The sequence below is a fragment of the Benincasa hispida genome, chromosome 5, assembly GCF_027475165.1.
Source record: "Benincasa hispida cultivar pf3 chromosome 5, pf3_genome.v1.1, whole genome shotgun sequence".
NCBI classification, from domain to species: Eukaryota; Viridiplantae; Streptophyta; class Magnoliopsida; order Cucurbitales; family Cucurbitaceae; genus Benincasa; species Benincasa hispida.
This window is the reverse complement of record NC_143482.1, coordinates 67101474-67173562: the sequence shown is the minus strand read 5'-3', so window position 1 is coordinate 67173562 and position 72089 is coordinate 67101474. Positions and strand designations below refer to the sequence as shown.

General features: G+C 32.7%; 3 protein-coding genes and 1 long non-coding RNA gene across 5 annotated transcripts; 3 read left to right on the top strand and 1 right to left on the bottom strand.

Moving 5' to 3' along the window:
• Positions 1 to 17816: 17816 nt before the first annotated feature.
• Positions 17817 to 20615, top strand: LOC120077180 (GDSL esterase/lipase At2g04570-like). The gene is made up of 3 exons (XM_039031085.2): positions 17817 to 18319; positions 18720 to 19209; positions 19920 to 20615. The coding sequence occupies exons 1-3, from the start codon at positions 17948 to 17950 to the stop codon at positions 20111 to 20113; spliced, it is 1056 nt and encodes a 351-aa protein (XP_038887013.1). The 5' UTR covers positions 17817 to 17947; the 3' UTR covers positions 20114 to 20615.
• Positions 20616 to 27487: 6872 nt separating this feature from the next.
• LOC120078342 (ethylene-responsive transcription factor 3-like) lies at positions 27488 to 28850 on the bottom strand. Its single transcript, XM_039032596.2, has one exon. The coding sequence runs from the start codon at positions 28441 to 28443 to the stop codon at positions 27802 to 27804; it is 642 nt and encodes a 213-aa protein (XP_038888524.1). The 5' UTR covers positions 28444 to 28850; the 3' UTR covers positions 27488 to 27801.
• A 3417-nt stretch (positions 28851 to 32267) lies between these two features.
• LOC150036366 (uncharacterized) lies at positions 32268 to 34353 on the top strand. The gene is made up of 2 exons (XR_016529847.1): positions 32268 to 32766; positions 33990 to 34353. It is a non-coding gene; the product is annotated as an uncharacterized LOC150036366 (long non-coding RNA).
• Positions 34354 to 63399: 29046 nt separating this feature from the next.
• Positions 63400 to 70215, top strand: LOC120077571 (protein argonaute 16-like). 2 transcript variants are annotated; one of them, XM_039031508.2, is made up of 23 exons: positions 63400 to 63557; positions 64422 to 64664; positions 64771 to 64976; positions 65057 to 65278; positions 65464 to 65600; positions 65710 to 65807; positions 65907 to 66004; positions 66100 to 66265; positions 66368 to 66484; positions 66563 to 66670; positions 66773 to 66835; positions 66975 to 67088; positions 67231 to 67396; positions 67611 to 67723; positions 67814 to 67951; positions 68033 to 68163; positions 68421 to 68486; positions 68586 to 68649; positions 68925 to 69036; positions 69116 to 69189; positions 69383 to 69477; positions 69580 to 69611; positions 69718 to 70215. In XM_039031508.2, the coding sequence occupies exons 2-23, from the start codon at positions 64443 to 64445 to the stop codon at positions 69891 to 69893; spliced, it is 2718 nt and encodes a 905-aa protein (XP_038887436.2). In that variant the 5' UTR covers positions 63400 to 63557; positions 64422 to 64442; the 3' UTR covers positions 69894 to 70215. The 2 variants fall into 2 exon arrangements, with proteins under 2 accessions (XP_038887436.2, XP_038887435.2); XM_039031507.2 differs by having other exon boundaries at positions 63400 to 63615.
• The last annotated feature ends 1874 nt before the right edge of the window (positions 70216 to 72089 follow it).

Sequence of the window (72089 nt, the reverse complement as noted above, 5' to 3'; positions counted from 1 at the left end):
AGAATGAAGCTTTTGTTTTGCTAAACTCTCTACCCGAAGCCTATAAAGAGGTAAAGAATGCTTTGAAATATGGCAGGGAGTCAGTTATCGCGGATGCCATTATTTCAACTTTGAGAACAAAGGAGTTAGGGATTCATGTAGTAAAAAATGACCAGTCTAATGCAGAAAGACTATTTGTCAAAGGCAAGAACAAGCAGAATAACTCTAAAGAAACTATAAAACAGTTTAGTGAAGAGCATAAACCAAAGACAGAACTGAGATGTAACTACTGTAAGAAGAAAGGACACTTATTGAGAGATTGCTACAGCCTAAAAAGGAAGAATCAAAAGAAAGATAATGATCATAAAGGAAAACAGCCAGAAGCCTCAGTAGTTAAAGGATCATATCTCTATTCTGATGTTTTAGCCTCCACTAGAAATAAAACCAACCAAGTAAGACCCTAAGGAAGCATGACTAGGTTCTTCATTCTTGTTATCATATGATACTTTTAAGATGCCAGCTTAATAGCTATAAGGATGTAGATAGAGAATCAATGTACATGGGGAACAATGAAGCCTGTAAAATCAAAAGAATTGGTTCAGTATCCTGAAAGTTAAAGGATGGATCAGTCAAGCTTCTTAGAAATGTGAGACATGTACCTTTACTCTAGAGAAACTTAATATCTCTGGGTATGCTAGACTCCATTGGGTGTGAATGCAGGGGAAATAATGGAATTCTAGAAGTTACAAAGGATTCTAAGGTGGTTTTGGTTGGTGGAAAGGTTAATGACCTCTATATTGTTAGAGAAATGGAAATGATGACTGGTGCCTACACTATTTCTACAGCAAATATGACAAAGGTAGACTTGTGACACAAAAGACTATCCCATATCAGTGTAAAAAGGATGCAAGCACTGTCTAAACAGGGTATTTTATCCAAAGGGATTAGTGAACACCTTTCTTTTTGTGAACATTGCATTCCAGGGAAAGCTACCAAACAGAGCTTCACAAAATCTCAGCATACCACTAAAAGGATACTAGACTATGTCCATTCTGACCAATGGGGACCATCTCCTATGTCCATTCTGACATATGGGGACCATCTCTTACTCCAAGCCTTAGTGGCTCAATGTATTTTCTAACCTTAACAAATGATTTTTCTAGGAAAAATTGGATTTACTTCCTAAAAACTAAGGATCAAGTCTTTGGGAAGTTTAAAGAATGGAAAGTTATGATAGAAACTCAAACATCTAAAAGGTTAAAATACTTTAGAACTGACAATGGGCTTGAATTTTGTAATGAAGACTTCGATAAGTTCTGTAGTGAGAATATCATAACTAGACATAGGATTGTAAGGTACACACCTCAACAGAATGGGGTTGCTGAGAGGTTAAACGGAACCATAATAGAAAAAGTAAGGTGTTTGCTGTCTGATGCTATCCTAGGTGAAAGTTTTTGGGCAGAAGCTGCAACCTACACTATTTACACCTTAAATAGTTGCCCTCACACATCTCTAGAGTTACTTACCCCAGAGGAAAAGTGGTCTAACCATCCTTCTAATCTTGACAACATTAAAGTATTTGGATGTGTAGGGTTTGTACACCAAAATAAAGGAAAGTTAAAAGCCAGAGCTGCTAAGTGCATGTTTGTAGGCCTTACTGAGGGAGTCAAAAGATTTAAGATGTGCCGTCTAGTAGAGAAAAATTTCATAGTTAGTAGAGACATTACTTTCAGAGAAGATGAGATGTTTATGCAAAAGGAAAAGAGGCTTGAAGATGAAGCTGAGACCTCCACCACAGGGATTAAGATGGAAACAACCACTGAGCAATCTACAGAACCTAATCTACCTAGGGACTTAGAAGTTATAGAGGAAGAAGCAGGGGAGAAAGAGGAGACTATTAATATATAGCCTGATTTGAGTCAGTATGCCTTAGCTAGAGATAGAAAAAGAATGATCATTACTTCTTCAGCTAGATATACTGAAATGAACTATATGAATCTAGTTCTTAATGTTGTAATAGCTCCTACTGACCAAGAACCAACTGAAGGAAATTTGACATGAAGATTTCCATGAGCAACGAAATGATCGTTCCAAATTCATACGAATTTAAACATAAACAATTACAGTCAAGAAATGGAAACTTGCAGGTCATGCACAATACGAAATTACAGCATGTTTTAATAAGATCAAAGGATAAAATATACATACCTTTGAAGACTCATATTCAAACTCCTACGATCACAAACGCGCAATCAATTTCCAAGACTACAACACTCGAACACTCTAACACAGCGACCGCAACACTGCACGATCACAGCGACCACCACACAAATACCGCGAACTCTACGAACGGCCTCCAGAACCTCGATGTCAGTCGAGTTGAGTAAGATACCACCACAATGGCTACCTTGGTATTCTCGATATGAGAATCCAGAAGTATGGGCTTTGTGTGGACATGGTTAGAGGAAGAGACCGGAGGAATAACAATCGTGTAAAATGATTAAGTAAGTGGGAGATGACAGGAGTCTATCATACAGACGATGCCCAATCGTTTAGAAGATGGCAAGCTATCGTCTAGCAAAAGCCCCACGATCGTTTAGAAGACGACCAGCTGAGTGAACTATCGTGTAGTGTCACTACACCATCGTTTAGTCTCTTTTTAGCTATCGTTTAGTGAATCCTATTCACTTGATAGCAATTTGTGAGTGAGTTTCTGAGAATAGTAACTCTCACTCAAATCATACTAAATTTAGGAAAACATTTTTCCTTTTATCTCACGGTTACATGAAAACACCAATAACCTCCCACTCAATTGGTTATTAGAGAAAAATAGATAATTATCCAATAATTAATATTATTATAAATATATATGATAACCAACTTACTATATTATATTTATAACCTATAGTTTTAATATTTCATCTCATGAAACATATAAACCATAACTCTTTTTCTATTTCATGGTAATTAATGTAAATCTCATTTACATTAATCCTTCACTTGATGTATCTCATACATCACACCAATCATATCATATGTAATCGAACTTCCTCTTGTCAATTTGAACATTTCAAATCAACACCAAGAACTGATTCTCAACTTGAATCCATTGAGCTACCAAGGGGACCTTATGGACCTGTAGCTTGAAGCTCCAACGGTACGTGAATAACTGACTAAACTCTTTAGTCACAAGATCCACCATCCGTTAACTATCATGCACTCCACTAAAGACCGACAACTGAACTCTCCTTACTATAGATAAATTTTGTATCCATATCAACCAATCAACAATGCGACAACCTTTCACAGATCGCTCGTAAGTACAGCTGGGTCAATAATCGTTATGCCCCTGTAGTTACATCTAACTCCTTAAGTACCATTGATCCCTCTAATAAACATAAGTCATAGTCCTACTATGACTGAGTCCTCTCTTCCAAAGAGAAGTTGTAGCCACTATGTTCAAGACCCGAAATCAACCCTTAAGGGAGCAATCTATCTACTTACCCCTGCTTTGGGGAAGGAGTGAATTCCATCGTGTGTAACTGAGTTCCCAGCTCCCAAATCAGACAAGTCTCTAAAAATGTAGGCGTGTTGAGTTGGCAATCTGGCCACTCTCATCCATACTAATCAAAGGATCTCCCTCAAAGGTAAGAGTTCCTAAAACACTCAGGATTGAGGTCATGTCACCTATAGTCATTTAGGTGAGATATAAGTCTCAAGTATCAATGGCCTTATATAAAGAGACTAGTCATCTCGTGATCCGATCTTAAACAAACTCTTTGTATAGGAGACCTTCACTCGCATGTCTCCACATAAATGGTAAGGATCTACCATCTGTAGTAGTTCACAACACTTGCAAACCTCTACAAAACAGGTCGTATCCGTAGTATCACCAGGATTAGGTATCCCTCCTTAATCCTTATACTACAGACCTATTTAGGTTATAACTTTAGGCATGATCCATTTGTATATCTCATCTACATGCTTAAGTTTACATACAATAACTATGGAGCTTAGTTTATTGGATATGAGTAAATGTCAAATAAAATAACTTTTATTTTATTCATAACAATGTGTACAATTTACAAACTACGAGACTCCGGGAGAATTAGGACACCAATCCCAACACCAACAACCTTTGAAAAAGAAACAAGTTATCCTAATGCAAATAATTGGATAGAAGCAAGAATGAGGAAATGCATTCACCAAATGTGATTGATACTTGGTCTCTAACCCCCCTGCCCAAAGGTTATAAACCTATAGCTTCCAAATGGGTTTTTTAAACTCAAAGAAGGTGTATCATGTGATAAAAAACCTAGGTATAAGGCAAGGTTAGTTGCAAAAGGATTTACACAAAGGGAAGGAATAGACTATTCAGAGATTTTCTCTCTAGTTGTTAAACAAACTTCTATAAGACTTCTCTTATCCTTGGATGCTCAAAACAATTTAGAATTGTATCAACTAGATGTGAAGACTACCTTCCTACATGGACATCTAGAAGAGACAATCTACATGATACAACCTAAGAGATTTGAAGTTAAAAGGAAAGAGAATCTTTATTGCCTGCTCAATAAGTCAATCAATCTATGGGCTGAAACAATCACCTATGTGCTGGTATAGGAGGTTCAATGACTATATTTCTAGCATTGGATTTAGAAGAAGTTCCTATGACATATGTGTTTATGTAAACACAAGTTCTTATAAGGATAAATTTTGCTTACTCATATATGTGGATGACATGTTACTGGCAGGTAGGTTCAAGGAAAACCTAACTCATGTAAAAAATCTCCTAAAAAGAGAATTTGACATGAAAGATTTGGGAGAGGCAAGTAAAGTCCTAAGGATTGAGATCCTAAGGGACAAAAAAGAGTATGGTCCAAGCATCAACAAGGAGCGGAAGAAACCAGGATCAATAAGCATTCTAATTCATTAATTTTAGCTTCAAATTCAGCATGCTCATAAACTGAAAAGAAGGTTTCAACACTAACCTTTGAACATACCTTTGAATCACCAATTCCAGCTACAAACCTATCTTCCTTTGGAGTGAACTACCACAAGATCTTCTCAACTATTCTCTTAGTGCCTTAGATTGAGTTGTAAGACTCAAAATAAGCTCAAATTAGGAAATGGAGGAGAAAGTTTTCTAGTATCAGCATAATGAAGACTTTCTCCAAACAGATTTTTCAACAAAAAATCTCTTCAATGCATGCATATTCCACTTAGAATTTGAGCTATATATTGTATGACTATCATAATCAAGAAAGCATGTATGAATTACAGCTCCACCTTAAGAATTTGAGCTGGAAATGCAATGGAATTGTGACTAACCTATTAGGTGAAGAAGTGGGAAATTCCCACATTTCAAATTTTTCTAATTTTTAAATTTTTATTTCAATTTTGAAACTTTTCCAAAAATTAAAATTAAAAATTAACTTTTCGATTTTAATTCCTTAATTAAAATTGAGTTTTTATTAATTTTACAAAAAATAATTCAATAATTAATTTTTCTAATAAAATTAATAATTAATTAAACAATTTAATTAATTTCAATTAATTTAATATCAAATATCAAATTACTTAAGCACCAATGCCACTATCATGAATCCCTATTCATGAATTTAATATTTAGATCATATTTAAATATTAATCGATTCTCCAATTTTGTTTAATTCCAAAATCAAACGTGTAATTATATCACATATAATTACTCATTTCCTTAATTCTAATTTGAACGTTTCAAATCAACTTATCACGCTACTCTAAGGCTAATCCGTTTGTGTGCTAGTAGGGGATCTAGTGGACCTACAGATCATGGGCTCCAACGATCCGAGATTAATTGGCTAAACTCTTTACACCGAATTAATCTCCATTCATTAACTACTGGGTCATTCCACTAAAACCCAGAGTTGTGCTCCCTTCACTGTAGATATATTTGTGTCTACTTGATTAAACCGTAATCAATAAGTCGACCCTTCACAGGTTGTTCATAATAACAACTGGGTCAAATGTTGTTTTACCCTCGAAATTACGTCTTGCTCCTTATGTTCCACTGATCCTCTAATGAACAATTGGTTTGTGATCCAATCACTAAACTGGATCCCTCTCGAGCTAATGAGAGGGTGGGACCCCTTGTTCAAGACTTGGATTCAGTACTCAAGAGAACAACCTTCCTCCCATCCTTAAATCGGGTAGGCGTGAATTTTGTTTTGCACCCTATGTCTCCAGTTATCTACCCGGTCTTACCTCTGAAATATGAGGTTTATTGAGCCGGCGTTGTTGAGCCAACCTTCACCTATGCAAATATAAGGATAATCTCGAATAAAAAGGAGTTCATAGTTAGCTCAGAATTAAGATCGAATTACCAAGGTCATCTAAGCGAAATAGTCAGTCTTAAAAAGTAAACAACGTTATAAAGTAAGAGTGACTTATTTCTTGGTTCGATCTTACACAAACTCATTGCATAGGATGCCCCCACTTCTCATGTCAATACATGAACGAATCAGGATCACTTCGTTTGTAGCACCTTACAACAAAATGTAACAACTATAGAGTGGACCGCATCCAATAGTGTTACCAAAATAAGGCATTATTTGTATACTATAGATCATTTTGACTACTTACTTGAACCTGATTCACTTTTATGTCTCCACATAAAGTTCAAGTATTCATATAATAGTTATGGATCTTAGTTTATTGCATTTAGTTTTTACAAGTGCAATTTACAAATTCAATAACAACTTTATTGAAGAAATATTGAATAATATTTTTATTGATAATAGAAAATTTAACTCTACAAATTGCGAGTTTTAGAACATACAACCCAAAAAACCCCACTTTGACTAAAACTCCATTGGATAAATATATACAATGTTGAGTTCAATGAAAGAAAACAAAAAGAGTAAATACAATAAACTAGGGCATCAGATACTCATTATTTCTCCCACTTGCCCAAGTAGAAAGTATCTCATAGTCCTAGTCCTACTAGGTGACCCTCGAACACTTTAGTCGAGAAGGCCTTTATAAATGGATCAGCTAAGTTGTCGTTTGAGGTTACCTACGTGACAATCATGTCTCCTCTGTGTACAATCTCCCTGATGAGATGGTACTTTCATTCGATGTGTTTTCCACGTTTATGGCTTTTAAGTTCCTTTGAGTTTGCAACTACTCCACTGTTACCACAATATAAACTAATCGGTAGGTGCATATTTGGAACCACTCCCAAGTCGGTTAGGAACTTTCTGAGTCATATTGCTTCTTTTGCTACTTCACTTGTAGCTACATACTCGGCGTCCATTGTGGAGTCAGCAATACAACTTTGCTTGATACTCCTCCACAATTTCTGCTCCTCCATTCAGAGTAAATACTTACCCTGAAGTTGATTTCCTTGAATCAATGTCGGTCTGGAAGTCAGAATCAGTGTAACCAGTAAGAATCAGATCCTTAGCACCATACATGAGCATATAATTCCTCGTTCTCCGAAGATACTTGAGGATGTTCTTAATGGCAGTCCAATGATCATATCCTGGATTAGACTAAAATCTGTTGACTATTCTAACTGCATAGTATATGTCGAAACGAGTACACAACATGGCATACATTAAGCTCCATACTGCTGATACATATGGAATTCGATTCATAACCTCAACATCTTGAGGTGTTTTAGGACTTTGTTCCTTAGACAGATGAATTCCATGTCTGAAAGGCAATATTCCTTCTTGGAATTTTGCATTTGATATCTAGACAAAATCTTGTTTATATAAGATGCCTAGATAATGCTAAAGTTCTGTTTTTTCGATTCCGAACTATTTGGATCCCAAGAACATACTACGCTTCACCCAAATCTTTCATTTGGAATTGCGTAGCAAGCCATCTCTTGACGTCAGCCAAAAATTCTACTTCATTTCCTATGGGTAGAATATCATCAACATATAGAACCAGAAAAGCGATAGTTTTGTTAATGACTTTATTGTAAACACAAGGTTCATCAACATTTTGGTTAAAGCCATAAGATTTGATCGTAGTGTCAAATCTTATATTCCAGAATCGAGACGCTTGTTTCAATCCATAAATGGATCGATTAAGCTTGCAAACCTTTTTCTCTTAACCTCGTTTAATAAATCCTTCTGGTTGAGACATATAGATACTCTCAAGATAGCCATTTAGAAAGGTTGTCTTGACATCCATTTGCCAGATTTCATAATCATAAAATGCAGCTATGGACGGGAGTATTTTAATAGATTTTATCATGGCAATCGAAGAGAAAGTTTCTTCATAGTCCACCCCCTCTCTTTGAGTAAACTCTTTTGCCACAAGCCTAGCTTTGTAGGTCTGTACCTTTCTAGCTTGGTCTCGTTTTCTCTTATAGATCCACTTACAACTGATGGGTTTTAGCCCTTCTGGTTGATCTACAAGATCCCAAACTGAATTGAAGTACATTGACACCATTTCAAGATCCATGGCTTTAACCCATTGTTTTTTATCCACATCTTCCATTGCTTGTCTGAAAGTTAATGGATCCTCTAAGCCATCATTAGATATGGTGATTGAGTTTCAATTAAACCCATGTACCGGTCAGACTGTTGAACAACTCTCCCACAACGTCGAGGCACTCTCAACTCTTGAGAAGGACGTGGAGTACCAATTTCATCAACAACTCTTGTTGATAGACCTGCGCGGTCTATAACTCTTGTCGATGCATTTTTCGTTTCTCTGGTCATTTCATCTATTACTAGCCTACTGCGAGGTTGGTGATTTTTTATGTGGTCTTCCTCTAGGAAAGTTGCATTTATCGATACAAATACTATATCTTCCTGGGGACAAAAAAATAACCATCTTTTATCTCTTTAGGGTAGCCTATAAATAGGCAAACTTTTGAACAGCGTTCCAGTTTCTTAAGATTTTGCACCAACACGTGTGTTCGACATCCCCAGATCCTGAAGTGATGTAAACTACCTTTACGTCCTCTTCAAAGCTCGTAAGGTATTTTAGAAACACTTTTAGAGGGAACCATGTTCAATATGTATACTGCAGTCTCAACTGCGTGTCCCCAAAACTACCTTTACGCCCTCTCCAAAGCTCGTAAGGTGTTTGTATCGACAAATGCTATCTTCTTGGAAGAAAACCACATGAGGGATCATAACCCACAAAGTAAGCTTGTTTTAAATGAGATTTCTAATGAGACTACTAAGAGTTCAACAAAAGTTGTTGAACAGGCTGATAGATCAACAAGAATTGTTGATGTCAGCTCATCTAGTCAACCATCTCAAGAGTTGAGATTGTCTCGACGTAATGGGAGGGTTGTGAACCCACCACTACATGGGTTTAACAGAAGCCCAAAACATCATATCTGATGATGGAGTTGAGAATCTGTTGTCTTATAAGAAAGCAATGGAAGATGTTGACAAAGATGAATAGATTAAAGACATGAATCAAGAAATGGAGTCTATATACTTCAATTCTATTTGGAAGCTTGTGGATCAACCTGATGGAGCAAAATTTATAGGTTGTAAATGGATCTACAAGAGGAAAAGAGGTGTAGATGGAAAGGTATAGACCTTTAAGGTTAGACTTGTGGCAAAGGGTTATACCCAGGTTGAGAGAGTGGACTATGAAAAAACTTTCTCACCTATTGTCATGTTAAAATCTATCAAGATTCTCCTGTCTATGGCCACATTTTATGATTATGAGATATGGCAAATGGACGTCAAGACTGCCTTTTTGAATGGTAATCTTGAGAAGACCATCTACATGACTCAACTAGAAGGATTCATTCAACAAGATCAAGAGCAAAAAGTTTGCAAGCTTAATCAGTCCATTTATGGACTGAAACAAGCATCTAGATCTTAGAATATACAATTTGATACTAGATCAAATCTTATAGCTTTGATCAGAATGTTGATGAGTCTTGTGTTTACAAGAAAATCATTAATAGCTCAGTAGCTTTCCTTGTGTTGTATGGATGATATCCTACTCATTGGGAATGATGTAGGTTTTCTGACTGACGTTAAGAAATGGCTAGCCGCCCAATTCCAAATGCAAGATTTGAAAGAGGCGCAGTTTGTTCCAAGGATCCAGATCATAAGAGATCGTAAGAACAAAAGGTTGGTCTTGTCTCAGGCATCGTATATTGACAAGATGTTGATAAAGTACTCGATGTAGAATTCCAAGAAGGGTTTATTACCTTTCAAGCATGGAATTGTATTATATAAGGAACAGTGTCCTAAGACACCTCAAGAGGTTGAGGAAATGAGACGGGTTCCTTATGCATCGGTTTTTGGTAGTCTTATGTATGCAATGTTATGTACTAGATCTGACATTTGCTATGCAGTAGGGATTGTCAGTCGATATCAATCCAATCCAGGATTATATCACTAGATGGTAGTCAAAATGATCCTCTAGTATCTTCGAAGAACGAGGGACTATATGCTCATGTATGGAGATAAGGATTTGATCCTTACAGGATACACATACTCTAACTTTTAGACTGATAGAGATTTTCATAAATCGATATCAGGGTCAGTGTTCAATCTGAATGAAGGGGCTATAGTATGGCGAAGCATCAAGTAAGGATGCATCACGGACTCCACTATGGAAGTCGAATACATAGTCGCTTGTGAAGTGCTAAAGAGGTTGTTTGGCTTACGAAGTTCCCTACTGATTTGGAAGTTGTTCCAAATATGTCTTTGCCAATCACACTTTATTTGATAATAGTGGAGCTGTGGAAAATTCTAAGTAACCTCGGAGTCACCGAAAAGGCAAGCACATAGAACGAAAGTATCATTTGATCCGGGAGATTGTGCATCGCATTGATGTGATTGTCACGAAGATCGCGTCAGCACAACGTTGTTGATCCATTTACAAAGACTCTCATGGCTAAAGTGTTCGAGTGTCATCTAGAGAGTCTGGGTCTACGAGACACGTGGCACCTTGTCTAGGGCAAGTAGAAGATGTTACTGGGATATAATGTATCCCTAGTTTATTGTATTTTGTATTGTTTTGTATTGTATATTAGTCTCCCAAGGCTTTAGGACAAGTGGGAGATTGTTAGGAATGGTGTCCTAAACTCTCCGGATAGTCTCATAATTTGTAAACTTTGTAAACATATTGTTATTAATAAAATAAGTGTTATTTTATCAGCATTTACTCGATCCAATAAACTAAGATTCGAGGTTATTTTATGTAACTTAAGCATGTATGTGGAGACATACAAGTGGATCGTGCCTTAAGTAATAACCTAAATAGTTTGTAGTATATGGATAAATGAGCAATACCTTATCCTGGTAACATTATAGATACGACCCGCTTTATAGATGTTACAAGTGTTGTAAAGTGCTATAAATGGTCTGATTCTAACCATTCATGTGGAGACATGCGAGCGGGGGTATCCTATACAAAGAGTTTGTATAAGATCAGACCACGAAATGATTAGTCTCTATATATAACCCCGTTGATAATTAAGACTTACATTTCACTAGAATGACCATTGGTGATATGACCTTAATCCTGAGTGAGTTGAAAACTCTTGCCTACGATGGTAGTCCTTTGATTTGTATGGTTAAGAGTGGTCAGATTGCCAACTTAAAAAGCCTACCATTTTGGGAATTCGTCTGATTGGGAATTGGGAACTCAGCTACACAAGACGGAATTCACTCCTTCCCCGAAGTAGGGGTAAGTAGATAAATTGCTCCCTTAAAGGCTGATTTCGGGTTTTGAACATAGTGGCCACACTCTCTCTTAGAAAGAGAGGACTCAGTCATATTGGGACTATGACTTATTATTCATTAGAGAAATCAGTGGTACTTAAGAAGTTAAATGTAACTATAGGGACAAAACAGTAAATTAAACCAGATGTACTTACTAGCAATTTGTGAAGGGTCATCGCACTGTTGATTGGTTATATGGACACAGAAATATATCTTTAGTGCGAAGAGTGCAACTGTTGGTCTTTAGTGGAGTGACCAGCAGTTAATGGATGGTGGATATCGTGATTAAAGAGTTTAGTCAATTATTCACATACCGTTGGAGCTTCAAGCTACGGTCTATAAGGTCCCCTTGGTAGTTCAGTGGGTTCAAGTTGAGAATCAGATTTTGGGTTAGCTTGAAGTGTTCAAATTAACAAGAGGGAATTTGATTATATATGATATAATTAAATTAATTCAATTATATGTGATATAATTGATATGATGTATTTGATACATTATTTGATTGGAGGAATAAATATAAATATAATTTATATTAAATATCATAATATAGAAAAAGAACTATGGTTTATATGTTGCATATGATGCAATATTAAAACTATAGGTTATAAATATAATATGATAAGTTAGTTATTATATTTATTTATAATGTATTAATTATGTGATAATTAATTATTCTTTTTCTTCAATAATCGACTTAGTGGGAGGTTATTGGCGGTTTATAACTGTGAGATAAAAACGAAAATAGTTTTCCAAATCATTAGAACATTCATGTGGTGCAAATTCATTCGAATCGTTTCACAGAGAAAATCTATCAAGTAAAAGAGTTTTACTAAACAATAGTATTAGAGAGCTAAACGATGAAGTATCAAGTATTCTATAGTTACTCGTTGCTACACGATCGAGTATCAAGTCTATACGATAGACTTCCTTCTTCTATCGCATACTCGATCGTTCACCTCCTCCTCTCCTTTATCAAAAGTCATACAGAGTCCACAACTCCTAGATTCTCACACAAAGAATACCAAGGTAACTCTTGTGGTAGTGTCTCGTTTACTCGCTGGTGTTTAAGGATCGAGTTTTACTCGACGAGGATCAATGATCAAATTTCACTTGTTATGATCGAGGATCTTCCAGTTGTTCGTTGAGATCGAGTTCTGATCGTTGCATTTGAGTTCTTTTTGGACGCGTTGGAGACTGATCGAGGGAAATACATGAAGAAAGATTTCTTTAAAGGTATTATACTCGATTCCTATGTATTTACTTTGAAGTAGCATGTTGTAATTTATCTATTATGCATAATCGTTTCTGAATGACTGTAAATGTCTTTGTTCTTTCACAATAGAGATTAGAACGATCCGCTTCCACTCACTGGTTCTCTAATTTAGAGTTCCTTCAAAAGGATTGTTGAAAGACTTTGGATTAAATCAAACAGTAGTAAAACTCTACTTTGACAACCAAAGTACTATACACTTATCTAGAAACCCACAATACCACACAAAAACAAAATATATTAATATAAAGTATCATTTCATCAGAGACAAAGTAGAGACAGGGGAAATAAAAATCTTAAAAGTTCACACATCAGAGAATGCAGCAGATATGTTGACGAAACCAAAACCAAAACTCAAGTTAATCAAATGCCTTGAGTTAGTTGGTTTCGATCTTCCAGACACAAGGTAAACAAATTGGTCAGAATCCGAAAGATTAGAAGATTGCATGCATTAGAGTCAAGGTAGAGAATTTGAAAAATGTTGACTCAAATACATAGTACAGCTAGTTTAGTTTTTACATGATAAAAATTATACATCATGTAACTGACAAGAGGTATGCAATATAAATACCTACTGATCAGATCTACAACTTGTATTCATCAGTTTTCTCTTGTAAACACAAAACTACTGTAAAAAGCAGTTTTCAATAAGTAAAGAAAAGAAAATCTTCATGTGGATGTAGGCATCTTGGCCAAACCATGTAACTATATCTTCTTTCTCTCTTTCTCCTAATCTCCTTGTAAATCTTCATTTGTTTCTCTGCAAAAAAAAAAAACAAAAAAAAACAAAAAACAAAAAAACAAACAAACAAACATCATTTTACAAGCGAACTACAACATATTCAGCGTATCGAGTAAAAGAGAAAGATCATCGAGTAAAGGAGAGAGATCATTGATTAAGGAAGAAAGAAAATTTTTACCTATCGAGTTTTCCTTCTGAGTTCAATATTCTATTCAGCCGGTTGATGAAATCTTATCATACACGTGTTGCTTGATTCTCTAATACTCGTGGCTCATCTACAGCCATTATTTTCAACAACCTAAGTTGATCTTATCTGTAGTTTTTGGGCCTTTAGTGGAAAATCTTATTTTTGGGCCTGCAGACATCAGAATAACCAAACAATGACAACAAATAATGAGGTTAATTGTTGGGTAGAAGAAATTTGTGAATTTGCGAAAAATTTCAATTGTGTTAAATTTGTTTTTGTTCCTCGCAGTTGTAATTCGTTGGTTGATTATGTAGCTAAGCTAGCTAAAGATAATGGGGTCAATGGTGTGTGGTTGGAGGATTTTCCTCCAATTTTTATCCAGTTGGCTTGTAAGGATTTTGATTTGTTTCTTGTCCATGAGGCATAATAAATTTTTCTGAAGTTATCTTTTAAATAAAAATTAAGGGAAAAAAACTCCTCTAGGGAGTTATTTGATTGGTTTTTTCACGTCTCTCCATCTGCAAATAAGATATGTATCAAGAATACAAAATGAATATGATGAGAATGTGGAAAAAAAAATCTCTCTGAAATATTGATCTCTCTCATAAATTTTCTTTATCATTCATTCTTCTTCCAAAACTCAAATTAGATCCCACAATCTAATTCCTGACTAGAGAATAGTAATGAAACCCAAGTGGTGGTGTCTTGATCTTTGGGAAAGAAAGTTTGATGTTCATGTTGTACTATTCATGATTTCGGTGGATGAGTCTTAGTGAAGAAGAGATCTTTACAATGATAAGTCTACTTCTTCCGTTTCTCTTTAGAGCAGCATGCTTATAAGATTTATATGTTTATCCCACTTTTCGTTTTCAGTATGGTACTTCTCTGTATTTTGTTAATTTCGATATTGAAATCCAAATGCACGAGGTTCACACGCTTCCACGAGGAATTCGATTCCTTCAATGTCTATATTTTGTTAAGTCAACTAATGATCAAAGACTATTTAGAAGAGAACCATTTTACAAATTTTTTAGATTAAGTGTAGCTTATCAAATTTACAAGACTAAAATTACATTTTGCTCTTATTTTTAAATTAATTTCACGATATTCCAATGAACAAATAAAGAATTAAAAAGAGAAATTTAAATAAATTTTAAGATAAGCTTCCTATACTTATCCCAAAGACAAGCTACCTAAGCCCAATTTTGGCTAGGCTGTCCAAAATCCAACGGATCAAATGACACTCCAAAAGACACACACATATATATAGTACTAGTACATGACTATTAGTGGGAGTTTGGTCAAAATAAAAATTTTAAAAACTAGAGATTCAATAGTAGTAATATATTTGTTTGTAATAATTTATAAATAACAAAAAAAAAATATAGTTTCCATTTAAATATTTCGTTAAATATTAACTATCTTCAATTTTTATTTTTAGCATATTTTATGTATAAATTTTATTGTTTTGAGATTTATTGAAAGTTCGAACGAATAAAATTAAATCTAGAAATGTGGATGGAGAAAATAGGAAAAAACTAACCAAATAGTATTTATTTTAGATTGAAATACTACTGTTGTTCTCATGCTTTTAGGCTGGTTCAATTTTAGCCCTCATTCTTTCAATACTCTATATACTTTCAATAAATCATATATTTAGTCCCTATTACTTTTATGTTGTTATTTTATCAAAAATATATATTATTTATTAACATTTTTACAATAAATTTAACAATATATTTTCATTTTGTATTTTATTGCATGAAAATTATTATTATCGCAGGGAGTAGGAACATGACAAATCATCAATTAGAGCATGTTGGGTGAAAATTTAACTTTCAAAACAGAGAGGGAACCAACTTTTTTGGTTGGAGAATCCTAAATTGAAAATTTTGGTGTTGGAAGTCTCCTTTATGTACTCCAACCTTGTGTTTTGAGTTTAGGTCCCAAGGGGTACTCATGTCTTGGAGGGAGTGAGGAGATAGATCGTGGACATCTCACACGCACGCCACCGTCCGGCAAGGCGGGGCATGTGTGTGTGATGATGATTTTTAATAAAAAAAAAATATTGTTTTTTTTAACCAGAAAATAGGGGGAAACGGTCCGTTCGTCCGCCCATCCCGTTCCATTTCGTTCGCCCATCCCTACTATTAGAAAGGGTGTACGTTCTGATCAATAACGGTGCATTTCCGATCAGTTTTCATTTGGCTGTTTTATCCTAGGACGACGTGACAATTTTCAGACCTGCTTGCATACTTGGGCAGAATTGCGAAACATCTTAAAGAGAGTGAGCTTTGTGACTCAGCCTATAACGAGTTTCTGTTTTGCAGATTTTGCTCTTCGCATGACCGTCGTGTCTTGACGGTTTACAGTTTGTCGTTCTGAGGGTCATGCTGTTTCTAACAGGGTAGCAACCCTTTTAAGCTTTTAAGTAAGGGGGCTCCGGTTCTGGAGAGGATACAACATATTGAAATAAAGGAATTGGTGGATCGCATGAGTGCTCGGAAGTTGTCATTTTATACCCCTACGGGAATCAATTTTAATAAAATATAATTTTGAGAAACTAAATTTAAGATTTATTGAAAGTAAGACTAAAAATGAATAAATATTAAAGTACGGAGACCAAAATGATATTTTAAACCTAAATTTTATTATTTTATGTTATTATATAATTTATAATATATCATGCTAAAACTTACTTTTAATTTTAACCCAACAAAAAAAAGATGATTATTACTAAATTTGTTTGAAACAGCCACATAAATCATAATCTTTGCTTTCTTAGAATTTTTTTTTTAAAAAAAAATATGTATATGTAAATAAATACAATAATTTTAAATGAGTATAAATTAATGTGTATATTTGTATGGTATATATAAATAATAAGGCAATCACGGAGGCCCATATGCACCCCCTTTTCTGTTCATATCCGACACCCATGATATTGTCGTTATCATGGGCGGTTCCAACCACATCAATAAATGAACTCTCCTATATTTCTTCATTTGTCCATTACGACGTGTCGTTTATGAGCCTAAGGTGGTTGGGAAGGAAAGTGAAAGTGAGGCTCATGTTAATTACTTATATTTTGCCAACTTCATTAATCATCCCCTTTTTTTGGCTCTCCTTTTTTCTAGAAATCCATTTATTGCCTTTCTTCAAAACTTTTAATTTCAAACACTTAAAAAGGATCATTAAAAAAAATAGGTAAAATTAGGTAAGGAAGCACTCCAAAATTATATGTTTTAATATCAATTTCTTCAAAAGTCAATCTTGATAATACTTAGAATGCATCATGTACAATTAAAGCATAATATACCTTTGGTCCATAATTTTTTAGGTTGGCATCATTTTGATTCTTGAGATTTCAAAAGAAAATTAATTTAGTCTTTAAAATTTGAGTTATTTATCGAAAATGAATTACTCGTCCAAAAATTCGTTCAGGTCTATTTATAGTAAGAACTTCTGAATTAGTTGTAATTTATGTATCCAGATTTTAGAACAAGTACCTCGTTCTTCCTCGTTTAAATCCCTTGACTTTCAATGTTTGTCTAATAAATTCTTAAACTATTAAAAACTGTTTAATATGACTCTTAAATTTCAATTATATGTCTAATACGTTTTTGAACTTTGCCACCGTTTAATATAGTTTTAGAATGTTCAGCTTTGTTTTTAATCGATCCGTGACATGTTCAATATTTTTTAAAATAAACAAATATGCTCGACACAAATTTGAAAATTTTAATTACTTGTAACCTTACTTTGTAGATTAAACTTGTAACTTAATTCAATAGAAATAACAAGAGAATTTGTCGTTAGATTAGAATGTTAATGAGAATATGAAATGTATGTATGTATATATGAATATGATTCCATTTAATGTTTGTTAGTAACAATTAAAACTCCCCCAACAACTTCTCCACACTTAATAGTTTCAGTTCAAGCTCTCATTTATTTCCCCCTCCAATCCCAACAACCATATTTATTTATTCCATTGCTCCCCCTCATCACTTTCAGCTACACTCTGTTTTTTGATTCACCAAAAATCACATAACCAAACCAAAGTTATGGCATACATGGTCTTCTTATGCTCTCTCACTATTGTCTCCCTCCTTTCGTCTCCGAAGACGATAATTGAAGCAAAAGTTCCAGCGGTCATCGTCTTCGGTGACTCATCGGTCGATGCTGGAAATAACAACTTCATTCCCACCATTGCAAGAAGCAATTTCTTGCCATATGGTCGGGATTTTGCCGGTGGGAAGGCGACGGGGAGATTTTCCAATGGGAGAATTCCGACGGATTTCATTTCTGAGGCATTTGGGTTGAAGTCAACTATTCCAGCTTACTTGGATCCTACCTATAACATCTCGGATTTGGCCACTGGAGTCACTTTTGCTTCTGCTGGAACTGGCTATGACAATGCCACTTCGGACGTTTTGGTAATTTTTGACTCGTTTGATAACATTTTTCGTTCTTTTGTTTTATTTTCTTTTCAAAAAACATAATAAAATTTGAGTTTTATTAAATAATTATTATTATGCTGTATTTATTTTGTTGGGTAGAAAGTCTATTTCATCCATGTAGTTTTTTTATTTGAGTCTTTTTATAACTAGGTTTATGTCTATTTTGGTTCTTGTATTTTCAACCCGTTTATATTGGTTTCTATACTTTATTCTAAAAAGAATAATTTGGTTCTTTTTCTGGCTTTTTTAATGTCAGTTTTTTTTATCTTAATTTCATCACAAAACTACATTATTTCTTGAAATATTTGTCATAACTTTGAGTTAAAAAGAAGAGAAACTAAAGTGGTTGCTTATAAAAAGTTTCTAATAATCGCAGTCAGTGATACCATTATGGAAGCAACTCGAATACTACAAGGAGTATCAAGCAAAGTTGATAGCATATGAAGGCTCATCCACAGCAAACGAAACAATAAAAGAAGCTCTATATGTTATGAGCTTAGGAACCAATGACTTTTTGGAGAATTACTACACAATGCCAGGCCGTTCATCACAATACAACATCCAACAATACCAAGACTTTCTCGTCGGGATCGCGGGCGGGTTTATCGAGAAGCTCCACAGCCTCGGCGCTCGGAAAATCTCCCTTGGTGGACTACCGCCGATGGGGTGCTTGCCATTGGAAAGAACAAGAAACCTTTTTGGAGGCAATGACTGTTTGGAGAGTTACAACAATCTTGCCATGGATTTCAACAACAAACTCAAGGCTTTGACTGTGAAACTTAACAAGGACCTTCCCGATGTCGAGTTGGTGTTTTCAAATCCCTACTACATTCTCTTGAGCATGATCAAAAAGCCTTCTCTCTACGGTAACGAGCTTAAACTAATAGGCTACGGTATATTTAATTTTCAACCTCAAAGAATTAGAATATTATTTAAATTTGAATTTGACAACAAAATGTTAAAGGGCATAAAGAGTTTCTTTAAAGAGAAAAATTTGGGTGCTCCTTAGGTGCATCCCAAATATAGTCTAATAAAATGTTGTCACGTGACATTTTTATTTTAAAAAATATTTTTTTTCTAACTTCTTCTTTGTGTGGTAAAGATGTGGGGAGCACAAGAGTTAAATGCAGCAATCTAGGTTACACTTAATCCTTGTTCTTTTTTAAAAAATAAATAAACACATGTCAAAAGTTTAATGTGTACACAATTATTTCATTGTCAAATCATAAGGGAAGTATTTTTAAGGTTTAAATAATTTTTTTATTCCATATATTTTGAAAGGGTTCATTTTGGTATATGTACTTTTAAAACTTTAGTTATTTTAGTTCTTAAACTTTCAAAATGTTCATTTTAAATCATCCTTCCTTCAACTTTAGTTTATTTTTGTCTTTGTACTTATAAAATGTGATATTTTTTCCTTTGAAAATATAAAATAACGTGGGCCAGATGAATATAAAATATTTTTTATGTTTTTGATTGAAGGATATGCACGGAGATGGGGGTGCGTACCGCCCAAGTATTATTTGACGAAAATAGCATTTAAATACGCTGTCTTATTTTTTTTTTTTTTGGACAGGGTTTGATGTGACATCAACGGCATGCTGTGCTACGGGGATGTTTGAAATGGGATATGCTTGCAATCGGAACAGCATGTTTACTTGCACAGATGCAAACAAGTACATTTTTTGGGACTCATTTCATCCAACTCAAAGAACCAACCAACTCGTCTCTAATTATGTGGTCAAAAATGTACTTTCCCAGTTTCTTTGATTCTATAATTTTGGAGGTTTTGAAACTTGTATTAGAAAACATGGTTGTTTTCAAACTTGTTTACACAATAGGATGCTTTTGGAAGGGTAGAAAATTGTCTTTTTACTAGTCGTATTTGATCAAATACGTCTTTTGGAGAGAGATTTTTATATCCTTGGACAAAACAATTCTATTGTTTGAATAAGGTTCAAAACACTATTCTTGTTTTGATCAATTTCAAAATCTACGGTGTTTTACCAAAAATATAATCGCCCCATCTAGCATAGCATAGTAGTATAGACTTTCCCTTCTAGCTTAATTCTATGTATCAAATAGTATAAGTTTGTACTATATATTATATATATTCATATAAGTTAAATATATATACGTATTATATAAAAGAAGCCTAGTTTAACTAGCTTAGAAGCTAGCTCAAGAGCTTGATTGGATTTGTTTATCCTTCGCCCATTGGGCTTAAGAATTTTGATATACTAGTAAATCCCAAGCTTTGTTATTTGTGAAATTGATGTGTGGGTTTATTGCTTCATTTAACATGTTTTGTTATATGTAACATAAGATACATGGTTTGTTAGACGTAACGTGATAAGATATACAACGACAAGGATTAGACTATTTTTTCTTTCTTCTTTTTTTTTTTTTTTGTCTGAAGATAAACATATATTCTTGACCAGAAGATCCGAAGTTTAAATCTTCACCTATGTTTCAACTAAGAGGGAAAAAAAGTCTCTCCATTATTGATTATTAGTTAGAAAATATATTGAATGTACTAAGCTTGTGTTTTAATTAAAATAATCATTTTTCAATTGAATGGAAAGATATAAAATAACAGTAAGGAGAAAAAGGCGGTGAGGTCTTTAATTATCTTGATTCAATATATTCAGAAGAGATGCCTTCTTCCACCAAAAGACCATATCTCGCAAATGAGTTTTGTTATGAGATCGAGAAATAAAGAAACAAAAAATGTAAAATAGTAGACATAAAAATTTACTTGGTTGACCAACAGTATGTTAACTACGTCAATAAGTGGAGGGAGAACAATTTATCATTAAAGTGAATTTTTCATATTACAAACTAGAAGCGCCTTTAGAGTAGAGAGTTTATATGATGCATTTCTCTAAATCCTAAGACCAAAATCGTAAATAATGCAATAACGTAAATATGAATATAATGACCTCAATTCATTGACTGGGTAGCGAGACCATTCTTTTGAAACGTCTAATATCACACTCAAGGCATTTCAAGAAGTTTGATGTCAATCAAACTATTGTCCATATACAATAAAAGTTAACTTCAGGATGGTTCAAATGATTTAAGTATGTATAGAGTTTATATCAGAAAATTTTGAAACATTTAAAAAATTATTCCAAATAGGCTTATGCTCTCCACCAAGAGATCTAAAGGTCGAATGTCACACTACACGTGTTGCTGAACTAAAAAGAAATTACCATTATAATATTAATGTTAAAATTTAAAGTTTTAGCTTTCATTTTATTTTCTAAAAGTCCTCAAATCCTTGTTGGGGTTGATGTCGTAAATCTCGTAGGGTTCCATAGTTTATAATTGTAATATACAAACATTTTATTTATGTAATAAAATATATGATGTTTTATTTCAAAATTAGTTGGGTTGACCACCAACCAATAAAGTAACATCCAAGGTTATCTTGTAGCTTAAACATGTATGTAGAGACATACAGGTGGATCATGTTTAAGTGATAACCTAAATGATCTGTAAACATGTATGTAGAGACATACAGGTGGATCATGTTTAAGTGATAACCTAAATGATCTGTAGTAGATGGATAAGGTTGGATACCTTATCCTAGTGACACTACGAGTATGGCCCGCTTTGTATATGTTACAAATGTTGTAAAGTGCTACAAATTATTTGATTTTGATCATTCATATGGAGACATGTGAGCAGGGATATTCTATACAATGGAGTTCATATAAGACCAGACTATGAAATGTTTAGTCTCATTATATAATGCTGTTCATAATAGAGACTTACATTTCACCAGGATGACCATAGGTAACATGACCTAAATCTTGAATGAGTTGTAAAGGCAGTCCTCTGATTTTATGGGTGAGAGTGGTCAGATCGCCGACTCAACATGACTATCATTTTGGAGATTGACTGATTGGGGAGCTGGGAACACAGTTACACAAGAAGAAATTCACTCCTTCCCCAATGTCGGGGCAAATAGATAAATTGCTCCCTTAATGATTGATTTTGGGGCTTAAACAATATGGCGCCACACCCTCTCCTGGTGGTTTAATCATAATTGGACCATGATTTATTATTCATTAGAGGGATCAGTGGTACTTAAGAAGATAGATATAACTACAGGGGCAAAATGATAATTTTGGCTCAGTTATACTTACGAGTAATTTGTGAAGGGTCATCGTATTGTTGATTGATTATATCCAATGGATATAGAAATATATTTGCAGTGCGAAGAGTGCAGCTGCTGTTTTTTAGTGGAGTATCTGATAGATAACGGATAGTGAATAATTTAATTAAAGAGTTTAATTAATTATTCACGTACCGTTGGAGCTTCAAGCTACAGGTCCACGAGCTCCCATCGGTAACTCGACGGGAATAAATAAGAATCAGTTTTTGCATTAATTTGAATTGTTTAAATTAATTGAGGGAATTAATTGTATATGATATAATTAATTATCTGTTTAGTTATATATGATATAATTATTATAATGTATTTGCATTATATTAAGTATGTTTTTTAAAAGAAATAAATATTTGAATATGATTCAAATGTTAATTATATGAATTGAATTCATGTAGTTGAATTTAATGTAAATGTGATTTATATTAAAAGTCATTTGTGAGAGATAATTGAAACCATAGGTTATATTGTTCTACATGATATAACATATAGTTATGTGTATATGTATAATAAATTTTTTATTTTATATATATATATATAAGATTTTGATTTTTTTTTAATTAAATTAAAGGGAGGAAATAACTTCCCTCCCCTTTAATTCTCTCCACATATCAAAAGTGAGAAGTTGAGGGTTTCTTGACATTCTTCTTCTTCATGCAAAGAAAAAAAGAAAAGAAAAAGTAGTATACACAAAACAATTCTATGAATGAAAAATTTCATCCTCCTTCATCTCTTTCTCTCAATCAAACCCTTTCCTAAAAAATCCAAAATAGTCAGAGCTCACACCTTTTGGGTTCTTTGCCTGAAAATACAGTGGTTTCCAAGTGGTGGTGACCAATTGGGTTTTTAAATTGTTCGTTATTTTTACAATGAAGAGGATACGTGAAGATGTTAGATTTTTCCAAGGTAAGCTTCCTATTCCCTTTTTCTCTTCTAATTTATTAAAGCATGTTGTAAATTCCTAATTAAATGCATGATCTATTTGTTTCTCTGTAAAATTATGAATTCTGAACAAATGGGATTTGGGATGATCCGTCGCTTCCGCTCATGGATCTCTTAATTAAGGATTCTTCAGTCCTCGAGTCTAAAGTTGTTAATAGGTCACTAATTTTATAGTACGTGTTTGATGCCAGTTGAGCTATGCTCTTTTTTATTTACTAAATTTTGGTCTTACTAAATACAAAACTGAAAGCGTAAAATTGATAAAATGACGCGTTTGGTAACTATTTGGTTTTTTGCTTTTGTTTTTAAAATTAAGCCTATAAACATTACTTTCACCTCCAAATTTCTTCCTTAGTTATCTTCTTTTTATCAATGGTTTAAAAATCTAAGCCAAAATTTGGAGGGAAAAAAATTTAAAAACTTGTTTTTCCTTTAGAATTTGGCCAAGAATTCAACCATTGTACTTGGTAAAGATGCAAATCACTGTAAGAAATGTGGAGGAAGTAGGGTTTTTTGTATGGATGGCTCATTTAGGAGACCCAAATGAAAAATGGCCACTTGTAGAAAAAGTAATGAAAAGTGGTTTTTTGCTAACCTCATCCACGTGTGATTTTACCGCTTCACCCCTGAGATGCACCCCGCGCTTGTCAACTCAATCCTCGATGACCCATCACTCGATCCTTGTTTGTTCGTCACTCGATACTCGATACATGTATACTCAATTCTAGCCACGTCATACTCAATACTCAATTAATGTATACTCAATCATTTTGAACTACCCATGAGGACTTACTCTGTAGTTAATGCTCATGTACAAACATATACAAATTGGAAAATTTTCTGACAATTCTCACTATTCTTTCACATCAATTTCTTGAAATGTGAAGTATTTTTTTTAATTATTATTATTAACTAAGAACAAGCAGAACTAGAACACAAAAGAGAAAATAAAGCTCACTTTCCTTCCAAAAAAACCACTTCACAAAACCTATTTTTCTTGACAGAGATCAAGTTATAAAGGCATTCAAATCATTTCACTATATTGCTCGCACCTCAAGTAAGTAAATTTGCTAGTTTTTTTCTCGTTTTTTGCTCACATTTTTTGCTTTTCCAACATTGTGCAAACATACGAACGTAGTAAAAAGAACGAGTGAGTGTGAGTTCATGAGTGTGCACTAAGACATGCGAGTATTTAACAGTGGAGCGAGAATGAGGGGAGAGAAAGCTATGAAACAGTAAGCATCGAGTTAAGAATATCGAGTATCGAGGGACGAGTTTTGAGTATCGAGGAGCGAGGAGCGAGGAGCGAAGAGCGTGTAGCGAGGATCGAGTATTTAACAGAAACCAATTTTCCTAACTTCTCACTTTGTGTTTTGTTTGTCTTAAAGGATGGAAAGTATGTATTCTTACGTTATGGTGGTACATGGGATGACACAAAAGAACGTTATATTGGAGGCCATTTAAAGAGTTTGCTAGTTCCGAGCACATTGACGTATAATGAGCTGGTAAACATGCAAAATATGAAAATCGTATCGGTAAATATCGAGGAACATACAAGTGCATGATGAGAACATATAACAAAGAGACGAATGATGCCAAAATATAAACAAAGAAAATAATATTACCTGATGTAGAGAGAATCGAGAGAGTTACGAGTGCAATGGTGTAATCGTTGAGGGATATAAAAATCGAAAGACGAGAGAGAACAGTTTGAGAAGCGAGTTGAAATGGTAAAATAATGGACTTCAAACAGGTTAAGGATTCAAAAAGTTCAAAATAATTTAACATACATTAATCGAGTATCGAGTATACATGTGTGATTGCACATGTATTGAGTGGTCATATATCCTAGTATCGAGTGACCATACATCGATGATCATGTGATGAGCAAACAAGGATCAAGTGACGAATAATTGAGAATCGATTTACGGATAATCGAGGATCGAGTTTCTTGGTAGGCCCAAGCGCGCGACAGGAGTAAAGCGGTAAGATCACACATGGATGATGTCAACAGAAAGCCATTTTCTATTACTCTTTCCACATGTGGCCATTTTCAACGAGTCTTCCAAAGGAGGCCATTCGTACCAAAAAAAAAAATCAAGAAAATAAGCTCAATTTTCAAAAACTAAAAATAAAAAATAAAATGAATTACATTAAATATAAATGTGGCAAAAAATTAATCGATTGTTATCACACTCGTTTACAATCACTTGTAAGTAATTGAGCTCTTCTGAATTCAAGAAATATAACTACAGCACCCAAGTTGGTAAATGGGCCTATCTTCAAGTAATCATAAAAGATTTGAATCACGCCACAAATCAATAAAGAAGTAGGTCAATGGTAAAATATGTCAAATTAAACCTAATTTAGTTAAATAATTTAGAATTTAAATCCTATTTTAATCCCTAAATTTTGAATCTTATTCTATTTTGGTCTCTAAACTTGGAAAAACATTCGTTTTAGTCTCTATACTTTTAAAAAGTATTTATTTTGTCTCTGCTATTAAAATTTTTGTTAAAACTTAAACGAAAATAAGACGACATGTATTTTTAGGCTCTACACGTATTGAGTAAGATGAAGATGAACTAAAATGTCAATTACTAACACATCAAAATAGTGAACAACCAGAATCTTGATCGAAACATTTTAAATTATCCCATACAAAATCACTTTACCATCTTATTCAAGATTGAAACTGTATATTTTTTTAGTGTAGTTAACTTATTTGGTAATTTAATCATCTAAAAATACAAACCACCTGACTATTTATGAAGAAGTTAATAAAATTTTAATAGCAAAGATCAAAGTAAACATTTTTAAAAAGTTTAAAGACTAAAACATACATTTTTAAAATTTAAGGGCCAAGATAGAACAATATTAAAAATATAAGAACCAAAATTGGATTTAAACCTAGTTTAGATTTATCAATATTTTTTATATACATATAGTTACAAACCAACCAACCTAATTAGAGTGAAAAGGTAAATCATATTTTCTTCAGCTAAAAGAAAAGATAATATTAATACAAAAAACAATAACTTCTTCCTATAGATACTCGATACTTCCTTTATGAAAAGCACCATTATTTAATTTGAATTTCGAATATCAAAAAAGGAAGTAAATTAATTATATAAGAAAAAAATTTAAAGATTTCACCAACCCACCTCAACAAAACCGGCCAAAAAATAAATATTTTACCAAAATTTCAATTGATCAATAGTAACCATTCTAAGAATACTTGAGCAATTTCGTTTCAAGTCAAAATAAATTTCTGTGTATAATTATTAATGCATGGGACAATAATCCTTCAAAAACATCATATTAAAATGACAAATTAAGATGAAATTAACAAACTAATAAGCAATTTAGAGAATAAAAACTAATCTAAATACTTAAGAAAGCATATAAAATAAAAACAGTCAACATGGAATAAATTTCCAACCCAAATTCAAAAGGCAAACAAAAACATGATAGCTAAAGTAACATATTCTCCTCCTTTTTGGGTGGCTTTAGCTCTCACACTTTCGTGGGGATTTGAGCAAACCCCATCTGTAGGACAGATTGAATTGGGCTCAAAATCCACTATACTTGCTTGCTTCTAAATTCTAATATGCTTTTTAAAGAAATTTGAAAATGTTTATGAGCTATTTGAATCCAGTCCCGTCAATGTGATAGCATGCTTAATATGACATTTGATTTATGGTAAAGATTTCAATATGAAATGATGAATTAATGCCTCTAACATGTGCCCCCCAAAAAAATGAAAAAAAGTTGACCACGAATATAGTAATTATGTGTACCAGAAGCAATAATCCCATGGAGAAAAAAGGGGGTGAGAGAGAATACTATAGAAACGTCATAGAACAAGAGAATCCAAGGGGGGTTTGATCTGAGAGGAACTTTAATTCTGTAGAACTCCAAAGTAGAGATGAATTTTTGAATCCTAATGCTAATGATGTTTCCTATGAATTGATTGAACAGGTTGAAGTGAAAATGCATTTCAGAATATGATTGGATTGAAGAGATTTAAGAGATAAGTTATTTCATTTAGTTAACGAGATAATCAGATCAAGATGTAGAACCGCCTAGCAACATCCATGGATTTCTTTCCTTTTCTTTAACAACACAGAGACAAACAAAGATTCAGAGACCTTGTGCTATGCTAATCTACACCATGAACTAAGAAATTAAGGAGTGGAGAAGCAAATTTTTCTCGCTCAACAAGCAGGTTGAGAGACAAAATTACCATTTAAGTTCTGCTCGATCGATAGGAAAATTAAATAGATAATGAAGAGAAGAATGAACCGTTTGGTATTTGTGATTGGGAAGCAGAATGATGTCAAAAATACAGAGCAGTGGCATGAAGATCATCACCGGATAAATCGACGTCATGCGGCGGTGGCAGTGGAGGAGGTAGATTCAGATCGAACGGCAGCACTCTGCGAATTGACGATGTGTGAGCATATTCCTCACTGTCATCAACAACCGAGGACGACGAATCACAGTCGCTATGGCAATCGTCGGGCGAGACCTGCGGCAGGGACTTCCGGCGGAGTTTTGGAACCGATGGAACCGGAATCGAAACCCGCGGACCGCTAAAAGACTCCACGGTGGAGCTCAGACTACTCGATGTAGGTCTATTGACTGGAATGTTACTAATCTTGCAAAATCCACCGGAATCATGAAACTCCTGCGAGAATGGAATTTGCTGATGAACAGAGATAGTAGATGGATGCAACGGGAAGTTCGTTTTCGCCTTCGGTCCCCGGAGAGAGAGAGCGGCCTCGTCGTATGCTCTGGCAGCATCCTCCGCCGTATCGAAGGTGCCGAGCCAAACTCGAGTTTTCTTCCAAGGATCTCTAATCTCGGCGGCGTATCGGCCCCATGGACGCTTCCGAACGCCTCTGAATCGGACTTCTTTAACAGGTTCTCGGACTGTTTCTGCGGCCGTCAATGGATCCGTGGCTCTACCTCGCCGCATGGATGAATAATAAGAAGAATACGGAGTGTTTAGGTAAAAGGGAAAATAAATCAAAAGGATTTTAGAAGTTTTTCGGAGATGGTAGACAAAATGCAAGGGAGTTTTTGGAGGTTGTTGATTGTTTAAGCTACCACCTCCTATGGAAGAATTGTTACCGCCGGTGCCGGAGCTCCATTTCTTCTTTGCTCTAACGGCTTTCCGATTCCTCTTTCTTCGTCTCCTGCTCTGCGAGATTCGCGTTTTCTTGCTTTGGTTTATTATTATAATTATTATTATTATTATTTTGGATAAGAGCTACACGAAGTAATTCGGGAAAGTACCAGAATGCCCTCCATCCTTCCTTTTTCCCCTTATCCGATCATATGTCTGCAGTTTTAATGCGCACTTTTAACTATTGATATTGATTTTAAATGGTATAGTACTCGAAATATGTTTTATATATAACTATTGAGATTATTCGTAGTTCTCATGACTCTCCTATCTATATCGGATACAGGTATTTTGATCGTGAGTGGGCCATCGAGATTCTAGAAAGAGAGATTATTCAAATTTGCTTATCTTCTCTTCTCTAGTCGAGGGGTGTCCGTCAATCTCTAATTGTGGAATCTAACTCAATGGATATCATTTGTGTTCTCAGAGAGCAGTTCGTCAATCTATTCGAAATTAAGAACGTGGTGGATGTTTTATTAAGCTCGCTCATCTCATGGTCGGTGTTTCTTTTCTTTATTGTAAGCATTCTTGTAATTTTGTTGCTCACTCTTTTGTTTGTTTTGTTCTCCAAGTTGCTTCCTCTGAGGTGGAAGGTTATGAGGCCTGTTAGAATTTTGTGTTACCCCGATTAGATGTCCTTTGTTCTCTATAACTACTTTGATTGTGGTTGGTTTGTGGTTTAATGAAGTTCTTTTTCATGTATATATCTATTGAGGTCATGTGTACCCTGATTGGTGTCATCTATTCTTAAAGACAACTTTGATTATGATTAAAAGGACTTTCGGTGGTTAGTTCTTGTTTAGTGAAGTTATGTATGTGTGTTCTAACTCTAAAATAGTTTATATGAGTTTGGATTTAGTTTCTATTTGATCTTGTAGTTTGAAAAAGCTTTAATTTGATATTCATAAATTATATCGATATTTTATGAATAATTGTTTTAAATGTCGAAACTGTTGAAAATATTTTCAAATATAACAAAAGGTCATTGTTTATCAGGAGTAGACATCGATAGACGGTAAAAGACTATATTATCACATTGATAGACAGTAATAGAATACTATCATCTATCATTGTCTATCAGTGACAATAGACCGTGATAAACACTATTGACATTTATTAGTCTCTAACACTGATATTTTTCTATATATGCTTATTTAGTAATTTTTTTTATGGCGCGAATCCTGTTAAGCGTTAGAGAAATTCCGGTCTTAAGCAGCCAATTTTTCCTAGTATAGTCGTCATTGAATTACCATTCCATTATTAGTTATGGGGCTCGTATAAGGTATGCTTCGGCCTCCCGATTCGAGAGGGACGCGATGCGAGATGATGATGGGTCAACCGCGACTGGCGCAGCTGGTGGAACTGCTGCTTTCGCTCGGTGAATAAGAATCAATCCTCAAATTGTTCTTTGGATAAACAACTGGATTTTGATCTTCTACTTCATTCCTATCTGCTTCGTGGATTTTGATCTTAAATAAGTTGACTCATTTGCTATATTTAAAAATGTTCATATTTTATTGCAAGTTATTTTCATGGTTACTGGTACGTTATAAATTTATACGATAATTGAGCTTACATTTTCTATTTCTCAAGTTGTGTTAGTTAATTACTAGTTTGTATTGAAATAATCAAGACGAGTATTAGGGGTGTTAAAAAAATTGACGATTCAAAAAAATCAATCAACCCAACCCAACCATGCTGTTTGGGTTAGGTTATCAACTCACTTGGGTTGAATTGGATTGAAATAAATGAAAACTTTGTGTGTTGGGTTAGTTCATGGATTCACTTAAAATACCTCGAATTAACCTAAAGTTATTATTAACTTTAAAATATATATTACAATTATATATACATATATTTATTTTAGTTTTATTTAATTTCATTTTTTTGAATAATTTATTCTCTAACAACTCCTAAAAATAGTTTTTTTAGAACCCTAAAAATAGGTTTTTAGCACTTCAAAAAGAAAAATTTCATTATATAAATTGGAATTGAGTTATTAATCTTAATTCGATACATAAAAATAAGTAAATCATTTTTTTACGTATTAACATTTCACTTCTTTTTAAAACAAAAATTTGAATAAATGATCCAAGTAACCCGAACCAACCCAACCCAAATGTTTCATGGTTAGGTTTGGTTAGGTCACTTTTTTTTAATAAGAGTTATTTGAGTTGAAAAAACTTACAACTTGAACCGAGATTATAATCTCAATGCCAATATGATATTGGGATTTCAATTTTACAGATATACATTTGGATATATCGATAAAATATTGATATTGACAGATATTTCTATAAGTCACGAAATTTATAAAATTTATCTAGATGGATAATTAAGTTGGTTTTACTTCAAAACTAAGTTATGGATATTGTTATTAGTAGTCATATTCATACTGGACAAAATATAAGACATTTTTATGTTTGATGAGATGTATAAAAGACGTTGGAGATATTCATAAATATTTAATATCGATATCGAACCCTTCAATTTATGGATATCTATATATCAATGAATAATTTTATCTTTGACCCGAATAATTGGTTTAGATCTAAAAAAATTTTAAACCAAATCCAGAACTGTTTTATCAAAAATATCCGAGTAATAAATAAGGCAGATTATATGTAAGATTTTGAGTGGGTAAAAATATTTTAGCAAAGATTAGTGAAATGTATCCATTTGGTGAAAATTGAATTGAATTAAGTTGGACTCAAAACAAAGAGTTTAAAGCTAAGTTCAAAAACCATACGGACTAAATTGAAACTTTTATATAAAATTCGCATTATTTGTGTTAAATTATAATCTAACCAATATTATAATTCTAATTATATTGCATGTCATTCTAACTTCTTCTTTTTTTAATATAAAAAATATTTAAAAATATTTACACTTTATAACAAAAAGTTCCAAAAAAAATACAAATCATTTTTAGAATTTTTTGCTATAAAGCGTAATATTTTTGGGATTTTTCTATTTATAAGATTTTTTTTTCTTTTTTGTATTGAGCTTTTTGAAAAACATAATTGTTAGGGGATAATTTGAACCAAATGAGAATAAAATTGAGATTGGATAAGTTTAAAGAGAGTCAAACGACAAAAAGATAGATGAGACCCAAGCCTGAGACATGTCGTTACGACTCAAATAGACATGGAAATAGGAGGGGGTTTTTTAGTTTTAAGGGTCGAGGTTAGATCGCAAATAAAATGGTCAAGAAAACCTGAATTAGATATGGGTAGATCGTAAATGACTATGAATTTCAGCCACACTTAGTTAAACCCTAGGCCTACAAAGTCTCAAGATAAAGACCAAAATGACGTCAATCCTTCAATTTCATGCACGATGAGCATAGGAATGGTTCGAACAAGTCTGATCAATTCCTCTTCCTTAAAAGTAAACACTACTAAAAAAACCACATTACTTGACATTTGAAACTTTTGAGTACTTGACCTTTTTTAAAAAAAATAATAATAACATATAAATTTGATGAAAAACAACAAGAATAATGAAAAAACGGAGGTTGGCGGAAATTTTCAGATTTTTTCATTCTGTTTTTACTTGATGTTTTATAAATGTCAATTAATTTGTGGTTTAAATTTTTTAGGATTTCATATATTAAAGAGATGAACAAATTGGGGGAGACGCCCCCAAACACCCAAATGATCCCAAACCTCCGAAACCACACCAAAAACCCACCTCTGACGGCTCCTTCACAATGTCGCCACGCTCTATTCACGATTGTCGCCACTCTTGTCTGACTTCTTCGCCAGCATCTACAAATCAACGAACTTCGAACATTCGACGAGTAGCTGCAGCAACTCACACGAATCAAGTTTGCCTTCTACTTCTTACATGACACGCGCTAGTCGCGCGTTTCTTTCCCCTCTGGACTTATTTGCCAATAAACGAACAACCATTTCTCTTCTTCTTGATTTGTTCCATCTCCATTGTTGTACTCTTTTATATTTTTAGTAACCGAGATAGCGAAATTTGAATTTAATCAGCTGGATTCGACTCAATTGAGAGTTGTTGGATTCAACCGGAGATGCCGTCAGAGAATCGTCAAATTCTGGCGTCAAATTCCAAAAGTGAATGAGCAAAAATCAGAGTCTAAAGGTTATTTTTCTTTTCTTGTTTTAGCTACAACCAAAGCTATTTTTGCATTCCTTCTTCTTTTATTGATTCTAGACTGGTTATATATATATATATATATTCTCTTAGTGCTTGTGTATGTGCCTAGAACAACCATAGTTTTTTGTTTTTTAGAATTTTGGAAAGGGAATTATTGATATTTTGATGTGGATTAAGCTTGGATATTATCTAGACGAGTTACCTTTGAATCTACACTTAAAAATTGAGAAGAAAGGGTCATGAACAGGTTGGTAATTTAGCACAAAAGTGATGAACAAGTCCAAAAAGAAAAGAAAACTTCTATGTTGTCAAGTTGTTGCTATTGTTTTCTAATTACTGTTTTGGTTGATATGGGGAATAGATTTACCAATCCATTGAGAAATTGGTTGATTCAACAAGTGAAAATTGTTAGGTTAAAAATAACTTAAAATAACAGCAAAAAAAAACATGAAGAATCAACACATAAAGGGTTAACCGTCAAAAATCTGCATTGTTGTCAATTTTACTGCTGTTTTTTTTTTTTTATATAGTTGTTTTTTTTAGTTTATAGTTTGATTAACCACACTTTTGGCTTGAAACTTCCAAATCATATCATATTCAACATCTTCGGGTAGTTTTAGTTTGAGTTGAGCTTCACATTTATGGATGAGTCAACTTGTAGCCATATTCAATGTTTTAATTTCAAAAGAATGATTTATTTTCAAGCTCAAATGTGCTTTTTTATTTGTCATGTTAGGTTTGTGAATCATGTTACCATTTGCTTTTTCCTCAAGTTTTTAAGACTTTGTAGGTTGTGGTGCTTAACTTTAGTAATTTTTAAATTATTTCAATCTATATGTTGTGGTTTTTGGTATGTTATTTCAATAGGTGTAGGTGCTAAAAGCAATAAGTTCGACGTGAGCTACATTATTCTTGTGAAGGCGGGAGAATAGTGAGCAATATTTGGCTATGACTACTTCATCTGACATTGATAGTTGTAATTTTGGAATTGTTCAATATGGGGGTGGGGTTGATTGTTTGGAAATGTGTTCATTTGAGGTTAATAGTTAATTATACTTTGAAAATTGTTCATATGGGTTCATAGTCATCTAACTTAGAAATTACTTATGAAGTATAGTTACTAATCTCATGCATGCATGTTCGATAATACTATTTATGAAGTATAATTACTATTAGTTACTTATGAAATTATTACTTGGTTGTTTTAGGAGATCAACAAATATGGTAAAGGAGAAGGAAGCTTTAGTGTACCACCATCGTCGCATAAGGCAAAGAAGAATGAAGCTCAATATTTGTTGATTCAAATAAAGGGTCAAAGTACATTTTTGTAGATCCATCTCTTATTTCCACGGGCCAAAATATTCGAAAAGTTAGAACTTAAAACCTTTGTAGTAGATTAATGAAACTGTTAAATTATGTTAGATATATTGGGTTGATATGTAGATCTGAAATATATGTAATTATTTGTTTTAGTTTATGAAATTGTCTTATTGGAACACATGTAATGCAGGAAATGAGAAATATAAATTAAATTTGAATGTTTAATTTGAAAAAAGAAAACATAGATTACGTTGAAAATGTGTTAAGAATTAAATAACTTGTCCATTATTTCGTGTCTAGATAAAATATATTCGACAAATAAAAAATGTCAATGGTAATCACGTATGATACGTAATAAATGTCAAGAGTTAATCAACTTGACATGTCATCAGTGTCAAGTATATTATCTTTCTTGACATGAAAATTGTATTAAGAAATATTTGTCTTGACATTTTTTCGGAATCAAGTTATCACATTATACTTGACAGTTGAATACTCGACGCTTTTATAAGCGTCAGATATACCTTTTACTAGACATTGGAAAAACGTCACATAATCCAATTTCTATAGTAGTGAAAGGTAAAGATCAATGACCTAGGTCAACCTCGTATAAATATATCATTATGGCTCAAAGAGGGTAAATTCATTATCCACATTCAAAGCTTGTTGTTCATTCTTTGACTTAGGCATTATAGTACATGTGTCAAGCACAACATCGGTGTGCATGTTTTATTTTGCTTTTTCGGTGATCTTCACTCTCAAATAAATTTACCGTTGTTATCATGTAAAAGTCATGTGTATGTTTTTATCTACTCAACAATGATTATAGAATATTTAATCATTTAAAATAATTAGTAATCATAGAAGAACAATTAATATTATAAGTTTGATAATTATGTTGGATGGGATTTAACTGTTGTTGTTGGATGTATGTTAATTATGTATGTCGCACAATTAACCTATCAAATTGGTAATTACTAATTAGTTTAATTCTTTATTTATATTTTAATTCGATGCAGTATTCACCTAACTATTAATCTCTATTTATTATTTATAACAAATATTTTTAAACAAATAGTTCAAAAAAAATCTATAAACAAATACTTAATTTTCTATGTTATTAATAGAATTTATTTTGATTAAATATAGATCGATTATTATTTAATAATTTTCTGAACATGACTCAATAAATATTGAAGGAGGTTGTTCTTGTAACTAAAACATTTTAAAAAGTTGTTATTATGATGATTGTTTATTATAATATTCGATATTCAATACTTACGAGAATATAAATTATTTTTAGGAACTAATGCGTAGAAAAATCATTTTTTAATGGTGGGGTTTGCTATCATGATTTTCTTTCCTTTAATGATGAGATTAGTTGTATAATGTGAGTATTGTTTTAATTTTATCAAGTCAATATCATTCATGCCCCTTGGCTGTGAGCTTTATGAATATCTTTTTTTTTTTCTTTCTTTCTTTTAATTAATTTAATATAAAAAAAAAGTTTTGTGAATACTTTTTGGTTAGTCCCATTTACTAATCGGTAACAATTTGATTTTTTGTTTAGTTTTTTGAAAATTAATCCTATCACCTCTAAATTTTTTTTATTTGTTTTCTATTTTTTACCCGTGTTTTCAAAAATCAAACTAAATTTTGAGAATTAAAAAAAATAGATTTTAAAAACTTGCTTTTGTTTTTCGTATTTAGTTATGAATTCAACTCTTGTACTTAAGAAAAATGCAAATTATTGTAAAAAATAAGCAAAAGTTGGTTTAATTTTCTAAAATGAAATGGTTATTGAACGAGGCATTCATTTTTTTTGTTTTTGGTATTTTAAAATTAAGTATATTTTCTCTCATTTTCCTATAACAATTTGCATCTTTCTTTAGCACAATAATATAATTCTTAGTCAAATTCTAAAAACAAAAACAAATCTTTAAAAACTACATTTTTAGTTTTTAAATTTTGGCTTGGGTTCAAAGAAACGTGTGTATAAAATAGATAACAAAGAAAAAAATCTAGAGCCGTGAGATATATTTGTAGACTTAATTTTTAAAACTAAAAACCAAAAATGAAAAGGTTGTTAAAAGGGTTAAATGATACATTTTTATTGTCTTTGACTAATTAATCTCCATTTCAATTAGTGATTTTAAGATAATACAAATATTTGATATGGATTGGAAATCTATTATCCAACTTTCAAGCATTTGCATGAGAGGAGGGGAAATTAAATTACAAATTTTTCATTGATCCTTTAGATGTCATGTCTAAAAAAAGGAAAAGAAAAATATCAAAGTAATACTCTATGACTTTGACATTTCTTACGATCTGGTCGATCATCCTTAAAATTATTAGGAGACCATTAAACATAAAATTGTTTCAAACTAAACATATTTAATTTTCTTGACCATATTTTTTTATACTCAAAATCATTCTCATTCGGATGTGATCTTATTCATTTATGTATTTCATCGTGAATTCGAGTATTCCAAATAATAAGTACCTTCCCAAGACCCAAACTTCCATATTGTGTCCAATTGATTTAAGTTAGTTGCACGTTATTAAACATTTAAGGATTATATTTAGTAGGTTGATGAACTTTAAAATTGTTTAATAGATTCTTAATTAATAGATTATATTTAGGATAATCTTGTAGCACGTGTTTATGTAGTATGCATTTGGAGTGCATATGGTAACGTATGAGTTTTGATAGTTTGTTTTTTAAATTAATTTGGTATTTCATTTTTTGTAACCTCAAATTTTCTCTCTTTTTTTTCATGGTGTTAGATGTGAAATTTGAATGAATTATTGGATGTCTACATTAAAAAAACTTATTAGATACAAATTTTAAATTTGCAATCAATAAAATCATATTTTATGAATTAATCTCCCACTTAAATGGTTGTTATATATTAAAGGAGAAATTATCTTTTTGATCCATAGGTTTTTGGTTTCCCTACATTTCAAAATGTTACACGTTTAATTCTTAAGTTTTGATTTTGATTTCAATTTTAATCACTAAGTTTAAAATATTACAATTTCAATATTGAAATTTGACTTTTGTTTTCAATTTAATCCATACGTATCAAATTTTACATTTTTAATCTCAATTTTTTAATAAATACTCACTTTTTATTCTTAGTGTTATTATCTATTAATTAACTTAACATAGTTAAAAGAATTATAATAATATAAGTTTTTCTCATTTTCATCACTAATGAAATTAAATTTAATATTTCACTTCATAATTATTTTTAATTAATTAATAGACAAAAATACCATAACAAAAAAAAAACGAGTATTTAGTTTTAAAAAAATTTAAATTAAAATTTGAAACTTGTGGACCAAATCGAAAACAAAATTCAAATCTTAATGGTAAAATTGTAACTTTTGAAACCTATAAACTAAGTTGAAACCAAACACAAAACCTAAAAACTAATTATGTAACATTATGTTAAAGTGTGTTTAGCTTCATGGTAATTGATATGGCATTCATGTTAAAAGTTCGATCTCTCATTCCGCAATTGTTTACACAAATAAATGTATAACACTTGAACTATTGGAATACATTTTCAAGTATTTGATTTAAAAAATAAGTAATTTTAAAAAAAAAATTGGGGTGCAGCCACTCAAAATAAGGAAGTTGTTAGAAATAACACTATAAACTTTCCACTTTTCAAAATTAGCACACTTTTTAAAACTTGTTAAATTAGTTTCTCAATCAATCTCGAACGAGATTGGACACCGACATTTAGTTTAAAAAATTAACTTTTTCTGACTTATAAAATATTGGGCAATATCAACTTCGATATTCTACTAATTTTACCATATATTATATAATATTTCCAAATCTTATACCAAATTTTATATTTTTTCAAATTTTCTCCAAATTCAATCATTTTTATTAAATCTTATATCAGTTTTTTACATAATTTTTCAAATATTTGCCTTAATTTTCATTTCTACGGTAATATAATTTCCAAATTTACAAATGAATTTACCAATTATGATTTTTTTTTAGATGGTTCTCAAGCACACTATGATTTTTAAATTTGGTAAACGATGAAATTTTGCAAATAAACAAAATTAAGATTTTGGAAAATATAAAGAATTTCGGGTTAATCGGTAGAGATTTCACCCCAAATATATAGAATCTGATTTTGCCCGAGATACACTAAGATTCTTTATATCTCCCAAATCTCATTTAATTTTTGGTAAATTTTGATCAAAAGATTTGAAAAATTAGATATATGATATAAAATCTAAAAAAAAAATACTTAATATTTAGAAAACTTTATAGAATCTCAGTATCAACTATCCGGAATTTTTCAAAACAATCTATAAGTTATGTAAATCTCTGTCGTTGATATCGAGCAAGATGGATCGAGAAAAATTATTGTAACGAATTTTAAAAAATATGATAGTTTTGAAAGATGAAAATTTGAAGAGACTATTTCTGTTAATTTTTCTTTAATCAATTTTTATTTTAAAAAAAATGTTAAAAAAATATATTTTTTCTCAATTTAAATGGACCCTAAATTGAGAGATCAAATAGATGGTAGATGTAAAATTTAGGACCAAGAGTATTTTTCCCTATTATAAATTATAACGCTTTACAAAGCACAATAAATAAAGAGTCCACCTTTTGGTGGCAAAAAAGAAAAAGAATACAATGATTTATCCAGTTTGGTCAAATATAGGCTTTATTATTTTTTCCCCTTCACTGCTGCGAATGGGGCCACGTGCCCGTCAGTCAGCTGACACCCACATAGCCGGTCCCGATTAGGAACGTGCCTGCCAATAGCCAATTGACACGTTACCATTGGCCTAAACAAACCCTCTCTCTTGGGCAGCACCAATCTTTTGTGCTCCCTTCGCCCTTGCAACCTTTTATTCCTCCTCCTAATTAAACCAGCTTGCACCTAATTCTATACTCTCTCTTAAATCTCCACATATATAAAATATAATATTTTCATAAATTATTTACAAAAATTTATAGTTTAGTAACTATTTTGTTTTTTTTCAAAAAAAATAAATTTATGAATACTATTTTTACTTTCTAATTTATTCATTTGTTATCCACTTTTTATTAATAGTTTAAAAAATAAAGCCAAGATTTGAGAACTAAACAAATAGTTTTCAAAAAGTTATTTTTATTTTTTGAATTTAACTAAAAATTGACAATTTTTCATGTTGTACCTAAGTTTTTCCCATTTTGAAAAAAACTACGAATTTAGGCCCACATATATAAGTGAATTGGGCAAATAAATTAATTTTGATTCTAATACTTTTTTTATAAAAAAATCAAATTAATTATTATTGTTATCAGTCTATTTTAATAGAGACCAACTACATGACTATTAATAGTTAACATATGTATGAGTCAGTCGAATTATGAGCATTTCGACATTATTATTACTAGTTTTAAGTTATCTTTTTATTAAAATTAGTTAAATAACATTAATTATTTACCTTATTACATGCAAAAGAAAATGCAACGATAATTTTTTTTTCCAAATTTTAGAGTAGATAGCTAATAGAGATGTGTTTTTTCTTGGAGGGATCATTTGTTTCGTGGGCATCCTAAATTTTTATGGAGTGAGCATTTACATTTATTTTGCGATATTGTACACACACATTCTAGATTTTCATGGAGTGGACATTTGCATTTACTCCACGATATTGTACAGACACGTTATATATGTTCAAATTATATCAAATTAATTATAAATTAATAAGTAGTCGTAAGGGCATTCTTTGAACATTATGCAAATTTAAAATATTTTCGTGTATAAATTCTATGAAACAAATATAGTTATCAAAATATTTATGGATATCTGAAAAAATATTCCTACAAAACAGATATGGTATTCTAAATTCTAAATATGTTGGACATCTATAATGGTTAATATCTATCATTTCGAGCATATAAGATTTCGATTATCTACATTCACAAAAAACAAATGGCCCTCGAAAAAATAATGGTACGAGGTATGTTGAGATTATTGAAAACAACCAAGTGTAAACTACTATTTGAATTACAAAGACATAAATTTTTTGTTACATTATTATTGTTGGCATTTTGGCCCTTAACCTCGACTTAGTTAATTAATTAATATTTTGATGATGACAAATTTGCTTTTATTTATTGATAATTTGAGTGTTTTAAAGTGTTTATTACGTAGAGCTCAGAACAACGATTCCAATGTAATTATTGCCCATATCATAGCTCAAACAAAGAAGATATAGGCGAACAAGCTTGACAGAAAAATCCCGAGTCGATGATGTGGCATATTTTATTTCCACAAAGTGAACCAATTGAAATGTGCCACTTGGAGCATGACAGAAATGACACATGGTGGAGCTTTTCATTTTTTGATTGGTTTAAAATGAAAATAAATTTAATATTATTTTATGTTTGTGTCAACGGCTAGTTTGACACATGATGAAATTTTACTTTTTGTTGGATTTTAAAAGAAAATTATTTAAAAAATATATATGTATCATTATATTATATCATGTTTGTGTCTGATGGCACATTGAATTTAAATCTCCACCATTCAATTTTTTTTTTTACCAATATCCAATGGCCCAAATTAAATTTAGATTTCACCATTGCCTTTCTCTATTTAAACACGTCTTCTTCTCTGAATTAACACAACAATCTTACACTAATTTTTCAATCCTCCATAACTCAAAGTCACTATTGTTATTCTTTCTAAGTCTTAATTTTCTTGTTTTCATCTAATTATTAAAAGATATCTTGTGTATTGTGAGGATTGGTTTGTTGTGAGCAACTACTTGTAAATCTTCTCTTCAAGAGAGTTTTTCTCATATTGCTCTTCATTTTCAAATTCGTTGTAAGGGTTGCTCTTGGTCCATAAAAAGTGTGGTTGTAATAGTTTGATCCTCGACCGTGGAAATGATCGGGTTTGTTCTTGCTCCTGAAAAAAAAGAATATTGTAGCAGTCCAACTGTAAGCGAGAAGTTTGTAGTGACAAACCCAAGAGAAACCTGGGAAGTTAGTGTAGGCCGGTTGTGCCGAACCACTATAAAATTACTAGTGTTAATTTTTCTATCCATCTCCTACTGCAATCAATTTGTTGTTATATTTTATTGCATGAAATTAATTGAAATATTCGTTTCTTAAATTAATTGCTTAATTTTTATTTAGGTCAGTTAAATCGATCTTTACATATCTTATACCGATCATGTTATTTAAATCAAAGTGGGTGCTTTAAAGTAGTATTATTAACTTATTGATTATTTTGAATTGAATTTATTGGCATGAATTTATTGTTTAAATCTATCATTAGCAAAAAGTTTATTAATTTGTTAAATTAGGCCCACACTCAATAAAAAAATATTCATTAGTTTTATTAAACCGCTCTTCTAGGTTACCGATCCTACAATTATTGGCAATTGATATTTTCTTTTAGTGTTAGATATTTTGTTGTTGTCTTTGTGTGAATATTCTTTCCTCATTGACGACAAATTTGTTGGAAATTTCTTTTCTTAAGTGCATATTTGTCGTTGGTGTTTTTCTGCCATATTTTGTCTTTCTCGTATTTAAGAACTGGTGCAAGGGTTTTCAGTGCGATCGAAATCTTAATAAAAAGATATGAGAAACTCATTACTAAAGTTGCAGAGTCTTTTGATGTTTACATGATTGTTGGTCAAACAAAAGAAGAATTGCTTTGATTTTGTGAAGCTTAGGTTGTTCAACCAGGTTCTTCGACGTATTGTATCTGAACGCTAGCGGAGTGTTCTTTTCAACTAGCAGGTGACAAGAGGGTGAAGTCATTGTTGTGGCATCGAATTTAGGGGAGCCTAAATTTACAGACTCGCAGGCAGTATAAAAATTAAGGGGAGCCTAACTTGCTCTCTAGTATTATGACACAAGTAATCTGTCACACCCCGTCCCGGACTACTCTCTGAACCTAGGAAAGAATATGACTGTAGCAGTTATCAACCCTTTTGTTGACACTTACTGCCTAACAACTATTGTGAAAAAAACTCTAATACTAATGTGTAACCTCATACACAGAGGATGCCTCTTAAGCTAAATTTATTAAGTTTAAAAAACACAACATATTTAGAGTAATCACATTACTAGTTTCACAAGTCCCGATGCCTAAAACCTTAGTCCCTATATGAACAACTGTAACATGTGTACAATATTTACAGTAACCAACTAACAGACGTGTTACAATATCTTTGTCCTTTAGTGGCAGAGCAGATGTAGAGCTATCTCCTGAGGATTTAACCGCTATCTAGGGGAAAGGAAAACATTTGAAAACGGGGTGAGCTTGCTAGCCCAGTGAGTGACTTGAAAGAAAATCGATTCTCATGCAAAAGTCTCAATAAAGAGATTAAAATGAAATATAAATTTCTATAGTAACCTTGTACTGCAGTATAAACATTTTCCAAGCATAAAGCATATAAAGCTGCTTTTATCAGAAAACATTAAAACTGTTCCTTAGTTGAGAATAACCCTGTTGTGGCTAAATCTCAACGTCAACTGTTAGATAAGAGAGAACCATTTTGCTCAATCTCTGACTTTAACTACCTACGTGCACGTGGTCATACTAAGTACCGCCATACCTTAGGTACTTTTGCTCATATACCTTCTCTAAACTTGTCCTTCAGTATCGAGCTGCTCGGATACCTTCTCAAATGTCCTTCATTATCGAGTTGGTCGGATACTTTCTCAAATGTCCTTCGGTATCGCGTTTCAAGTAAAACTAGTCATAAATGACTTTTTCTTTAAAGCATGTAAAGCATAATGCATAGAAAACATGTCTTTAAAGATACTAACGCATGCTTGGTGTATTTAAACACACATAAATAGTTTTTCAATAAACTTTCATACATGACATGCGTTTAAAACATAACTCATGGTTTGCTTGGAAATCACTTTGTAAAACTAGCTAGCATGAGAATAATCTTTCTTTAAAATATGGTTTCTTAAAACATTGTAAATATTTAGTCAAATATTTAGTCACTCACCTTGATCGTTTAGGAACCTTTCTCTCTAGAAGTTCCTTGGTTACCTCAGGCCCCCTTTTGAACCCTAAGATCTAGATTCAATTTAAAGCACAGATTACTCATAGTTTTAAGCCTTATCTTGAGATACTTCATTGCTTTACAATGTCTCAGGAAGCTTACCTTAAAACATTAGCTCAGAACTCCTCGTGATTTGGTCGGAATCTTCAAATCCTCAAGACTGACCCAAGCTTATCCGACAACTTGACCCTTCTGTATTTTTCTTACTTTCCAGTCCGATTCCTTAGAGATTCTTCTCCAACAGCCCTACCCTGAAAACTAGGCTCGCGGAGCTTTCAGGTGGCTTTGAAATCACTCTAAACGCACGAGTATGCTGGGAGATATCCTCGTCCCAAATTGATGCTATTTCCAGACTTCACTGTCCAATTGTGTCTCCTCTTGAAGCTTTATGACCAACTCGTGGTTTTGCTACCAACGCATGCATTCTTCCATCAACGCATAGTTTCCTCACAATCAGCCTTCATACACTATTTTTAATGTCCTTTGAAGAGAATTTGAGTTATGATCTGAAGAGAAGACCTTGGTCCTATTTATAGATGTCCAAAATTTCTCCAAGGTCAATACCTCCTACTTGGCCGTATGTCCAAGTGTCTTTTCCCCATACTATCAACGCAACATTCATGCCATCGCAATCTAAGGTGTCTTCCTCTTCCTTAGCCAATACAAAATGTTTAAATGTGCATGTCTTCTTGTGCATCCACCTCATTTGCTTAAGGCTTAAGATTTCTCTCCAACAAGCCACATGTCCAGATGACGACCTTGAATGTGTCAATCCAATCTCATATGCGCCCATCTTACCTCAATGCGTCCATCTACCACAAATGCGTCCATCCAACCTCATATGCGTCCATCCAATTGGCGCAACATACCTATGTCTAGACACCACCAGTTGGTGCATGCGTCCATCCAACATCAAAATGCGTTCATTCAATCTCAAATGCATTCATCCAACATTAAAATGCGTTCATTAAATCTTACCTTGTGCATTCAATTGACGCAACTTGGTCACATATGCTAGATGCTCGCAAGGCTCATCTTTGACTGCATATCTCTTTCGAATGGCTTAACTTTGCCCTATGCGTTCAATTAGGATAATGACCAACAATCTTCCAATGCATACTATTAGCCTTGTCCTATACGCCCACATGCCCTTGGATGTCTAACGCATATAGCACATCACCAATGCATAATAACAAGCCTTAGCAACGCAAGACATTTCACTATGCATCCACTGTGGCTTGTCTCATCGCTGCATAGCTCATCGTCTAGTATTGTTGCCGCATAGCACCAGTCTACCGCATAGCTCTTGCTCGTCGTGTAGCGCCGACGCCCATCGTCTAGTGAAGCACAGCTATCGTCTAGTGCACGCGCCTATTGCGTAGCGCCATAGTCTAACGCTGATGTCGATCGTGTAATGTCAACGCCTCATCGTTTAACGTTATCCCCCATTGCATAGCATTATCGCCCATTGCATAGTGCTATCATTTAGCGCGACTCTCTACATCGTCTAGCGCTGTACTTTACCGCACGATTGCATATTGCATCGCTTGGCTCCCCGCATTGCTACATAATCGTCCAGCGCCCACTTACATGATCGCCTATCCCCATCGTGTAGCGCTATTCATATACGATCGACCAGCACCCATGCCCGGGCAAACTTGAGGCTGCCGCATGCGTTTCTCTTGGCCACACTTTGGCTTCCTTCAACGTCCAAATAACCTCTAAATGAGCAACGCCAACGCATGGAACAACATTTAGCCAAATTTCTAGCTTCCAACGCATGGGTTACGTTTAGCCAATTTTTCCAAGCTTTACCCAAGAGTCAGCTTTCAAATTCACACTTTTCTTCTAATTTTTCGCCCTTTTCTCTACAATTACACATTAATTTCCACATCAACCTACTCACCACACTGGTCTCAATAGGGAACATACTCAAGTAGAGAAATTAGGGCTCAGGGTTCACATAATCTAACTCTATGTAATTGTAGTGAAATTGGTGTTGTTAAACTAAGTTGAATACTAGTAGATATCTTTTCACCTAGGCGTAAAGCCTATCTGACATAAGTGTAATCTACCGAACTAGGTTACCAAGTCTTTGTGTGCATCTTACTAACTTGTAGGATTTGTGTGATTCACCGTTTATTTCATTTTTTATCATGTTTTTATTATGAAATTATACAATGGACCAAAAATGCTTAATCTAAGCATTGGTTTTTTATTCCATTTCATTTTAATTCGATCTCATTTCAATTGGACCAAAATAATATATAAACGTTTCAACTCTAGGTTAGCAACATTCATTTACAGTTTATTTCTTATTTTATGTTTTCATTATGAAATTATACATTTTTTTTATGGCTAAAAGTGCACTATTTTATCGTTCTCTGTTCTTTTCAGAGAGAGCCACTAAAATTTGATGTTTTTAAAAACACTTTTAAATATTTATTTTTTAATGTCTTGAATCATCTCTCATCTTTCAATTGATCCTAAATTTTAATTGGGGATTCAATCGAGTTGTATCACTAAAAATTTCAAACTAAAATTACACTGGACTAGTTTTGATTGACTAGATAATTTTTTTTATTTTATTTTTTTTAAAAAAACCATTTTTATTCCAACTCTTTTGATAATAAATAAATATATATATATAGTTTAAAAATATTTCATTTTTTTTTTAAATTAAACATTTAAAAAATTAAATCAAACACACTCTTATTTAAATCTTTAAATTTCAAAACTGAATCAACTAGATTAATATGATTTTATTTTATAACCATCAATGCATATTCTACATTTGTATAAATTTATTTAAATGTATCATCCGTTAACATAATATTAAATAAACGTTAGAATTAAATAAGTAGTAGTTGTTTTACCAGTGTTTTATCATTATGAATGATTTTTTTTTTTTTTTTTGCTATTTTAGAGTCGTTTACGAAAATTTATAATTTAAATTGATATAATAATTAATCTGAAGTATTAAAATGAGTATGACTTTTAACTAACAAACTTAGATACGTCCCCATAATTTATGTGTATGAAATTTGGTATTTTCACATTTTCATTGAAAATAACTTTATCTAGATTTATGAAATTGTTAATTAGGAAACAAAAATCCATGAAACGAGAATATCTTTTGGGTCTTTAAGGTTGAGATTTAATTTCTATTTGAACTTTAGATTTTAAAATGTTATGCATTTAGTTCTTAAATTTTAAATTTGGTTTCAATTTAGTCTCTAAATTTTAAAATGCTGCAATTTTAATCTTGATATTTGAGTTTTTTTGAATTTAGTCCATAATTTTTAAGATTTTACATTTTAACATTAATTTTTAATTAAATACTCGCTTTCAAACATTGATATCAACGTCCATGGATTAATTTACAATAATTATGAAATAAAAATTTGAATTCAATTTTAAAAGTGATGAAAAATAGTGAAACTTTATTCATTATGATTCATTTAATTATTTTAATTTTACTAACATACATTAATACCGTAGACAAGAAAAACAAATATTTAGTGAAAAGTTGAGATTAAAATTATAAATATTGAAATATAGATACCAAATTCAAACAAAACTCAAATTTCAAGAGTAAAGTTGCAATATTTCAAAACATAGGGATTAAGTTGAAACCAAACTCAAAATTTAAGGACTAAACGTGTAACATTTTGAAACCACTGACCAAATAGAAATTAGACTCTAAACCTATGGACCAAAAATATATTTATCCTACATTTAATTTTGCAAGAGTTTGTGTGTGCATGCGTATGCTAGTTGGGTGTGACTGTGAGTGTGGGTAAAATATCGTGGGTTCAGAATATAATATATATATATAATATTTTTAAGAGGCTTGCAAAAGTGAACGGTGGCTAAGTCACTCTCCCCATGTAAAAAAAGTTACATTTGTAGTTCCCGAATTTTAGAGAATACGTGTATTTGGTTCATAGAGTTTTAAAACACATATCATTAAGTTTACAATAATAGGTTTTAGAAGGCCATTGGTTTTCTTTGATATTTAAAATCTTAAAAATTATTTTTAAAAAGATATAATTTTTTAAAAAATAAAGTGTCATATAATTATTTATAATAATAATTTAAAAAATTAATCAATAGACATTTTAAACCTATTTTTACAATTTTGAAGACTAGAAAGACACCTTTCGAAATCTTAGAGGTCAAATACACATATTCTTAATAATAAAAAGGCACATTTCGAAAAAATTAAAGACCAACAGCACCTATTTTTCAAAATTCAAAGATTAAAAATGTATTTTTTCATTTAAAAATTATAATTATAATTAGAGTAGATCTTGTTTCTTTTAAATATATAAACAAACAGAACGAAACGAAAATAAATATAATATATATAGAGATAAATGTCGGATCAATTAAGTTCACATTAGCCCCTTTAGAAATTAAACTTCTCATCCACATGTTTTGTTCACTCACCACTCACATTCTAATTCTCAAATTCTCCGCCAAGTGTCAGCCTATAATAAATGCTCACATTTTTAATACTATTAAATAAAGTTTGATTTTTCTCAAGTACAATCATTTTCATCCAATACTTTTAATTTCATTGAAGATTTTCAGTTTTTTTTTTCTTTTAATATAGATAAATAACTACTAAAATATCCTTATCTATTGGTTAGCATATGAATATTATTCACCCTCAATTTAAGTGGAGGTTTAGTTAAACATTGCAATCTTGACCTTTCTATTCGATTTCAATTATTTAAAAACTTCAATACTATATAGACATCTACTGGACTGACCTTATCTTTGATAATAAAAAAAGGAATGCTACTTCATTAAGAGACACTAAGTGAAATGTATTTTAAAATTCACTTTTGTGTTCGATTTATCTTTTTATTTTTGTTTTTGTTTTTTTTTGTTTGTAAACAATTATTCAATTGAAAATCGGTCGAAACATGTAAATTTCAAATCTAGGGTTAAGATGGTAAAACAAATCAATTTTAAAGTTGCAATTTAATGAAATTAAAAGTGTTGGGCATAGGTGAAAACTGACATTTTTTCCATAAAAAAGTTATAATACTATCACTTACATACAATCTATCTATCATAATTAAAGATATATCTACACATGTTTTGGTACGTTTCACAAATCTTCAAATGTTATATTGTACACGTGAGATTTTCATAAAAAGTTGTTTTGTGAAAATAAACTTTAATTTTTATTGATAATGAATATTGGAGGTACAATTTCTAGTGCATGATTATCAAAATCTTTCTTTTTGACATATACCTGATTCAAGAGCTCGAATCTTTGTGTTTTGAAGTTGAATCTTCGATAAATCTCATTCGTCTCGTCGAATCAATATTTGGTATATTATTCTATATGGAACAATCATCAACTTGTTGATATGATATGGTTGAATAATCAATCACATTCTATAAAACTTGTATACTCAAGATATCAACTTGTTCTTTTAGATATCATAGATATTTTAGACTCCATTTGAAATTGTTGTAGCTTTTAAAATAATTGCAGAGGTAGTTGTGCTTTTAGGAGAGTTAGTTGTAAAATCAAATAAAATATTGTTGGGTAAATTTTAATTTAAATTAGAAAAACTAGCTATGATGTTTGTAAATTAATACTAAATTTATGTAATTTAGTTATATGAATCAAACCAGAGTTATTATTTCAATTATTATTTTTTAGATAATAAATTTATACTTTAATTTAAATTTTAGCTCATTATATTTAATCTAAATAATTTGATAAAAGTTTTAAAAAAATATCTTTTTGGGCAAATGATATTATTATTATATATTTAGTTAAATGGTAAAAGTTACATCTATCGACTTTTTACGCGTTAATTAAAATTAGAAAGTGATTTTGTTAGATTAATAAATTATTCATTTTACCAAATAATATAGGCAGTTAAAATTGTTCTATAATCACTTTTTATGATTGCAAACGCAATCCAAATGGAGCTTTAGTTTTCAAAACATTATGTTTTCAACTTTTAAAGTCCTTTTGAGGAGTGACTCTTGAGAAGTTGGCTAAATAGAATTTAAAATAATAATAAAATATGGAATTAGAAGGGCAGTTGTTGTTAGGGAATATCACCAATTACCTTGTATACATAACTCTACCTTATTTTTCATCAATTTGGAGACTTTAATCAAATTGACATCAACCACGAAATATATTTATCTTCGACAATATTTGAATTGGCAGAACCAACCCGTTATATTTAGATTTTAATAAACTATGTGGATACAATAAAAGTTGATAATTGTTGGATCAACACCATCACGCAGCGGAAGTGAACAGGATCCAAAGCACTCTAATTCATTAATTTTGGTTGAAAAGAAACATGTTAAAAAAATGGGTTTCAAGAACATACCTTGGCCAAACCAACGAAATCACTATTTGCTAAATCCTCCAAATCTTTGTCTAAACTGCCACAAGATCTTCCCTACTATTCTCTTGGTGCTCTAGATTGAGTTATGGGACTCAAAATAAGCTGGAATCAAAGGAACTATGGAGAAAGCTCACCGAACCACCCCATTGAAGAACACCTTATTCATCCGAATTTTTCAGCAAAACTTCAATCGGTTTATCATCATTTTCTTCACTCCAATCTCTTCAATATATTGTAGACTAACATGCAAAAAGACGTGCTATATGGGATGTAGCTCATTCTTGGAGTAAATCAAGGAAGAGGTGGTGGGTTCCTAGTGAGCAACTTTGAAGATGACTTGAAAAACCCATTTTTCAAGTTTGTGTGATTTTTCAATTTTCAAAATCTATTTTGATTTTAAAATCATATTTTATTTCTAAAATCAAAATTTATTAATTTTACAAATTAATTTTCTAATAAAATTATTAAATAATTATTTGAACAATTTAAATAATTCTAATTAATTTAATATGCAATATTAAATTAATTTTTACACAAATTCATCTTCATATATTTAAATATATTTTTTTCCAATTCCGTTTGATTCTAATTTGAACGTTTCAAATTAACTTATCACGCTACTTTAGAGTTAATCCATTTCCGAGCTAGTAGGGGGACCTCATGGACCTACAGATCATGGGCTCCAACGATTCAAGCTTAATCGGCTAAACTCATTAGACCGATCTAACTCTCATTCATTAACTAATGGGTCACTCCACTAAAGTCCATAGTTGAACTCTTCTCACTGTAGATATATTATGTCCACTCGATATAACCATTATTAGTAAGTTAACCCTTCACAGGTTGTTCGTAATAACGACTGGGTCAAATCTCTGTTTTATCCCTGAAATTACCTTTTGTTCCTTAAGTCTTCACTGATCCTCTAATGAACAATTTTTTTGTGATCCAATCACAAAACTAAGTCCCTCTCATGCCAAATGAGAGGGCGGAATCCTTTGTTCAAGCCGGAATCCACACTTAAGGGAACAACTTCTCTACTATCCCTAAAGCAGGTAGGAATGAATTCCCTCTTACACCCTATGTCCCCAGTTATCTATCCAATCTTACCCCTAAAATGGCAGTCTTATTAAACCGACGCTGTTGAGTCAACCCTCACCTATGCAAATCTAAGGGCAATCCCAAATAAACAATAGTTCATAGTTAGCTCGGGATTAAGGTCAAGTTACCAATGTCATCGCTTTGAAATAGTTAGTCCTAAAAGTAAACAACGTATAAAGTAAGAGTGACTCATTTCGTGGTTCGATCTTGTACAAACTCTTTTTCACAAGGACACCTTCACTCCTCATGTCCAACATGAACGAATTAGGATTACTTCGTTTGTAATACTTTACAACTCCTTGTAACAACTACAGAGCAGACCGCATCCAATAATGTTACTAGAATAAGGTACCCAATCTTATCCATGTACTATAGATCATTTTGACTATTTACTCGAACCCGATCCACCTTTATGTCTCCATATAAAGTTCAAATACTCATCAAATAGTCAAGGGGCCTTTAGGTTTATTGGATTTCTATATAAACAATAGATCTATTTAATAACACCTTTATTGAATTATTAGAATAAGCTCCATTGTGTACATACCATGAGTTTTAGGACATAAAACCCAACAAACTCCCATTTGGACTAAAACTCTAGTGATAACTTATACATCCGATATATAAGACTGAGTTTCTGAATTTTATAGAGAAATACAATAAATTAGGGCATCTCATACCCATCTTTTACCATTCGGTATTTCTATACCCAATATTTCTCACACTTGCCCTAGGTTATCTAGTATTCCTAGTCCTACTAGATAATTCTCAAACACTTTAGCCAAGAGAATCATTGTAAACATGTTAATATACAATAGGCTTTAGATAAAACTATAAGGGGATTGCATCTTAATCTCAATAATGGCTAGGAAACACATTTTCCTCCTACTACTCAAGGTATTCTCAACACTTTGAGCAAGATGCATCTGACCTATCTCAACAACTCTTTGTTAACAGTCAGATCTAGAGATCTGTAAACTTTCTATACTTTAATCTAGCTATTTAGATATCTGGATATCTACAAATGGCTTTTAATAATTTGATTATTAACAGAGATTGCTAGAACAAACATAATATTTTGAAAATGAACATTTCATTTATCACAAAAATATATACGATTTGTTCTATACAAGTTTTAACAATTAAAAACAAGTAGCAACTTCTCCCACTGGATGAGCTAAGAAAATGGTCCCAGGGTCAAGTTAGCTTTGTTACCTTTTCTCTGCTCTCTTCTCGACAAGATATTTGAGGGCAGTGTCTCATTTAGTGCCCTTTTTCGTTGCAGTGGAAACATTCCCCTTTGCAGCGCTATCCTTACCTTACAATCCATTAGACTTCTTCTTCCCTTCCCTTTGCCTTTCTTCACAATAATACTCTTACTCTTTGAAGAGGAAGCAACTTCATACTTGGAGGACATTCCTCACTTCTCGGCAGTAGTAATATTTCCTTCTTGAAGGATCTAAAAACTAGAGTTCCATGAGCGGGTTTAGATCGCTCCGATTTCACAATGACCGGAATATAAACGATATACATTATATACTAACAGTTATGTATATTAAACTCAATGACAACATGCTCATAATACGATAAAACGTAGAGAAAGAAGTTCATACCAGAGGAAAACGATCTTCGTTTATGTGAACCCACAGCAGAGGAAAACTCCACTGATCTACCAGCACCCAAGGAGTCTCTCGACTGTTACTAAACGATCCAAACGTACACGAACAAGGATTCGGGAACAACCCTACCACCAGGGAAAATCCTCGACATAAAAAACTCAAAGTGTGGGCTCTGGTGAGTTTGGTAGAGGACAGAGGAAAGGGTATTGTGTAGACGCAAGCGCGTACAAGAAGATCTCTGCTATCGTATAGTGGGGACGCTTATTGTATAGTAAAACTACACGATCGTTTAGGAAAAACTGGATGATCATTTAGGAAAGTGGTATATGATCGTTTAGGGAACGCATGAACCAGACGATCGTTTAGACGAAAAAGAATCTATCGTATAGGCTCTCGGCGATCGATCACTCACGATTTCTTTTGGGGCGCGAGATTTCAAATTGCACAAATGAAATGAATTCTAAAAAATGAAAACGATTTTCAAATTTCAACCCGCGGTTACCTTAACCTTCGCGGCCCACGTTCCCACGTTCATATATGAAAATTTTGGTTAATTATTAAATAATTAATCAATTCATTTATTTAATAAATATAATCATATTATATTTATATCCTATAGTTTGATATCATATATCTACTATAGTATTTTTCCTCTACTTGATATAAATCGTATTTATATCTAATTCCCTCCAAAATAATGTATCTCATACATCTAGCCAATTATATCATATATAATTAACCAGTCCAATTAACTTCCTCTTGTCAATTTGAACATTTCAAATTAACCCAAACACTGGTTCTCGACTTTATCAAGCCACCCAGGTGACCTAATGGACCTGTGGCTCGAAGCTCCATATGGTACGTGAATGGCTGACTAAACTCTTTAGCCACGAGATTCACCATCTGTTAACTGTCAATGATTCTACTAAAGACCAACAGCTGAACTCTTCTTACCACAGATATATTTATGTGTCCATGATAACTGGTAGAAATGCCAGTTATTACAAGCCTTTTATTTAGAATCATGAGGGCTAATAAGTAGAAAACACGGTGACAATACTTAAAATTTGCGAAAAATTGAGTTTTGCATCAATTAGCACCTAAATCCTCACTGACCCCAATATTATGCGTTACTCCATGCCAAAGTGTCTATTTTTGTAGCTATTGTAGGAATCAAACGCTTGCGTTTGAAATAAGCTATCGCAGACAGACGCATGAGTTAAGCAATCGCATACGGTAATCACATGCGTCCAACGCATGGGAATTGCGGTGACCAAATGGAGATTGCGGCCACGGAGTGATAGCCATAATAGAAGATCACAAGATGGATAGAACGTGTTGATAACTTTAGCTAAATTAAGCTCGGACGCATACCTTGGGAGTATCAACAAGATAAGGTGATGTGACAATGCCCATACCACGACAAAAGTAGCAGTGAGCCATACCTTCATCATTATAGCTATCGACGTCCAAACTCTATAAATAGTCCTTGGGACCTTCATTTTAAGACATCCGAATTTCTGCCTCAAGGCAGAAGTTTGTGATCACAGACGAGAGCTTGAAAGAGATTTTCAGTGAGAATTCTTCATCTCCACCACCCAGGCCGAGTGACGATCGGAGCATTCGATTGAGATAGAGCTCAAGAGAGACATCTCCACCATTCAACCATGGCACCACCGGCAACCTTGACGCAGAGTTCTTCCTTTCTTTTCTAATCTCTGTGTTGTATTACATTTTAGCTTAAGTTATTAAGATATTTTGCGATCAATGCAAATCTTAACTCATTCATTGTCGTATTCTTCATCATCTTCATCTCTATCATAGTTTATCTTCAACGTTTATTTATCAAAGATAATCGCATGCTTAATCGTGTAGCCTAGAGATAGGACATATGAAGCAACCCACCGAGAGGTGTACGTTGTGCGAGTATAGTGAGTTAATCCCCTTTTGCTTGGTGAAAGGCTGTAGCAACACCTGTCTATAGGATGTTGCATTGCTTGTCAATAAGTTAAATAGTCGCGTCTAACTGCCTGAAAAGGTAAGAGATGGAACGCACTAAAGTAAAGTTCGCATTATTCCTAGAGATAGGCACAATCTTATGCTCGACGCAACCATGCACTATAGAGATATAGTCATGCGGCTGACCACCAAGAGGTGTGCAACGCATTAGTGCAATGAGCTGGGATTACTCGGGCGATTTAAGATAATAAACATTACTATGCGTTAATGGTCGTTGTGCCTCTACTTATTCTCATTGCAAATTTTCTATTGCTCAATCTGTTTAGTTAGAAGTAGGAATAATGTGTACATCCATTTAACTTCTTTTTATTTTTCTTTTCATCGCCTCAAACGCATTGCTTCACAAGAATTATTGAGTGACAAGTCCCTGTGTTCGACCTCGGATTACCCGAGAAACTTGCGTTTGTGTTAAACTTGGCGCGAGCGTAAGAAAAATTATGATAGGAACGCGTGGTTATTGCATATTAGTTTAACGCATATTCATTCCGACGCATGACTTCAGACGCATGGGTGCAAATGCATGAGCCATGTTTAACGCATGAATTCATGTACAACCCCATCCGTCCTTAATAAATAAAATAAAACAAATCCGTTCCTAAAAATAATCAACAGTCCATTGGATATAACCAATCATGAGTACGATGACCCTTCACAGATGCTCGTAAGTACAGTTGGGCCAATTTACCATTTTGCCCATGTAGTTACATCTCACTCTTTAAGTACCACTGATTCCTCTAATGAACAATACAATATAGTCCAACTATGTATGAACACCTCTCGGGCCAAGAGAAGGTGTATGGCACCACATCGTTCAAGCCTCGGAATTAGCCCTTAAAGGAGCCATCTATCTCCTTACCCCTGCCTCAGGGAAGGAATGAATTCTATCTTGTGTAGTTGAGTTCCCAGCTCCCAAATCAGACGTATCCCCAAAATGGTAGGTTTGAATCGGCGACTTGGCCACTTGCACCCATACAAATCAAAGGACTGCTATCGATGGCAGAAGTTCCTAACTCACTCAGAATTGATGTCAAGTTACTTATGGTCATCCTAGTGAAGTGAAGACTCTGTCATGAATGGTATTATACAACGAGACATTAGAACTTCGTGGTCAGATATTATACAAACTCTTTGTATAGGACGCCCCCGTTCGCATGTCCCCAACACGAATTATCAGGATCAGATCATCTGTGGCAAGTCACGACACTTGTGACCATTCCACAAAGCGGGTCGCGTCCGTAGCATTACCAGGATAAGGTTTCCCTCTTATATTCATATACTGCATACCATTTTGGTTATCATTCAAGACATGATCCACTTATATATCACCGCATACATGCTCGAGTCACATACAGATAACTAGAGATTTTATGTTTATTGATTTGTGGTAAAGCAGATAAAACACGTAAATGAGCAAAACAACAAGATGTGAAGTAAATATCACATATTAACAATCACAGGTGTTCATATATACTGTTTACAAAATACAGGATATGAGATTTTAGGACATCAATCCCAACACTTCTGACACCATACCCTTTGTTCTCAACATTTTCTGGTAACCTGTAGCTCATTCAGCAGAGTAGTCAAATTTTATTCATAAATGCATTCAGAATTGCAGAAAACTTTTCGGAAGAGATTATAGAATAAAACCAACTTGACTTCTCTCGTTCATGAGAGCACCATTTACTTCTACCATATTAAAGTGGACCATTATGTCTAGGACACATTCATAAACATTGGTCCCCACTCTGATGCAGGTGTTGTAAATGTGCTTAATGGCATTTCTCGCAGAGATTCTATAGTCTATTTGGCAGTACTCATATCCTCATGCTTCTTTTGTCAACACATCAGATAAGCTGGCCAGGATATAAGCACAGGCTATATCATTAGCCTTAACCCATCTGTCATATACATCTCGAACATTTCGGTTTGTGTTAGAGCTAGGAATGAGAGGACAATCCTTAGTTAAGATAAACCGCAAATTGTCTATCACAAGTATCGTGTTCAAATTTGATTTTCAATTCTTGTAATTATCCCTGATGAAGTTTATCTGACGCCAACACTTATATTATTGAACTTGTCATTCTGAAATTTTATATCCAATCAAGTTTTAGCAATTTTAATAATTTACCCAATATTATTCTTTTGCAATGATACTACATCAAAACATTCTTGACTAAATACTACCTCCAGAATAACTCATATTCTGATAGTCATTTAGGTACTGCTTTTGGTCAGACATTAGTAACACTTAATAATTTTGTAAGTGTAAACCCACCATTTTCGGATGTCAGAGGCCACTAATGACTAAAGAAATCCTATCCATTTTTGGAGCTTGAGTTGTTCTGAATCCCATGATACAACCCTCCGAGGGGATAGCCGTCGTGAAACGACTAACAAAGGGCCACTTAAAGCTAACCAACAGGCGCAACATAGGAATCTCACAGTCCAAACTAATGGAGGAGACCGCAGAATATGTTGACACATTTCCTTCACCCACTTACTATGAACTACTTCCTCCGTTCACCTTGGTATTGACTCATACAAAACATTTTCTGAAGGGAAGTCACTTCCAGGGTGACACGAAGCATCATATGAATCTCAGGTGTGAACTATATGGAGATGTGGCAGTTGAAATCATACACTGGATTTCTGTTCGAACAACTTCCCCTTATTCACCTGAATCTAAATTTAAGCTAAAAAAAATACTTTCCGAATGGAGGTCACTTCCAAGGTGACACGAAGTACCACTTAAATCCAGACTGTGAACTCTTAGGGATGCGAGAGCTAAGAATAACATACCGTATAGGTTATTAATCTCCCGCTAAAGTTTTCTAATAACTCTATCATATAGAAGTTATTCACTACCACTAAGTGTTCTAATGTTTGGGTAACCTTATACTTAGGTTTTTTTCGGCTAAATAAAAATAACCCTAAGTCTATGTGGTTTATCCATGTATAACTCTTATAAATGGACTTAAACCTACGATGTCTAGGTGATAAACCCTTTTATTACCTTACATTGCTCATGGATACTCATGAAACTAGTTACCAACGCTCAATTATTCGGCCATAATCCCCAGGTAGGAGGTGTTCCGTAGACCGTCAACTTAAATACCCCCAAACCTTCGACAGGATTATATATCGGTTGAGTTTGTGACCCTAGTTTTACAAGTTTAACGACCTATTTTAACTAATTAAAACAAGTAGTTAACCTATGTGAGCATGCAGTTGTTCTTCATTATGGATTTTAAATGTCTAACCCAATAGCTTATAAAACTTCAGACATGCTAAACATCCACAACATACAGACATTCAATATCTAATATAACACTTATATTAAATACAACAAACCCTAACATGCATACTATATATTATAAAAAATTATAAAATACTCTCAATGCATGTTGCATGCTTCTTGGCAAAAACAAGCAAACAAAAGCCTAATTTATTACAAAAACATCTTGAACCGCTCCAAAATCGCTTGAACCGGACTCGAACTGTCTGAACCGAATCAACCACAAACCATTTAAAGCTTAACCGAACCAAACTTCAAGAGAACCGGTCGAACCAACTGATCTTGCTCTCACCCAAAATCTTGCTAAGTTATAACGTTTAGCATTGACGACTATCGTCATGCATTTGGCTCGATCATTTAGAAACCAACCCCTATCGTTTAACAAAGCTACACGATCGTGTAGTATTTGCCTTCTATCATATAGTGTCATCGTCTAGAGCTAGAGGACGCTACACGATCGCTTAGTGTCAAACACTATCGCATAGCTCCGTCATTTAACACGAACAATTTACTAGACGATCATTTAGCACCGAGTCTTGATCATTTAGCACCGAGTCTTGATCATTTAGCGCGCCCCCGAGGTAAGCGATCGCCTAGTGCTATCGTATAGCAATTGACGCATTGCTCAGCTGCTGCTCATAGGTAAACGATCGTGTAAGTGATCGCTCAGCGCCACCGCATAGTTCTTCGCCGCATCACTTAGCTCCGATCAAAGGTAAACGATCGCTTCGCCATCGCATAGCTCTGTGTCGCGTCGCTTAGCTCCCACCCGAAGCTACACGATCGTGTAGTGCCAAAGCATAACAAAACAATGCATTGCTTAGCTCCCGAGGTAAACAATCGTCTAGCGCACAACACTTAAACGATTAATGCCCGAAGCTACATGATTGTTTAGCTTTTCCTTCATATCGTCTAACACATGAAGCTAAACAATCGTTTAGCTACTGAAGCTCAACGACGATATGAATAGAGGCTGATCGTCTGGAATTTGCAACTCGGCCCCTTCGTTTGTTTCTTCGAATTACAACTTAATTTTAACTCTAGTAACTCTAAATAAGTTGCAAACTATTGGGAAGACATTAAAGCTCATCAAGCAAGAGCCAATTGCAAATTTAAACGGGAAATCAAGGAGAAATTAAAGGCCAAAACTCAGAAAACCATATCATTACAGCAGTTTCATATTTTTATACAAAACACCCACCAAACCAAAATTAATGCGAATTGAATGCTTATAAGATGCTCTGATACCAATTGTTAGATCAACATCATCACGCAGCAGAAGGGAACAGGATCCATAAGCACTCCAATTCATTGATTTTGGTTGAAAAGAAATAAGCTAAAAACATAGTATAATGGGTTTCAAGAACATACCTTGACCGAACCAACAAAATCACTATTTTCAGCTGCTAAATCCTCCAAATCCTCGTGTAGACCACCACAAGATCTCCTCTACTATCTTCTTGGTGCTCTAGATTGAGTTGTGGGACTCAAATAAGCTGGAATGAAAGGGAATATGGAAAAAGCTCACCAAATCAACCCATTGGTCTCGTTTTTTTATATATAAACCAAATCGAACATAGCTCAATTGATGTAAGAGTATGCTAAAAATGATACAGTTTGTGGTTCAAAATTTCCTATCTTCAATTGTACTATATATGAGAATGCAATACACTCTAGAAATTCATATAAAAAATGAGAAATCAAGGGGGAGAGGTGAACAATATAATTAGGGGAAGATGAAGATATGAATAAGAAGTTAGAAAATATGTAAGGCTAAATTATCAAATTAATTTAATATTCCAAATTTTCTTTTCTAAAATCTTATTGTACTATATTCACGTAAATTTCCTTCTATTTGTTGTTTAGAGAATACATCTATGGGTGTACGTCAAATACAAGGATATGTTAACAAACCATTTTCTCATTTTCTTAAATTAATAAAATATAATAATTTTGTAATTTTATCATCTTTTAGTGTTCACTTTAATTTTTTTTTTATTGTTTTGTTTTATTGTTTTTTTTTCCTTCTGCAAGTGTTCTCTCAAGATTTATGATTGATCTTAAAAATGTATTATTGACTTATTCAATCAGATGCAATCAAAACACTTCATGCTTGTAAATAAGTCTTTAAAATGTATTGAAAACATTTTTTTTAAAAATTATTCTCCATCAAAAATATTTTAGATGCAAAATAAAATAGAAAAGATAGATAAGATAGCGATACGAACAAGACAATTAGAAAAAAATGAAACATATGGGAGGGGTTAGAAAATATTTAGGAGATATTACTAATATTAATTTAATCTTCTTATTCATTTGTTGTTCATACTCTCGTTCTATAATATAATTTTTCTATTATTTTATGCCGATAAAATAAATTTATGACGTTAACTAATATAATTATGTTATTGGATTCTTTTTCCATTTTCTTTAATTAATAAAATAAAATAATTTTACATTTATTTTCCAATACAAGGTTGTATATTTTGTCCTACTTTAATTATTTTCCTTTTTTCCGTAAATTAGATATTCGAGGATAAAATGTAATTTTTATACCAACAAATAATTAGATATGTTGGAGTTAGAAACATGCAAGCGAAAGTGATTCATATCTTAAGCAGTATAATTTCATTAATTTAAGGATTAAGCACACGAGTTCAAAACTGTAAAAACAGAGTTTGATGTGCAAACCTTGATGTAGCTCAAAATTGAATATGTCCTTTAATCGTCTTTTATCGGGAACACTTTGTGGACCAGCGTTAAAGTTTCCCGCTATTCTTCGGCCTTGTATTGTGGGATATGAATTTGTGATGAAATTGAAGGAAAACAAGATTTTGAGAGTGGTTGGAGTTTATGAATTTGTGAGAGATTTTAGCTTCGAAAACCTACCTAAAAGGAACTCATCTCAACCAATATTTATTATATTTAAAGAATAAATCATATACTCCAAATTCACCATAAATTGACAGCAATTTGAGCATTCAATTAAAGTGGAATTTGAGGTTAGGGAGTAGGGATGTTTACTATTCGGTTCGGTTCGGGACTCAAATCGAACTGAATCGTAAATTTTAAAAAGTGTATCTTCTGAAACTGAACTAAAACCGCATATTCAGTTTGGTTCAGTTTCACGATTTTTTTATTATTTTTATTATTTTATGCTTTTTATATTCTCCAAATTATAGGCGGTTCGGTTCGGTTTTACTTTTTTTTTATTTATATATATATGCTTTTTCATATTTTTAAAACTGTAGGCTCGGTTCCGGTTCGGTTTTAGTCGTTTCAATGATCACCCCTATTAGGGAGATTAAAAATAGTGGAAAATTTTTCACTTTCTCCATAAATTAAATTTCCAAAAGTCCGATTTCAAAATTAATTCAAATAGTTAATATAAAATTAATTTTAAAACTAATTTAAAATCAAATTGATTATAATAACTAATTTCATATAGATTTAATTAAACAATTTAATTAATAATATTCATTTATTATCAACTATTAAATTAATAAATAATACCAATCTCGACAATGAATCCCCATTCATGTGTATAATATTTAAATATTTGTCAACCCTTTAAATTGTTTAATTCATAATTAAACGATAATGCGTTAAGTATATCAAATATAAATAATGCTTATTTCCTAAGCCGAATTTAAACAATCCAATTTCTCTCGTCACATTGTTAGAAGGTTTAGTCAACTAACCGTGGGACCTAATGAACCTACAGACCATGAGGTTCGAAGATCCCAAATTAACCAACTAAACTATTTAACCTAGTTAACCAACATTCGTTAACTATCGGGACACTCCACTACAACCCAGTACTGACACTATCCTCGTTGTAGGTATATTTTTGTCCACTCGATATAAACTATGATCAGTAAGTTGATCCTTCATAAATTATTCATGATTACAGGTTAGAATTATCGTTTTATATCTGTAATTACATATTGTTTCTTAAGTTCCCTATCATTTAATGAACAATTGGTTTGTGGTAAAACTACCAAAAACAAGTTCCCTGCATGGGACCCCTTGTTCAAGATCCAAAGTTAGCACTTAAAAGAGCAACTCATTTACTATCCATATAATTGAGTAGAAGTGAATTCCTATTGGAAGTGACTTCTTATTGGAAAACTATGTCCCCGACTATCTACTCGGTCTTATCCCTAAAATAGCTATACTCTCAGTAATATCTTCATTCAATAAACTTCAATAACAACCTTATTATAAAATAAAATATGTTTATTGTTTACAAATCATGAGTTTTATGACTTAAAACCCAACATAATAATAATAATAATAATAATAATAATAATAAATCCTTTAAACAAGAAGGTTCATTTAAAAAATCATACAAAAAGTTGGCCTTTCTCTGCTTTCCCCTCTTAAAGTCGTTGCCTTCGAAAAACTATAAAAGAATTATCCAATTAATTAATAATTAGGATATGTTATTACATTACTTTTATATAATTTTGTTTTACAAATTTTATTAGCATCATATTTCAATTTTATTCATCCATATATGTTTTTAAATATATTTGGATCTTTTTATAGTTTTAAATTTCATACAAACTTTTGAATTTTAAATTCATTTATTAGTATTCATTAAAAAAAAAAAAACACAAAAAAAAACCTCTTTTAAAAATCATGTCACAGATTTGCAATCCCAGTTAAAATCTTTCATATCCCTTATAAATTAACTCGAAACAGAAAAATACTATTTTTCAATTATTTCACTTAATGTCAAATATTTACTAATTAAACTCAAAGAACGTTTAATAAAAAATTTATGTTAAAATAACAATTAAATCACAATTTAAAATTTAATATATAAATCTATGTAAACAAAAATTTAAACGGCCTACATTGTGCGTGTCTCCCAACTAGTATATCTTAAAAAAGTATCATAAGATGAAAAATATCAATTACTATTTTGTAAAATATTGCAAAGATCTTAGAAAGATATGGATAGATCTAGAGAGAGATAGTAATGTTGGAGATTACCATTAGGGTTTCTCAACGTTACAATAAGAGGAAAGGATACAAAATAATAGAGGCCCAATGAACTTTTACATCTAAAATAAACCAACTAAATAATATCTAAATTATATAAGCTAAACTTATTATATTTAATATTAAGTACTAAACATATACTCTAACAAATCTCACTATATTTATGTATTTGGATTACATTTTTTTGAGATTGTATTTCTATTACATTACAACTTCACGAAGTTTATAATTCGATTAGATTTTTCTATTTGTTAGGAACGTAATTTAAAGTAAAAAAAATTATGAAATTTAAAAAACTAAACAAATAATTATAAAAATTAGAATTTTAACAATGAATAGATAACACAATAATCAAAACCAAATCTAAATAAATAAATAAATGGATCGACAAATCAGATTGAGGACAATGACAATAAAAACAAGATAAATGAGAATAAAAGGAAAAATCTAAAGATTTTTTTTCTCAAAATTTGAAAATTTCGCGATTGTGATGGAATAACTTTTGAAAATTCTCTCAAATATAATTACAATTTTTTTACAATACGGCTATAAGAATCGTACATCAGGACTACGCAAAGGCAGCAAATCACCACCGTTGAATCCCAAAGAGCAAATCCAGCCGTTGAAAAGGTATCAAGCATCGTAAGCCCTTCGGATATACGGCGTTGATGAGGATAAAAAACGCTGCGTACGGATAGACACGATCTTCGTGACCGTACCATATTCCCCCTCCCTAGCTTACAGCAATTGCAAAAATAAAATAAAATAAAATAAAAGGCTCCAAAAATTTGCTTCCAAAATGAACGCAGACTATTTTCTTTTCCCTCTCGCGCGCTTCGTCTTCCTCTGAAGCCACTATAGGCACTACAGAATACCCAAACCATTCTGCTCTGTCTCTTCCCCAAATTTTTCCTCTCAAAACCCTAAACGGAGCTCCGATTTCTTCAGGTTCCTCTTCTTCATCTATTTTCTCTAATCTTCGCTTGCTCTCCCTTCTCTGTTACTGGTATGGCATTCTTCTCTTTCCGTTTTTTGTTTGACTTTGTTTGACGCCTTTTCTTTTGTCGCTCGTCTTCGTTTTTAGCGGTACCGATCGAATTTGGATTTTTTAGCGGTTGTTTTTCTGTGTTTTTTGCTGCATTGTTCCCGAATGCGATGGAGCTTTTCTTCCTTTTCATGCAATACAGGACTGCGATTTTTGTTTTCTTCATCTTTGGTTTCTTTACTCTTTGGCTTGTTGAGTTACCGTACATTGTTTTGCGTTTCTAGATTCTTCTTGTCTATGATGTTTAGCAGCCTAAGTTCTGTTGCTTGTCTACCGGACTCCTGAGCCGTTGGATCATGTGCATTATACCACTTCCTGGTTGGATGCTTTGGCTTATAATATGGTTCTTTTGCATTTGTATCAACTGATGAAGCTTGATTATCTGCAATGGCAAGTTCTATTTCGTTGGAACACCCTAAAGTTTGTTCGAGTTGGGATGCTTTAGAGTGTCTTTTTTTTCTAGCTTCTGTTTATTTTCTATTGACTTGTTTTAGACACATCGAGGTGTTATAGCATTGTCAAGTTCTTAAGATGTTCTCAACTTGTATGTTTAGTGAAGGATATTATGTTCTCTATAAGTTTGTTTGAGTTGGGATGCTTTAGAGTGTCTTTTTTTTCTAGCTTCTGTTTATTTTCTATTGACTTGTTTTAGACACATCGAGGTGTTATAGCATTGTCAAGTTCTTAAGATGTTCTCAACTTGTATGTTTAGTGAAGGATATTATGTTCTCTATAAGTTGTTAATCCATGTGCGTTCACTGCTCCAGGTTTTCCTTTTGGTTTAAAAGATGGTTAACATTACTAATACCGAAGGGAAAACAAATGAAGCCTCCCCTTTGCCCCTGGTGCCATCTATACCTCCTGATATGAAGCCAGAAAAAGCGATGTCTCCTACATATACGATCATGAGTAGACGCGGTGTAGGAAGCAAAGGGAGACAAATTCCTTTGCTCACTAACCACTTCACAGTATCTGTCAATGCTCCAGATTTGATCTTCTATCAATACACCGTATGCATTTTTTCTTTTTATTATTCTTCTCAGCTTCCTTTTATTTATTTACACCATTCCTCCCTTGTGCTTAATGTTTATATTTATTATTGCTTTTGGATTGCAGGTTTCAATATGCTATGAAGATAGCAGGCCTGTTGAAGGGAAGGAAATTGGGCGGAAACTGATGGATAAAGTGTATCAAACTTATTCTTCTGAACTTGCTAATAAAAGGTTTGCATACGATGGAGAAAAATGTCTTTACACCATTGGTCCCTTGCCACAAAACAAGCTTGTGTTCACTGTGGTGCTAGAGGGATCATGTGCAAAACTGTACGTCCTTATATCATTTCATATTCCACCTAAATACTTATACTTCTCTCATTTATAACTTACAGTTACTTCTGTTACAGAGAAACAGGTACCTCTGGGGGCAGTGGGAGCCCAAATGGGACTGGAAAGAGATTAAAGCGTAGTTTTCAGTCGAAGACTTTTAAGGTTGAGCTAAGTTTTGCAACAAAAATTCCAATTAAATCCATTTTTACTGCTCTCAAGGGATCAGAAGTAGATAATGGCAGCACTCAGGATGCATTGAGAGTGTTTGACATTATCCTGAGGCAGCAAGCAGCAAAGCGGTAATTGGGTCCTATTGTGTCCTATGCTAACTCTCTCTCTCTCTCTCTCACACACACACACACACATGTATGTATGTATGTATGTATATGTATGTATATGTATGTATGTATGTATGTATGTATGTATGTATGTATATTTGCTGTTTGTTAACTAATATCTTCACAAAGTCCTGTTGATAATGTAGGGGATGTCTTCTGGTACGGCAGTCGTTCTTTCATGATGACTCGAGGAACTTTGCTGATGTTGGCGGAGGGGTAACAGGAGTACGGGGATTCCATTCTAGCTTCCGGTTGGCACAGGATGGATTATCATTGAATATGGGTAACACTTTTATTTACTATTTTTTTTTGTAAGTCTTGCAATTGAGATAAGATTTTGTATGTCGTATGCCATTCATCATCAATATGGAATCCTTTGCATCATTTTGCAGATGTTTCTACCACAATGATCCTGAAGCCTGGACCAGTGATTGATTTCCTAATAGCCAATCAGAATGTACGGGAACCACGTTATATTGATTGGACTAAGGTAGAGAACTGACCAGTACATTATTCAGTTTCCAATTTTGGTGCTGCATTTTTTTTTCTCTGTAACATCTCTTTCATTCTTGTTTTTTCTAATGTGCAGGCAAAGAAAATGTTAAAGAATTTGAGGGTCAAGGCAAGACATCGGAACATGGAATTTAAAATCATTGGTTTAAGTGAAAAGCCTTGCAACCAACAATTGTAGGTCATTGTTGCACTAAACATTTTGGAAGGAAAATTTCTGCTACCTTTTGTTCTCGAAAGATTCTGACTTTACATCTTTGTTTTTATCCTAGTTTTTCCATGAAACTGAAGAATAATGGGAGCACTGATGGGCAGATGGTTGATATTACTGTTTATGAATATTTTGTCAGACATTGTGGCATTGAATTGACTTATTCTGCTTATTTGCCATGTCTAGATGTTGGGAAACCTAAACGGCCAACTTATATGCCTTTAGAGGTATGAACAAATTGTTGTGCTTAAAAGCAATAACTGATATTTCATGATGATACTACTTTAGAAGTGTTTAACATTCTTTCTTCTTTTGGGGGGGTTTTTTAGTTGTGCTCACTTGTTTCACTTCAACGCTACACAAAAGCTCTGTCTTCTATGCAAAGAGCATCTTTGGTAGAAAAATCAAGGCAGAAGCCTCAAGAAAAAATAAAAATTATCACCGATGTAAGTTTTTCTCAAAATCTGAAATCATATAAATTTTTGTTGTCCATAAGCGTTGATTTACAAGGGTTCATCTGGCAGGCTTTGAAAAATTATGGATATGATGAGGATCCGGTGCTAGCACAGTGTGGAGTGAAAATAGATAGACAACTGACACAGGTTGAGGGTCGTGTACTTGAATCTCCAAAGGTAGATTTTCCTATGCTTTAGTGGATGAGAGAGATTTTCAGTGCCATCCTTGTTACAAGAATCTTTTATTCTGCCCCTAATAATTACAATTTTGATTTTCAGTTGAAGGTTGGTAAAAGTGATGATTGTATTCCACGGAATGGACGGTGGAACTTTAATAACAAGGTAAGCCTGAAACTATTTGCAGTTCTAAGGAGGGAAATGTGATATTATTAGAATTTATGCATGGCTTTTTCTAATCAATGGTTGTTTTATTTACTTGTTTATTTTTATTTGTATTTGATGTATCATATTTAATTTGTAGACACTTCTGAATCCCACTCGCATTGACCGTTGGATTGTTGTCAATTTCTCAGCACGCTGTGATACTAGCTACATATCACGCGAACTTATAAATTGTGGAAGAAATAAAGGGATTGTAAGTTTAATAGACCGTGCATTAGGTCACATCATTTTTTTCTATTGCTCTTGTACATGCATATGCTGTGTAGTTTGACGAAATAATTCTTTCTATTGTAATTTCTGTCTTATTGGACTCTTGTACATACATATATTTGCAGCATATTGAAAGACCAATTACCTTGATTGAGGAAGACCAGCATTCTAGAAGAGCCAGCCCTGTTGACAGGGTTGAAAATATGTTCGAACAGATGATGGCAAAGATGTCAGATGCACCGACTTTTATTCTTTGTGTCCTCCCAGAAAAGAAAAATTCGAATATATATGGTCTGAATTTTCTGTCCTCTTATGCATTCTTTTCTTTAGATTCTGGTCATTCATGCATTATGTTGTCTGTTAGGCTTTTCCTTGGAAAAGGAACCTAGAACAAGCGTCTTGACTTTGCGCCGTTAACTCTGCATCTTTGCCCTCATTTCATTCTTTTAATTGGGTTGTTCTTTCTTAAGCAATTCATTCTTTCTTTCCGTTTACATTGTGAAAGGACCTTGGAAGAAAAAATGTTTATGCGACTTTGGGATTGTTACACAGTGCATTTCCCCCACTAAAATTAATGATCAGTACATTACTAATGTACTTCTTAAGATTAACTCCAAGGTAAAATTTAACAAACTTTGAGCAGTTTCTATTTAGTAAATCATTTTTATGTTAGTTTCCTTTTGCTAATTCATTATTCTTTCCTTTTAGCTGGGAGGTATAAACTCATTGTTGGCTATCGAGCATGCATCTTGTGTTCCGATGATAAAAGATACTCCAACGTTGATCTTGGGAATGGATGTGTCTCATGGGTCTCCTGGACGATCAGACGTTCCATCCATTGCTGCAGTAACTATATTTTTTGTTTCTTGTTATCTGATATTAACTTATTTGGCCAGCCAGTTGACAGTTATTACTTTTGGATCTTAGGTTGTTGGATCCAGATCCTGGCCTTTGATATCAAGGTATAGAGCAGCTGTACGGACCCAGTCGCCTAAGGTGGAAATGATTGATGCCCTATTTAAGCCTCTGGAGGATGGCAAGGATGATGGTATCATTAGGTACTTTTCATTGACAACTATTTTTCACCTGGAAGATCCTGCCCCCCTAAATTAGTTGTTGCATTTGCATCATACCGCATTTACAAAACTAGATCATATAATATAATTCTCACTCATAAATCTCAGAACGATCTCCTGAATTTGTTTGTTAAAAATTTTGTACACTCAAGTCATTAGTTTGTGTAATATCCATCATTTAATTTTGAGGAATAGTGGTAAATATTTTACTAATTAAATGCTAGTCTCTTGTGATGCAGGGAATTGCTTTTAGATTTCTATAGCACTAGCAAGGGCCGCAAACCAACTCAGATCCTTGTCTTTAGGTAGGACCATGGTGTTTAAATAGTTCGTTTATAATCACGTCTTTGCACTTTGTTTCTTTGACTCCCTTCCTTTACTTGAGATTTTATTTTTTCTCTCAGAGACGGAGTTAGTGAATCTCAATTTAATCAAGTGTTGAACGTTGAGTTGGATCAAATAGTCAAGGTACTTTATGCCTACAATTTTGTTATCTAATCCCCCTCTGAGCTGGTTAAAAAATTGGCTGTAGTTTTTTTAAATGATCAGCGTTTCATTTGGTGATATTATATTTTTTACAAAGTGCGTTAAAGGCTCCTAAGAAAGTCGATGAAATTTTAGTCACTATTCGGCAATTGGCATTGATAAACTTTAATTTTAACCATGGGCATTCGATGAATTTGTTTGTCTTTGGATCAGTTGTCAATGTAATACCAGATACTGAGATGTTCATTTTACTGCAGGCTTACCAACATCTTGGAGAGGTTAACGTTCCAAAGTTCACAGTTATTGTAGCACAAAAAAATCACCATACAAAATTTTTTCAACCTGGTGCCCCTGAAAATGTTCCACCTGGTCTGTTTCTAAGATTGGTTTTAAATTTGTTCATTAAGATTCCCCTTATTCCAGTTGTGTTGATACTCTCTCTTTGTAGGAACGGTTGTTGACACAAAAGTTGTACATCCAAAAAATTATGACTTCTACATGTGTGCTCATGCGGGAATGATTGTAAGTTCTTTTAGTAATATGTAATTCTATTTCTTTTAAAAAGGGAAGATTCTAATATGTTGGCATTAAAAAATATTACGATGACCTCTACTCATTTTGTGGTTTATTTGTGAGTGAAATCATTCAGCAAGTAGCTAAGCTTAGTTTTGCTATTCTATTTTATGTCTGATTTTGATTCCTGTATTAATAACAGGGCACGTCAAGGCCGGCACACTACCATGTCCTGCTCGATGAAATAGGTTTTTCTCCTGATGATCTTCAGAACCTTATTCATTCGTTATCATATGTGTAAGTATACAATTCCTTAAATTTACCAGCTCTTTATAAGATTTCCCATTGGCCACCCCAATCGTTATTAATGCATTTTACGGATCTTGATATGTTGTTCAGGTATCAAAGGAGCACAACTGCACTTTCAATTGGTAATCTAATTGTGCCTGATTTATTCTTTGGAAAATTCTCAACACAATCTAACCTATAATCCATTTTTCTGATCCAACTATTAATTCAGTCTCGTTCACATTTCAGCCGCACCAATATGTTATGCACATCTTGCTGCATCACAGATGAGTCAGTTTATTAAGTTCGAGGAACTGTCTGAAACCTCCTCTGAACGGGGAACCATTACTTCATCGGGAAGTCTTTCGATTCCAGAACTTCCACGGTTGCACCAAGATGTTGATGGTTCTATGTTTTTCTGCTGAGGCAGTGTTTATTCTTACCTCAGGTATATATGGCTTAACTTTGAATAGCTTAGGATATTTTGTGTAGATACAGCGGGAATATAGGAGCAAAATATATATACCAAACCAACTTAGAAGGTGGTAGGACAATGAGATAAGAGATAGGTCGGTAGAGAAAAGTACATAGCATCAACCTTCCAAACTTGAAATAGAGCCAAGATTATCATTGTTTTGATTAAAATTTATGTTTTAACTGTTATTTCCGGGAGGCTCATTTTGAATTGGACCCAGTGTTCTACTGAAAATGATTATTTTACAAATGTCATCATCTCTTTTTAAGCAATTTTTTGCTAGCATCATCCATCAATTGATCCTTTCACAGCCCATTAGATGTGTGTATAATATATAAATGAAACAAATGAGTCCTGATTAGTGTGACTTGTTAGTTTCTTGACTAGCATTTTCCACCGACACAATCCTCTATCATTAATGCATCCATCTATATAAGTTGGTTTCTTGTATGTAACCTTATGCAGAAGGTTGATGGTGATCATGGATGATATAATGCTTTAACTAGTTGAGTTATGTTCAAATTAACATTTATTTGAGTTATTTACTATTTACAAAATTTTCTTTTAATGTTTTACATACAAGTAGGGGTATATATAGGTTGAGTTGGGTCGAGAGTATTTTTTGAATCAACCCAAAAAGTCGGGTTTGTTTGATTGACAATCCAAATGATTCAAATAAAGTTTTCAACCCAATCCTTAAAATTTGGGTTGGGTTGTCAAGTTATAACTTATTTTTTATTTTCAATGAAAAATATGTAAATTTATATACAATACTTGATTAATAATTAAAATCTCATAAAATTAAAATGTTAAATACAAAATATATGTGATATTTATTGTAAATTTTAAATAAAAACAAATATCATAATAATTTTAAAAGAAAAATATTAAAAATTCACAAATTAATTAAAGTAATCAAATTTCAAACAAAGGGTTGGGTTGGGTTAACTCAAATTTCCTTTTTAGCTAACTCACATCCCAATTCAATTTAATAAAAATAGAAAAATTCAACCCAATCTAAGGACAAAACTAACCCAACACAATTCTTATATTTTGGGTTGGATAGTTTGAATTATTTGGATTGTTGGGTTATTTGAACATCCTTACATAAAAGCTAAATGTTTTTACAGTCATGGTTTATCATTATCATCATTCTTCTGATTTAACTTTAGTTTTTTTTATGAGTTTTTAAATATAGAAAAATAAATCAAAATATTTACAAGATAGTTTTAAATTTTAGAACTATTAATGATAGATGTTGATAGATATTGGCAGATTTTTATCCGTGTCTATCAATATCTATCCGTGTCTATTAGTATTTATCTTTGATAGCTCTAAAATTTTGTTATATTTTATAAATATTTTCTAACCGTTTTTTCATTTGAAATAATTTTTTTTAAAAAAAATTATACTTTTTGTATTCATATAAAAAATAGTGATTTTAAATGTCATTCATGCAGGTTATTTTCTTTTATTTTTTTAAATAATGGTATAATACCTTATTGAATTTTAGATTTAGAAAAGAACTTATTGCATGAGAATTTCAGAGTCTTTAATTTTTTTAGTTGGGAGAATTTTTAAGCTTCTCTAACATAGAGTATATTAATGACTTCAAGTTGGAAGTGGCCAACTGAAGACGTTTTAAACACTAAACCCAAGGTGTTTTTTTTTCCTTCCTTTTTTTAATAAAAAACCGAAACAATTAAGAAAACATGTATTTATGTTTTGATTTTGTTTTTGGTTTTTGAAAATTAAGTTTATTCTCTTTTAGTTTTTTATAATGATTTGCATCTTTCTTAAATATTATAGTTGAATTTTTAGTCAAATTTAAAAAACAAAAACAAATTTTTAAAAGCTACTTTTTTTAGTTTCCAAATTTTGGTTTAGCTTGGCTTTTTAATGTATTGGTAAAAGGAAGATGCCAATTGAATAAATTTGGAGATAGAAGTATAACTAAGGTTGTTCATGGGTTAGGTTGGGTTGAAAGATTTTTTAGACCAAATCTAATTATTTGGATTGTAAATTTCTTTAATCCAAATAACCCATATTAAAAAAATGAATCAAACCGTACCATGAAATATTTGGGGGTTAATAAGGTCATATTTATTTAAAATTTTGTTATAGAAAGAAGTAAAATATAAATATG

Coding starts and splice junctions, on each gene's coding strand:
- LOC120077180 (XM_039031085.2), top strand. CDS start 17,948: ATGGCATACATGGTCTTCTTATGCTCTCTCACTATTGTCTCCCTCCTT. Junction 18,320..18,719: donor ATGCCACTTCGGACGTTTTG/GTAATTTTTGAC, acceptor TAATAATCGCAG/TCAGTGATACCATTATGGAA. Junction 19,210..19,919: donor CAAAAAGCCTTCTCTCTACG/GTAACGAGCTTA, acceptor TTTTTTGGACAG/GGTTTGATGTGACATCAACG.
- LOC120078342 (XM_039032596.2), bottom strand. CDS start 28,443: ATGCGGCGAGGTAGAGCCACGGATCCATTGACGGCCGCAGAAACAGTC.
- LOC120077571 (XM_039031508.2), top strand. CDS start 64,443: ATGGTTAACATTACTAATACCGAAGGGAAAACAAATGAAGCCTCCCCT. Junction 66,485..66,562: donor AAATAAAAATTATCACCGAT/GTAAGTTTTTCT, acceptor TTCATCTGGCAG/GCTTTGAAAAATTATGGATA. Junction 68,650..68,924: donor AGTTGGATCAAATAGTCAAG/GTACTTTATGCC, acceptor ATTTTACTGCAG/GCTTACCAACATCTTGGAGA.